At 38.7% G+C, this 60,878-nt stretch overlaps 1 long non-coding RNA gene across 1 annotated transcript; it reads right to left on the bottom strand.

The window, feature by feature from the left end:
* Positions 1 to 20,411: 20,411 nt before the first annotated feature.
* LOC114160638 (uncharacterized) lies at positions 20,412 to 30,364 on the bottom strand. The gene is made up of 3 exons (XR_003598817.1): positions 29,948 to 30,364; positions 29,305 to 29,372; positions 20,412 to 20,837 (listed from the first exon to the last, which is right to left on the bottom strand). It is a non-coding gene; the product is annotated as an uncharacterized LOC114160638 (long non-coding RNA).
* Positions 30,365 to 60,878: the final 30,514 nt, after the last annotated feature.

Below are 60,878 nucleotides of genomic sequence, written 5' to 3'. Positions count from 1 at the left end.
AACTTCCTGGAGTGAACTGAAGCAAATTTTACCTTTAGTACTGACCACATTTATGTCCATCTTCTGAGCCATGCTGGACAACGATCCTCTGATGATTAAAGTTGGACTTTTCTGGTCTAGATCATCCAGATTTTGGGATCCATCATTGCATACTTTATTCTTCTGCTCACCCCACAAGTTTTCTACTGGATTTAGGTTCGTGACCAAGACATGCATGAAAGAAATGTTGTCTTTTGAACAAGTACTGTGTCAATTTGGCGATATATTTTGTAGCGTTGGACTATGAGCTCAAGGAAACCCAAAGCGTTTGGAAGACAAATAAACCCACAGCATTACAGATCCTCCACTCTACCTTTCCACATATTATTCTTGATTGCACGCCAAACCTATCTGGAGCGTTTGAAACTCAAAAAAAGTCAGCTTTTGTAAGAGATTCAGAAAGAAAAGGCTTCACCTCTTTGGTACAACTTCCAAACGACTGACCGCCAAATAGATTGTATTTATTTTTTTAGTTTGAGATTATGTCACTGCTATAAAATATTAATTTGTCAGGCAATTTTTTTTTTTTTTTTTTTACAAATCTTTAATAATTGGTTCAAATAAATATGGCTTTTCTTTTGCATTCGACTGAAATCGGATCATTTTTTCCTATGTAATTGAGCCTTTATATTGCAGTGTTTATTCACAGTGAATTCAGAGTTTCACAGTTTTCAATCCTGCGGTGAATAAGACACCATAAACTGGGTAATGTCTTCACCAGGCAGTTCGGGTCTCTTTGCCTGTTATTCAGCAGATTTAATGCACAAAATGTCTGTCTGGGAAACATGTTACCAGGACAAGCCCGTCATTGTGCCGTCAGGTTAGCAAGGCAGCGAAGAGCGTTGGTTCATTTCTGACTTCATCGGAGCTGCAAATATCTGAATCAGCTATTTTTGAAACATTTATTGGATAAAAAAAACCAGGCATATGTAAGATGAAGAGTTTTTAGTGGCGACAAAGAGCGTAACATTACAGAAAAACAAAAATAAATTAACGAGTTTGTGTCCAACTGGAGAAAACACAGCTGCTAAAAAACAAGATAAATGGATTCTTAGACACACACACACACACACACACCCATTGGGAGACATTAGGCAATTTCTGATGTTGCAATCCATCTGAGCTACTTCCTGTCCAGTTGCTGCAGATGCTGATTATGGGGGGGCTATAATCTGTTTCTTTAAATGTCAAATATCCAAAGTATTTGCGGGAAAGCACAAAAACAGCATGGTGTACACTAACGTGCCTCCAACAGTGCATGTGCAGTGAGCGGACTAAAAATAAACCGTCAACCAAGACAAACTGCAGAGTAGCAATACCTTCTTTAACACAACGGGGAGTAGAAAATGTTTTTGGTTTCTTCTTTTTTTGTCATCCATCCTTGTCAGCTCAGTTCATGGTCATGTCTTGGTAGATTTCCCTCGCCTGCCGCAGAGGTTTCATTTTAAGACCAGATAGTTCTCTGTGAAATGTTTTAAATGTTTCTCTCCGAGCTGCCTGCCGTGTTCCTCGATCCGCATGAAGCTGTTTGTTCACTGATGTCCCCTGACAAAAGTCTGACGCCTGCGCAGAAGTGCTGCATTGATACTGAGATTAAATCATATGCAGTTAAGACTTTATTAACAAGACAAGATACAAAATTTCTCCTGATGGTTCTTAAAGTGAAAGTTTTGCTCTGAATGTCGAAAAATTGATTTACTTGTGTTTCTGCTGCTTTTGGCTACACGACCCAAACTCCAGTTTCTAGGTTCATCACAACTGTATCAAATACTTGCACATAGGTATGACTTTATAGAACTTTACAGCATTCTGAAGAAGCAATTTAATGATTTCAATCATGTGGGTTAGACCAGAGACGCATCTCTAAGTTGCAGGACAACGGTCCTTAAGAACTGGAATTTGAAAATCTCCAGTTAGGGAAAACCAAGATTTATTGGGTGAATAGAAGAAAGCAGTTTTTCAGCCCATGCACAAAAAAACCCCAAAGATGTAATTTCTTTTGAATTGGCAATTTAAAATGCAGCTGTATGGCTCACTGACTAAATCAAACGGTAGACCTTCTGTATTTTAAGTGGCATTCAGTCAGAAAACTTAATGCTGATCACTTAAAAATGCCTGATTGTGTCACCGAACCAATACGTGGCAATGCGTCATGACGACTCTTGCTTCTGTTTGCTCTAATTGACTTTTTATGTGGCAAAATTAAACTGACTTTATTGAACCTGGCTGATTTTTAGTGGTGACAAGACCAAGTTTCCTGCAAAACATCCCAGCAACGTTTTCGGCACAGAAAAATCTTCCCAAACTTCTTGGACTGTTAAACCCAACACATCAGAACACGTTTAGTTTGTTGAAAAAATATTGGGAGGAGGAAAAAAAATGGAGTTTGAGAGAGAAAAGAGAAGACAAGCTGGTTCGGAGAAAAACTTAGATGTGGACCATCTGGGCAATGTATTTTCTCATAAGTCGTAACGGAGTGCACACCCTGTTTTGGCAGGAGCGACACTTTTAATAAAATCAGCAATATATTCCTCTGTATGGGTTGGAGAAGATATTAACTCTCTGTCCGGTGTTTTTAATTTTTTCATCCGGTAAAACGTATTTGATCAAAGTTTGTGAAAGGAAACCTCTACGTTTTTACAGAGACCTGGGGGGTTTTTAAAAGTTATTTGATTTTTTGGGGAAAAAATAACCTTACTAACCTAACATGATAGCTTTTCTGAACGATCTTTAATGTGGAAGAGGTCAAAAATATTCACAATTGCAAAAAATTTGCTTCTCAAAGGATTTCGCAGAACAAGAGAAAAAAGCAGGGCCTGGCAAACCAACAGGCTGTTGGTGGAGCCAATTAGGTGTTGGCCACATTTTCTTTTTCCTGGACTCTGTGGGTTTTTTTGTGGCTAAAAGCATGGAATGGATAAGAAGCAGTCAAACTTTTCAAAAGTGTTCTCATGAAGCTTTCCAGAGGCTCTGTAAGCACTCCAAAACTGGAAAAAGCACCATGTGTGTCTTTACATAAGCTGAAATCAGATATTCTTGGATTAGTCCCTCCTTCAGCACCCCAGTATGGCGGAGAATCAGGAGGATTAGAAGCCAGTGGTGAGACTTTATGCCAGGAGCTTACTGGTTGATTTCTGAATTGTTCAGCAAGCTAGACAGTTCCTCTGTTACGCTTGGATCAATCTGAGTTTACTTTAAAAGTCTGCCCCAATTCTTTCCACATACCTCACATTTTCTTGTCCGGGATTGTGTTGCTTCGCAGACCGAAGTCTGCAGCTGAAAAATGACCAGACTGGAGCAGAGGTGCGCTCACAACCAGTTTTCCAGCCTGAAATTATATTAGCACTGCTGGCAGCGCCCACTTAATGTCCAGTCTGAGCTTGTTTTGCAAGTAGAACTAGTAACGTTTTCCTTCCATGTTATAGATTCTACAGTTGTGGCAGCTATCCTCACTCACATTCTGAGTTATGGGAACTCTTGACCACAGACGTTGAGGTTATGGATGGCAGTGAGGCTGAGTCAGAGAACATCCTGTTTTGATAAAGAGAAATTGGAAGAAATCTGCAATTGCACAAGAGCTTTTTAACCTCAAGCAGCAGAAAACAGGCCTGGGAAGTTAAAGACCCACGAACTAATGATTATGCATCTTCATTCTGATGTCAACAAATGAATATTTCCCTTTTAGAAGTATTGTTTACCCAGATAATTCGGGGCTGTGGTGTTCCCAAACTTTGGTCAGGTTTTCGACATCGGAGATCAGAAAGGAAATGGGAACGATTGGGTCTGGATCCTTTGGATGGTATTTTCACTTTAGGGACGGAAAGAAATGTCTCAAAAAGATCAGAACAGGGTGCCATTCTTCAAAACAACTCCAACTGTAAAGATATTCACCTTCTGGATAAATAACAAGCTTTGTATAGCAGATGTGACTGTTAAGAACTTCATGATATAGTTTAGCTGATCAGCAGTTTTAAGCAGGGTTTGACTGTTAAAATTGTCAGTAAAATTGTTTTTTTTGCATTGATTAGGGGGTACAGACTGTCATTTTTTCAAATAAATCAGAGAAACAATTTTTCTTTATACTCATAATTATCTTTGAACTGTTTCATTGCCAGTTAAGAAACGCCTGTCTTCTTTCATATCAAATAGAAATGTTTTGGTGGAATGAAAATGGTTTTATATCTAAATCTTCAAGGTGTATAAATAATCCTGGGCTTAAATTTGCTTCTATGTAAATGCTGATCAATGCAAATGTTGCCTCATAGAAGATAGAAAAATTAAAGAAATCTGCAAGTGCATTTTCACAGCACTGTATCAACCTCAGATACAATACTAACTACTTTAAGAAAAAAAGAAAAAACAACTTTATCGCCTCTCAACATGAAAGTGTATAATTTACGAGAAATAAAAGCAATCCATGTCAGGATTTGAACAGATTTAGTGTTTTACTAATGTGCAATGCTAAAAATCCAGGTCCCATGCTATTCCCCCACGTCACTCCCCCACCATCCCAGTTCAATTTATGACACCAGGGGAAAAAAAGGGACAGTCGTTAAACTCGGCTGACGTTTTCTCACCCAAAACATGCAATGTCATATCGGATTTGAAAAACATTTGGTGGTAAAGACGAGTGCAACAGAAGATGTTAGGCAACACTTGTTCATCCGTTTCGCAACACTTGGCAACACATGGTTGCTCTACGAATTATTTTCTTCAAACATCAGCACAAACTTGAGTCATGGGGGTTTTTAGAGCCAGGTGGTCGTTGTTGATATTCTAGCAGGTTTGAAAACATCATGTTATGATTGATTTTTTTCTTTGGACGAAATTTTTCCGCAGGACCAATTATGAAATTAGCGAAGGTGAACTAGATGTTTACAATGATTATTAAGCTCATCTCATTAAATCTGAATTTACTGCCGGGGCGCGAGGCGAGGGAGAACATGAGTCACAGTGCGCTGTTCAAAGATCTGTGGTCTGCTTGAAGATCTCATTACAACACTTCCATTTGATTCACATAAAATGTCGTAAGTGTGGAACTATCCAGGACGTTTTAATGGGCCGAATTGGAGCTATTACTGTGAATTAAGACACTGTCCTTTCTGCGTCACTGCACATTTGCAAGTCTTTCAGGTTCACAGCGTCAGCCGGTCGATATTAAGTCGACCTTTTAAGCAACTGGTCCGTCACACATGGGGACAGATTTCTGACTTTCATTTTTTATGAGTTATGATTTTTTATCATAAATCAAAATAAAATATAGTCTCTGTTAACATTTCATCACCACCACAAGGACCGTAAGACGTCTGCTTTTGAACTGACTTTAAACTGTCATTTTTAGGGTCATATCTACATGAAAATGCTGAATTACAGGACAGGCTGCAATGAAATTTTACACATCTGTTCATGATCTCCTCGGCATAAAAGGAACTGAATTTGAAAATTATGATCTTTGGCTTTTCATCAAATGCCAAAACCAATATTGGAAGGCTTGCCATGAAATTTGGCTCAGACTTTGCCTTTCACTGTAATATATTTGAACTCTGGAAATGGAGGACACCAAGTCAAAGCATTAATGTACAGTGTTCTTGTAAACAGAGACTTGCAAATGTAATTTAAAGAGCAGCATTACCTTGCACAAATGTGAATGGTGACTTTTTCACAGTTGGTTGCATTAAAATAAAAGATTTTGATGTATATTTGTGGGACTGTATGAGCATACATTACCGATCAATAGGCAAAAAAACCCCCCAGCTTTTTTCTAAACTGATTTTAAAAAAATACTAATAATGGTATGTAATTGTTTTATTACTTTCCAAACTTTAAACACCATCAAGAAGTGACCTGTTGTTGTAAGAAGGACGTCAAATTGTCCTGTTTGCAGTTTGCCACAAGTCATGTCTGGGACACAGCACACATATGCAAAACGGTGGAAAAATATCACCTTGAACACACCATCCCTGCCAAAAAGCTTGGCGGTGGCAGCATGATGCTGAGGGTTGACTATCGCTTCAGCAGGGAAAGGCAGAGTGGTTATCATTGATGGAAAAAATGGATGCAAAACTTGTTAGCTGCTAAAAGTACAACCTTGACTGAATTGGAATATTTTGGATTAAAACCTAATGACAGTTTCAAATACATTCTTAATCTCTAATCCGACTTGCAAAAAGGAAACAATATTTAGCATCAACGTGCAAAAATCTGGGCTACATGAAGGAACAACTGGTTGCAGGAGAAGGTCCTGAGTTAGAATCCAGTCTTGCTGCATTTGGATATAGACGTTGAATGGATGAAGGGATGAAGGGATGAATGGATGTGGGAACCTGGTAAAGATGCACCTCAGAGGATAATCAGCTTGCAACTGCAGAAAAAAAAAGTTTCCACAAAGTTTTTACTCAAGGGAAGACAGTAAAAGGTTTGATGAATTAAGGCAGCGGCGGCATGAAGCCGATGAGGTGACTCTGCTTAAAAATTCTTCTAAGTGGATTTGCAGAGTTCTAAGAAGGTAATTCCCTTCATCCCCTTTAATGACTCAGCTTTGCCCATCTTATTTTCTTCTTGCTTATTAACATTCAGAAAAGAGGCTGCTGCCGCCCACCTGTCTTCCCAGCCTGCTATTTTTAGTTTCTTTAAACAATGTTTACTTATTAGTGACCTGATTTGCCTTCTGTTTCCTTGTCTAGACGGTGATTAATGGTTGGAACCAAAACACAGAAGGTGAGGTCTCCTCACCTTCTGTGAGACGTCCTTCCCAAAGTTTGACCTTGTTTATAGATCATATTGCTAGAGAGACAGATGGTTTAATATGTATAAAGCAAGTCAAGATCTCTGTATACCAGGCTTTATTCAGCCACTTGGACATGCAGAGATTGTGAAACAGTTCAATGATTACAACAAAATGGATTTATTAAACTAACTCTCTAAAAAGATCTTGAGCACCATGTTGAGTGTTGGGGAGAGCCTATCTAGTTTCGACTTGTTTTCATCCTCTTTTGGAGGAAACCCGAAAGCTTTAGGGGATTCTTCAGCCTCCCAGAGTGAATCCTGGAATGTTTCTGAAAGATGATAGGAAAGCTTAACCTTTGACCCAGACAAAGCGGTCTGTGGAACCAGCAAACTCTTTTACTTTCTGAAACCATTTGTGTTGTGCAGAGACACACTAGTATTATGTGCAGTAAGTTTTAAATAGACTACACATTCTATGTAATTAGAAGAACCCTGCATTGCTTAAATCATTAGATGCAAGTGAGTGCATCTGTAATGTCTGCACCATGTCAAGACCGTCTTTATAGTTTTACAGGCAATAAAAAAACATGAAAATACAGGAAAAGATTATGACAAATCACTTAATTTGAGCTTACAAATTACAGCTAATCTATGAAAACAGGTGTCATGCTTAATACAAGTAATCACTGGGCTGAGTTAACTGTGTGTCACTGTTTCAAAGAGGAAAACAGGTATAAAAATAAATCTTGGAGGGATTTAAACTATGTTTACGTGACATTATAGGACACTTTTGGACAACATACTACACTACCACTGAAAATAAGTGTCATTTATGATTTGTGTTGGTGTTGCTAAACATTTTCCTTTCAATTTAACTTCACATTCAAATTGCTTTTACTGTTGTGAAATTTTAATTTAGATGTTTTGACAATGAAAGATGGATAACTTATATTTACCGTATGATCAGTCACAGCCATAACTATATTTCTTTGTAGTTATGGTGGATCTGAGGTATGATTGGAAAAAAAACACCTTCACAAAATAGAATCCAACCATGCATTCATATATCTTCCATTTTTCAGAACCAGAAGGTTCTGGTTCTGAAAACTTCTTTTTATCTACAATGTTTGGATAGATGCATCGAATAGACTGTTTTTGATATGGAATTTCTGAAATCACTATGTAACTTCTCTGAGCTGCCGATATGGTTTCCACTTGCATAAACCCAGACAAAGTAGCAAAAATTATCTATATGCGTCACTTTAAAGGGTTAAATCAAAAAAGCAGATAAAAAAAAACACATTTCTGAACTTCAAGGTCAGCTTAAGTGAGTATTTGAACGGTGTATTAAAAAGACACAACCTATATACAATATGTATTTAACACTGACAAGTGTAGGGACAAGAGAAGATCAACAAAGTTTTCAGAGTCATCATATAACTATGACCTTTGGCTGCCTCTTTCCATATGCTGTAATTACTATTTACGAATCCAAACTGCTTCAAACAAATGGCTTGCAGCAGGAAATTCAGACATATAAACAAGTATAGACCTAATGGTAAACAGTCATCAGTTTTAATTTTAGGAAGCTTGGAGCTGGCAGCTATCTTTTATGTAAATTGAGACGCCTGTCGTCGTTTCTGGCTGGTGAGGAAAACGACTGAACAAGTTCGAGCGATATTCCTGACAGCGTTGTGTACGTCGCCGTCCTCTGACAGCTTTTTCATTTGAGAATGTTTAAATGAACACTCCAGGGTCTGCATTCAAAGAAGGTCAAATTTGAAGAGCTTTCTGTTACTTCTGCTTTTAACCCCTCCTCGTGTGTAAAATGTAAGAAAACACTTGCGGGTATTTTCCATTAAGAAAACCGGAAGCCGTGTGGTATCAATCGCTTGCCTTCCAAGTTTTCTAAGCTTTGTAACTTTTTCACATTTTGTCATAGGACACCTCAAATGTCAAGGTGTCTCATTGGGGTTTTAAGTGAGGAATGAATATGAAGTGGATGGAAAAGGGTTTTCAGATGCAAATCAGAAATGTGTTGCATTCGTTTGAATTCTGCCCCATAAGTAATCACCTTCTATATGAAGTTGTAGCTGCAATAACAGCCACAAGTTGTTTGGATTTTATCTCTACGTGTTTATACATCTAGACACAATTTGTGCTCTTAATCAAAAAGATGATCCTTCAGACCCTCTCATCATGATTGCACCGAGCCGCCCTTTGCTTACTCTGTACGTACAGAACTAAAACGTAGAGATACACAGCAGTACATGTAGTTACTCTTTAGTGTGCAACCTAATGCAAACGTTTGCAAACTATGCGCTCTTAAGTCTGACTGAGTGGTGTGCTGATAGGCTGGTTTGTGTGTCTGAGGTCCCTCTGGCTCCCATGGTTTCTCTCTCAATCCCCTCCTCCTGAACACTTTCCCCTCCCTGTTTTCCTCCAGCCCTTCTCCATCTCATTTTCTGTGCTTGGCTAACACAAGCGCCACCTCTCTGTCACTCCTGGTATAGCACTTTGACTTTGGGAAGCCGTTTTAAACCCTTCTGACAGCACCTTATAATCAACGTAAGGTTACATTTTGCCGCAGGGTCACAACATTGACTGCAGCGTTTCAGACATTATGTCAATGTTAAGCTTAGACTTGATAAAAGGTTACATTAGATGAGATAAAGGAGTGGATATTGGGTTCAGGAGGATAAATGTAGTCAGTTGGAGGTGTTCATACTTCCATTTAGCAGGAAAGAGAGAGAGTGTGTGTGTATAAGAAAAAAAGAGCCACATAGACATGTTTGGCTTTTTCACACTTGCAGTACAGCACATATCCATTTCTCCAGACAACTGAAACATCTGAACTCTTTGTGTAGCTTAGAAAATCTTTAACATGTGAGTCTAATGGAAAGCATTTTTAAGTCACGGACGGTCAACTCACATAACCCCGTAGACAATGGAATAAATTTTATATATTTGAGCCTTTGAAGCACTTAAGGATGTAGTTTTCTTTAATAAAAGAAAGCAAGCAACAGCTGAACCGTACTGAAGCTCAGATCCTCTAAAATGTTTGTCTGGTGTGGATCACAAGTAGGGTGTGGTTTAATATCCTGTTCTCGCTCCTCTTTTCTTTTCTTTTCTTCTTTTTAAAATTCCGATTCTTTTTGTGGTCTAATTCATGAAGAAGTTCAGTGAAAGCAGACAGAGTCAGATCAAAAACATCTCGGATTTTGTATTTTCAGCTGCAAGAATTTGTATTTTGAAGGCAAAGAGAAGGAACCCAGTACCACAGATATGAAATGTAGGAAATTTACCTCACGTTGCACCAGTCAGCTGTGATATGTCTCTAAGCAGAGAGTTAGTGATTGATTAATGTGGCAGTGGTTTTGGACCAAGCTGCATCATTCACTCCGACAACCTTTTCTTTTTTTTCCATGCAATTCATATATTTGCAGTTTAAATATGCATAAATATCAGAGAGCACCCTTCTCAGGATACAGCAGCAGCAACAGACAGATAAATGCAACCATCTGCCAAACAGCTTAAAGCAGCACGTGGAATCAGACTCTGTCATGGGAGCCATTTGTACACACAAGCACCCGAGGCGACTATAAAAACAGCTGTGCAGGTACTGTATTCCTAAAAAATCTACAGACGTACTCATAGTGGTCTGATCTCACAATAAGTCATCGAAATAAAGTTTGTTTGAGGAGACGAGCAGAAAAGAGGGCGGAAACGAGTAAAACAGAAGGTATCTGCAGGTAGAAGAGGTGTCGTGATGCAGGTTGGGGTCCTGCTGGACCGTAGGGAGGTGCTGGTGAGCTCTCTGCCCTAACCGAAGCTCTTCCCTTCTGGACACTTGCGGCGTGAACTGGTGGAGCCTGGATCCATTCTTCAAGCCCTCCCTCCGTCTCTCCTCGGCCCTCCCTCTTGCCCCCTCCTCCTCCTCCTCTTCTTTCCCAGACCCTGTGGGTGCAGTGCCACGTCGATGAGTAAACTTATTAGAGGCAGAGAAAGGAGGGCAAAAAAAGAGAAAGTGCTGAGCACCTCCACGTGGGCTTATACTCTTGCTCCAAAATGTGTTGCTGTTTATCTATATGAAAAGTATTAACTTATCATTTAGATGTTTTACATTCAATTTAGATCCAAATTGGGTTTTTTTAAAGAAACAAATTGGAGGCTTCCAATTGGTGAGCTTTCCAAATTGCATAAAAAGATATTGGGTATATGTTTGCATATTACTTTAAAGTAACTATTTGAAACCAACTAGCTTCCACAGTTCACAAACTTTATGGTTGTTTCTTTTTCTCTTCTTCATATCTTTGAGCTTCTGGAAATCACGCGGTGGCTTTTACCAGCGAAAAATTAAAAACATTTCATAATCTGAAGATTTAGTTTATCTGTGTCCAAATAAAGACTGTCCTTATCAGAACTAACTCCTGTACATTACTGCCATCTTGTGTCTTTGTTTCAAATCACATCTTTACATTTTGGACAGTCTTCACTGGAAACACAAATGTATCAAAAATGGTGTTTCTGTATGCAAACACCATTCAGAAATCCTTCTACTATTTTGTTTTTAGTTTAATTTACTTCCTAAAATGTTTGTCACTTTATGAAATAATGTTTATTTATGATAATAAAGCCTTTAATTTATCAGTGACCACAGCCAGCTTTTGATATTTCACAGATTTCACAAGATTGAGTTTTTGTATCATTGTGGGAATTTCCAGAGAAACTGGCACTGGACAAACAAGGCAAGAAAAATGTCTGCTATTTGTTGGTGGAAAAACTAGTTGAAATTCTTTGCGGTGGAATACTGGAAGTACTGTTAGTTTTTGCTCATTGATAAACAAACTCTTCAATATCTGCTATTGCAGCTGCTGACAGCTTATGTGGGATTTTATTTCATTCAAGTTACTATTAAATAGATAACCAAATACAAGAAGTTTTAAGAAAAGCCCAAACATTAATAGCATAACCTGCTGCAAAGAATTTTGTATATACTGGCAGAAATGTGTTGGGATTTAACATTCCCTTTGTTGCAATCTTTACCTTTACCTCAGAGTCACAGTCGGGTAAATCTGTCTGTCTCAATCAGACAACATTTGTTAGATTCAACTTAGACTCTTACTGTACTTTTGAAAAGTATTCCTGCCCCTTAAACATGTTCATTTTGTGACAACAGAAAAGGAAACTTCAGTGTTCATTACTGTGATTTTATTTCATATGTAAAACCAAAAGTTACATTGTTTTCGAAATTTTTTCCAATCAAATTTGAAGGTTTCAGTAACATCTTGACCCAGCTGTGAAGTTACCCCTTTCTGTACAACCCATGTTTCTGTACAGCCAAAAGGCATAAATTGGCATCAAAACAATTCTTCAAAAATTCTCCAGTCAGAATAGAAATATAGTATAAATACTGTATGTAAAAAATAAAAACAAAGCATAATTGCACTGGTTTTCAATGACATCTTGTCTCAAACCTTAAGTAAAACTGAGTTACTGGATCCTCATGGATTCTGAACTTTCCTGTGTTTTCAGTTCATTCTAAGTGACGTTGCTGAATCACGCAAACCACTGCAAAGCAACACGTCTGCAAGGAAAACTATCTGCCACAAAAACAGTCAGAGAGGAAGACATGGGCTGGTCACACACAATGAGTTGAACTTTACACATAATAAAATGTGGTCATTTGTTTCCACAGTTGGTCTCTGTGAGTGCTGAAGTCTTTGTTTAAAAGTGGAGGAGGTGATATAAAAAAGGGCTGTGTCCTTGAGCAGCAGATCTATTTAAATCTTCGATGGTTTGTAAATTTAGTAGAAGTGCACGACCTGCATTCCACGCAAACATCTAAAAGCACGTACATCCAGCTTCCCCATATCAATGAAGTTGTGTTCCAGACGTACCTGCACAAGTCTGCTGAGACTAAAACTTTGACTGCCCCAGCAGAATGCATTGCTAGGCACTGACTCGATCTTGTTGTGTGCGAGTGCTACTGAGTGCAGGCCTTCAGGCAGCTGCCTGGGCACCTGGTGCAACTTGTTGTGACACAGGTCTAACTGATGCAAGGCGGGCAAGGTCTTAAATGCACCGGTGGAAACTTTGAAAATCGTATTTCTTGCCAGTCCCAAGTGCTCGAGGTTGTTCAAGTTGAGGAAGGAGGCTTTCTTTACAGAAGATATTAGATTGCCTTCCAGATTTAGAGTTTTCAGAGAATTAGGAAGGCTTTGCGGCACTTGCTTTAGTTTGTTTCCTTCTAAGTTTAGGCTTTCCAAATGTGTCGCATTGAGGAGGGAATCTCTAAGAAGGCCTTTGCTCTTCAACCTGTTTGCACTGAGATCCAACACTAACATCTGTGATATGCCATTAAAAACTCCTCGACTAAGTTGCTCAAGGTGGTTTCCTCTAAGATATAACTCCTTTATGGACAGTGGTAACTCTAAAGGTACTGAGGCTAACTGATTATAATCCAGGTTCAGGGTACATAGATTGTGCAGAGGGGACAGTGCACCAGGAGGAAGAGATCCAGATCTATTCCCCAGGCTGTTGTTGCTAAGACTTAAAACCAGCAGACTAGGACACTGTGCCCAGGCCGCCTCAGACATCGTCTCCAGGAGATTGTTGTCCAGTCGTAGCTCCTCGAGAGAAACTGGGAGGTCAGTTGGCACACTTTGAAGTTGATTCCTGTCCAGATAGAGACGCTTCAAGACAGGAACTCCCTCGAAAGATCCTTCTATGGCTCCATCTGTGAGCCGATTGTTGCTTAAGGAAAGGAATTCCATGGACGAATATTCATTGAGCAAATCCAGCTGGATGCTGTTGATGTGGTTGTTCATCAGGAGGATGTAGCGGGCATTATATGGAATTCCATATGGAAATTGTTCAACACCTTTATCGGAGCACTGGACAACTCTGGAACAAAAAAATGCACATTGTTAATGCTCTCAGTCAAACAAATGTCATTTTACACAGGGAATTATAACTTGCACAATTATCCTTTTTAATAGGACCAGGCTAATTTCTGGCTAATAAGCTTTAGGATGCTTCTTTGTTTAGGACTGAAGATATTGTTTTTACTCAGACCAATACACCTTAGTCAATATTGGTAAAGAAAACTGAGAGACATGCATTAAAACAGCAACGGAAAGCAAGCATTAGGAAAAGATGTGAGCATATTGAACCCTGCAGCAGTGTTTAGGCTGATAAATCTTTAGAAAGCTCTCTTTGGGGCAAAATATTTGTCAGTGTGATTAAAAACTAGTTAGTGGAATGTCATTGGTGAGTGAGCTGGATGAAACACACTCAAAATACTGATAAAATTATTGTCTTTTGAAGTAAATAGATGGTAATGAGTATTGGATTATGACTTGGAATCAGCGAGTGTCAATTTTTATATCATTTAGAGGGGCATCAGAGATTGTTATTTATAATAAATAGATTTGAAATGTTCTCATTTACCATATTCTTAAAGGCTTACCTTCCATAACAAGCACACACAGGCGGACAGTAGTCATCCATGAAGTAAGGAAAGAGTGTTGGTGGAGGTATTTTATTCTTCCCCTCTTGTGGCTTCCATGTTTTATTGTCATTCCTCCTTTTTTTCTCTTTAGACGGTTTCTTATTTTGGAAAATCCTGCTGGTTTTAGTTGGCGACATGGATGGTGCTGTGGTTGATAAACGTTTCAGTCTGGGTGAAGGTTTGGTTCCTTGTGGCTGGGGAGGAGATACTTTATTATGCCTGACCATAAATATGGTGTTATTTTCCATCTGCGTAACAATTGTGGGTTTACCCGAAAGTAGGACTGTGCTTGGCTTTGGGGTAAAATGGACCATTTTTGCAGTGGGTGTATTTTTATTAAATTTCTGTGTATAATTTCCTTCCTTTGCTTTTAAATCCTTGATGATGAACCTTACCTCTGCTGGTTTTGAATTTGCTGCCTGTGTTGTGTTATGAAATTCATTTTTTCTAACCTCAGGGTCTGTGTTTATGTCCATTAAAGACTTTGGCGTGACTGTTTGTATTTCTGTTTCTAAATGTAGGAGATGCTTGTCCTCAACCTCTCTCAGCTTGACTTTTGAGTCTGAGGAAACAGTTTTGGAAACTTTAGGCATCGAACGGACAAGGTCTTGATGATAGAGAAAAGTTGAACGATTTTGAGACTGAGTGCCTTGAATTTCTGAATGCGTGAACAACGTGGCTAAAGGAAGTGTTAAATTATAAATTTCCTTATGGCTACCCGTTTCTTTTGTCTTTTGTAATGGGGTTTCTGTAATTCCCTCTTCTTTAACTTCTTGTTTTGCTGATAATTCCATATATTCTTCTTTTGTGTCTCTTTTACCCTCAAAAGGAGAAATTACTGCCACCGTCTCTTTTTCTTTATCCTTCACTGGATCTTTTGTCTTTAATTTTGCATCGGTTTGGTCCAGTTTTACTTCTTGTTTTTCCCACTTGTTAGTGTCATCTGTAAGGACTGTTGTCCTACTTGTGACTGAATTAGGAAATAAATTAAGTTCATTTTCTTGCACCTCCTCTGAATCTTTTTTGTTGAGATAATCCACCGTGTCTGAGAGGTAGTATTTCTCAGCTTTTGTGGCTTTTTGTGAAGAAATACTAGCAGAATCTTCCTCTGATCTTCCCAGATGTTCTTGATTTTCCTCCAGGACATCCTCTATATTGCTTGTTAATGTGACTCGATTCTGAATCATTTGCTTACTGCTGCTCTTTTCGGACACTGTCTTTAAAGATAACTCTTCGTCACTCCTTTCCTCCGTGGTAATTTTATTCTTGAAAAGCTTATTTGTGTTTGTGTCTTGAATAAATCTGTGCATCATCAATTCCTCCTCAAGTTCCTTCATGTTTTCACTTCCATTTTCCTCAGCAAATAGGGAAACATCTTGCAGGCCATTGTCTTCTGTCCTCAGGCCAGCTTCCAAATTAAAACAGGCAGAAAGTGACAATGAAAACCACAAATTGTAACCAGTATCATCCCTACTTAAAACTAGCTCAAAACAGTCACTGGTTTGCAGGGGATTGTGTCTAAAAATGGTTTGACAGATGTGGAAAATATTGGCAGGAGTAGCCTGGTACTTACTTAGATTAAAACTGTTAGAAAATCCAGAACTGGTGAAGAACACAAGAAAGAGAGTAAGCACTTTCATTTTCTATGGAAGAAAAGGGGACATTTATTAGAAAATAACTTCATTTATTTTCTTAAAATAATCACAGAGTGCCTTAAACACTAACTATATACTTTTTAAGTTGCTAGTAGAGCTTTAAGAAACATAAGAACAAAGAACACCACTAAATGCTGAGTTGATGTTATTGTTAATTTTTCTTTGTTGCCAAAAAATGTGTGTAATGAAATGACACAGGTTTCACTTTTTCACAGATTACATTTTTTCTGATAGTCTCATTTGTTGAGATGCATCCGTATGCCCAAAAAACATAGAATTGTATACATTACTATTTTAAAATAATATTTTCAAATCGGATCTTCTCTGATTTTATCTCTACCAGCTTTAGATCTTGTAACCTTTAACATAAGTAACATCAAATTGAAACACGTCAGCAACAAATAAATGTTACCTTTATTTGTCTCATTTATCTATCCACTTACCTCACATGAATCTGACTTCCTAATGTGTCAAAGGTGAGTTTCTTCTTTCACTAACTTCGGCCAGCTGGTTCTGCATCTGTGTGTGGAGTGAGACGGTTAAAAATAGAAGGTCAGTCCATTTCAAGGCCCTTTTCTATGCAGGGCATTTTCACACACAAGCTCTGAGGCAGCTGTGGATAATGACTCTTGAAATACCTTTATCTGAAAGGGAATTCTAACACTTACTCTCAACATCAGAGGAATTTGAGGAATCAATAGCAGGAAGAGGGCAATTTTAGGCAGAGGGGTCAGAGGTAGCAGCTGGCTTTTACAGTGCCTACCATTGCTCCGCTAAGAGGGGCAATAGCCCCTTTTTGACCTCTATTTTAGTAACCTGCTGAGTCCAAAAAACAGCTGATGATCACATTCAGCTCCTTGGAAATAGGTTTATTGTGGTGCTTGTTTGAAATAGTTATTTTTTTAAATTTTACTGTATGCAGTTTAAAAAAAAAAAAGCTTTAGAATGCAAAGACATAACTGGAAAAATGCACTCAGAATGCTGTGATGATTGTTTGGAAGAGAAAGTATTTTCTACTGATTTATTAAGGTTTATAATCACTATTTTTTTTCCACAAAAATGACTGACTTCTTAGTAACATGACGTCTGACAAAAAATGCTGCACCTTGAAATTTTTTTACTATACATATTTTTACTTCCGTGGGATGAATTTTTTTTTTTTTAGAATTAGAATTAGAATTCAACTTTATTGTCATTGCACTGTCACAAGTACAAGCAACGAGATGTAGTTTGCATCTATCCAGAAGTGCTCTACGAGATATAACATTTATTTACAGATGTACAAGACTATGTATGTATGGACTATAAGGGGTTATAGCAAGAGATATAGATATTGTGTATAAATATAAATATGGGAGCTATATGCACATATTATACAGAATATTCAAGAATGTTAGGCAATGGATTATAGATAAATAATGGCAGATAAAATTTACAGGCTGTATGTGTGTGTGTGTGTGTGAGGATAGTCCATGTGTTATTGTTGTATGAGAGGATAGGGGAGTACAGTCCTTATAGTTTATGTTTTATGTCTAATTTTGCAATTAGATTTTAATTTATGTTAGACTAGACATCAAAAATGTTTATTTATCAAGAGGAACCTAAAACACAAACTAGAGAGAAGACATCATCATCGTTTCTTTAAATGCTGATCAACATGCAAAGCACCTCTGCTGTAAAATACTGACATCTAGAGTACAAAATATGAACTTTAAATTTAAAAAATGCAATGCCCTCATATAGCACTGAGCGGCAGTATCTAATCACTTATGTTTTGCCCACGTTTTCCATATGACTGCTCATAAGTGCACTAATTTTACTGGGGAAACAACAACAGACATCCTTTTCTATTTATTCAGATCAATAATGCCGTGACTCATAAAAAGAAGAGACGGATACACACAGGTGATGAATGGGAGGGAGAGTGTGAAAGAAATGCCCTTCAGAAGACATGGAGAAGTGCCTTTAATGGCTCGAGTTGTGGCACATCATTTCCTGTCAAAGGTGACGTAATGTATAGGAGAGTAGGTGTAAGAATGAAAGAAACAGAAGGGCGGGGGGTTTTCATTCGGACCACCACCTTTTTACGGAAAAACCCCCACAATTTCTCTGTTTCTGTGGGCCCACATGATGCTTGTTTGTGAGTAAAAGTCCTCATTTATCTTCCTCCTGTGGATTTGATACCTCATCAACAGCTTCATAAAATCGCCTGCACAGACAAATCTCTATGTCTGGACTTTTGCCTTCAAGCAAAATCACTTTTACAGTTGAGCGATTGTTCTCCAGTGCACCCAGATGACCGACAACTGCCCAGCGGCGTCGACGGTTACTCATAGTCTAGTTGTGTTCCTCGATCCCTGAATGCCAAAACTGCCAAAACAAAAGTGAACAGCACATGTTACAATTTGTTGACTTACTGGCAATTTGCAGTAACAATTTGGGTACCAAAGAATCCATGTTTTGAACTTTGAAAACATAATTCTTGGGATAAAGACAGCACAGAGCAGAATTTCTGCAAGTACAATAAGTACCAAAACGCTGCAGTTACTGAAATGTCAAACTTTGTTAAAACAACAGACGTTCCCCCACAAACAATCACATCAGTTTGGATGTGATTGGGGGTAGAAAAAGCAGTGGGGGGTTAACAAGGCTAAAGTCCAAAGGTTACAGACTGTGATCAATTTGTTTGGCTGAGAGCGTTAGGCTTGTATCTGCTGGCCGGATGACTCGCAGCTTAACACACAATGCAAATGAACGCTCGTCCTTCTGTTGCCTCTACACGTCTCTCACGTCCCAAGCGTCTGCGGCGTCTCCGATGGGTGTTGTGATGGCACAACGTTACCATCAGGAAGCTAACACAGCAACTCGTTGTGCACTACTGAATATGAGGAATGGGGTCAAATCCCAGACCTTTTTACAATATGTGGAAAACGTTTGCTTTAAAAAACACGAAAATGTATTCTTAATATTCATTGTTTTGTTAATGTGATTTTCGGACTAGTTTGCATAACATACGATGTGGGAAAAAAACAAACATGTAAGTATAAATTAACCATTAACAAGCACTAATAAAGCCACCTCGGATTTTCCAGAGAGCAGTTACTGTCAAGGACAGTTAATGGACATCCAAAATTATCTTTGTTCAAATGTCAAACTGTGACGGTTTCTGATGTCAGGATGAACTAAAGCAAAAAGGTCAAATCCAAATCTCACAATTTAGTCTAAAACTGTACTAATCTAAATTATATTACATGCTTCAGAATACTCTTTTCCTACTTACTTTCCAGTGATAGGAGGAGTAATCCTACATGCTCATAAGATACATTATGGTTTGGTTGACCTTACCCAGCCCAGAATAGCGCTTTAAAATTGAACTTGTGTTTTTGTTTTTAGTACATTTTCTAACACTAACAATTCAGGAAGCCTAACAGCTTGGGAGAAAAGGGGGATAAATCAGATGTGAAGCAGTTCAAAACAACATTTATGTTAGAAGTCAAAGTGAAGGGTACAAATCAACATGGTGTTTTTAGGGCCCTCGTGATCCTTATCTAATCTATGGGGTCACTCAGCTCTTCAATCATTGTGTCTTTGGTTTGGAGAAGCTGATCAAAACAAGGTCAAGTAAAGGAGAGAGGCTCAGTTCAGAGAGTAGAAAAACAGTTTTTTTTTCTTCATTAAAAAGTCTCAAACAAAAAGCTTTAAAACAAAAAGCTTGACTTATCTTCTTGTTTACTTAGGAGGACTAGACTTTAAAATTAACTAGCATGCCCCTCAGGAAACATTGATTATTCACACACTCACACGTAGCAGCCAAACACCCCATAATTGATGTTTCCCATACCAGGAGGTCCATTAACTTTAGGTTTTAAAGAGATGGGTGTAAAAAGAAAGCAGCTTTGGCCTTTTAAAAATAACATAATGCACTGTTAGTTTAAGTTACAGCCAGATAGCACTATAGCTATACAGTTTACATCTCTTTTTCCTTCTATATGTGCCACATAAGTGTTCGAGTTGCTCTCAATTATTTAGAACGATTGAACCGCATTAAGGTAGATTCAGTTCAAACATTTGACACAGGAAAAAACGAGGGAATCTTCATCAGTGCAGACAGAGGGCCTGCATAGTTTGGGAGAGAAGTGAGCAGCTTTATTGTGTCACTATGAGATTTGCAGGAGTTTTATATACAGGTTGTAGCCTTATAGCTATATACACACCACTGCTACTTATATGGCATGGTTTCTTTAATGTGAGTCTTATGCAATGACATTTTTTTTCATATTTTCCATACATTCAACTTGGTGAACTTTGTAACTTTAATAGATAGTTCTTGGCCTCTCATTTCCTCCTTTATTGTTTCCACACATCAGGAAACGGGAAGAACCCCTTTACAACTACATTTCATCAATCTAAATCTAAAGTTTGTCGCTTTAGAACCAGTTTTAATTGGTAGAAATTCACAAAAAAACAGCTTTTGAATGAGAATGAAGATTTAATTTAGTGCATTAATAGAAGAATTGACAACACAAACAAGTACAGTAGTGTGTACACCACCATCAGCCATGAAAGACCAGCATTTATATATGTAGAAGTGCAGATGAAGTTGTGCAGATAACTTCACTTTGTTGGCACCAAGTCTTCTCTGTGTGTCTTTTGCGTGAGTTAGTCCCCATGTGTGCATGGTAAGAGGCCCTTGTTATTATGGCCTGCTGCTTTTCAATGAAACAGCTGTGAGAGCCTCCAGTCAGCCTCCAAACACGGCTCAGGCTGCCTGGTAACTGCCCTCCTATTGGCCAACTTTCCGCCCCCTGCAACCAATCGCGTGAGCCACACGTTTAGGAAGCACATGGGGAGGAGGAAAAACACAACATAGGGGGGAGAGGACAGAAGAATGGTGAGAACGTTTCCTGTGAAAAAAAAAGAAAAGAAACACTTGAGAGCATACAGAGATTTTTGGATCACGTTTCCAGTAGAATTCAGGGTGGAGAGACTAATCACACTTGAAAGGTTGTAACTTTTATAGGCTTTTGAAATGTTTTCTTGTTTCTCAAATACTCTCTTTGGGAAGTTCTGTCTTGGTATTGACTTTTTATTTGACAAAGAAGAAGCAACAAAGAAAAGAAAACTACAAGTCAGGCATTGTTGGTTTGAAATGTAACTTTATTTAACAAACTTTTCTACATTTAACCAAAATAAAGAGGTAATTTACACAGTTGGAGAGTAGTAAGAAGTAACAATAAAATAAAATAAAAAACACTTTATGAGCTATTTCTTTGTATCCTTTTTGTGTTGTGAGTGACAACAGGACAGGGGTGGGCTTTGTGATGGAGGTTGTTAGCTTTACGTCTGGCAGGTTGAGACGTGCCACAGCTAAACCAGTGTTTCCAGGGCTTTATGTGGGCTTACTGGAGGACCTGAGTCGTGGCTCTTGGGCATAATAAGTGTTTGTTTTACAGTAGCTGTGACGCATGCAGTTGCTAGATGTGAAGTTGGCGAATTACGAGGGCTGTAATTTCCTTTCTCACCGGCTCACCTCTACCCATTCTCTGTGGGTGTCTGACAAACGGTAATACCGTGCATCTTATCTTGTATGAGTTTGGAAGGCAAGTAGGTGGGACCTTGTAATTACGACAGTGGCCTGCAGATCTTTGAGAGAGCTTCCGGCCCAAGCAGCTCCTCGCTCCCCTGGAGGTCACACTACCCACGAAACCCGAATGCGACTTCTCCAGAAAACAAGATGTGACGAGAGACAGAGTTGCAGATAAAGCGACGTGGGCTGTGTGATGTGGTGAGGAGGATGGCATTGAGTTGCACAGGTTGGCTTATTTGTGCAACATGTGCGAGTTCTCTTCTAATTATGAGCAGATGTAATCATACTTCAAACACATAAACAGTGCTGGCGGAGCTGCCTCCCAGAAAAGACAACAACACAGAGCTACGTTAATAGAGCGATTTACTGACACTGCGCGGTGATGGGTGCTTTTTGACTGATTGGATACCACAGCCACAAGTAGCAGCAACATGTGATGAAGTTGAGACAGTTTAGACAACTCAAATTACACATTAAATGATTGAGACTAAAATCATGTTCATGACGAATGTTTGTAATGGCAGCTTATATTATAGCTATACTGTAAAAATAATTTGTTGTTCATATTGTAAAAGAACAGGCAGCTATTTTTGCTAGAAAAAAACCTAAAAACACGACAAATATGCAGACAGTATCACAAAAAAAATCTGTTATTAAACAGTTTTAAAGTGAAAAATAGAGAAAGAAAAACAGAAAAATAAAAAAAATACCAACAACATTTGAGAGTACTTGAATCTAACCTCAAGTCAAAACAGATTCCACATGACAAGTATGCAAGTTCCTCTGTAAGGTTTTACAAATTTTCACTATAGTTTTTGCAAGTTTTCTTTTGTAAAAAATACAATAAATGCAGCAGAACACTTCTGAGAAATTAATATGATCATACATGCATGATCAACAGAAAAACTAATAAACAACCAGTGTGTTTTTACATATTGCTTTCTCCCCCCCACCCCCACTACTATTTACATCATTTAAAGACAAATGGACATTTTCTGGTGGTAACTTAAACCCCCAGACACTTAAGTTATCTTAAGATTGCTTTATGATGGTGGACTAGTAAACTACATGAAATGATAGCTTTACATTAAAGGGAATATTATTTTACAAGTCAACATGGGTAATCTTGAAAATTCATTTGAACTCTTTCTAAATAATTTTAACTTATTTATGACTTCAGTTAGGTGTCTTACTAAGTCATACTAAAATGCTCTCTGTGGCAGAGTGGACACGTGAAGCCACAGAACTGCACAACATCAACGTAAAAATGTTTTGCTTCTTGCTTGGATGCAAGAAATAAAGTCGATTTAACTGGCGATTAGAATTACCTTTGCTTTTCACTGTTTGGGATGTGCAACTGTTGAGCTGTTTTGAAATTTCTTTCTTTGCATCATACCAACAACAGGAAGCTTGCAGCTTATTTAGCATGCTGTCCTTCCACAAGGACACAATTCTGCAGCTGTCATTCACTCATATGAGCTGAGTATCTGTAAAAGGCCAGTTACTGTTGCCTGAGGCACCAAGAGGCTGTTACCCTGAAGTCACAACAGCTGCTGAAGAGAATCTCTGGCGCCCGGCCATTAGCAATAAAAACTTGTATTATGAAGGACACTGGATGTACAGGGTGACCAAGCAACTATAATATTTTGCTACTTTTTCTGTCCAAATGTCATGTTCTGTGTTTTCTGTGTGTTAATTTCGAGTTTTCGGTGTCTCTGTGTCTCCGTGTTGTCCTGTTCTCCCCTTGATTAGTTCCCAGGTGTTTCTCGTTCCCTGATTACCCCCAGTGTATTTAGTGTCACCTGTGTGTCTGTTCTTTGTCGGATCCTTGTCTTTGTTCGCGTCTATCTGTTCTGAGTCCTTCGTGTTGTCGGTTGGTTAAACGGTTGCTACTGGCGTCGAGCCCTGGCTCCTGCTCGGCCGTGCTGCCCGTTGTTTTGGACTGAGTTTCTTCAATTAAAAATTCATTATTCATCTTACCTGGGTCCACTGCGTCTGCCTCACCACCCTTCACCGAACCACTTCATGACACCAAATGAATATTTTTGTGATATTTGTTGATCGTGTCGCTGTTATAATTCCATATGTCTCAAGTTGGGTCGCTACATGTTGATGGAAAATACTGGATTGTGAAGCACAGACATAAATAATGGTTAGGATAGTAAACTGTACATCCAACAAGTAAAAAAAAAACTTAACTTGCAGAGCAACAAAACCACAGAAGATAGAGTAGATTTTTAGGCCACTGAAGCAAAGGACATCCATTTAACTTACATTCATCGTCCACACTGTCCGGGTAAAAAAAAACAAAATCTCATGAGGAGTCTACCCCAAACAAACCAATTGGATGGCAATGACATAAAACGCCTCCTACCCTGCATGGTGTCGTGTGTGTGAGAAAAGAGCTCCAATCTGCTTCCACTGTGCTGCCCAGACAATCCCAACATAATCCCTGGAGTCCAGTCCAGGATTATAGTGTCTGCTCCACCTCCCATCTCAGCCTTATAGAAATTAGTTGACTGTATATGAGCTAAAAGCCCAAGAGCTAACACCTCCATTCGGCAGCTTGCAACAAAACACCATTTTAAACGTCCTCGCATTTTCCTGGAAAAGCCGATGACGCCTAGCATTTCATCAGATTAGGTTCCCTGTGGTAGATTTCTAAACATCAGCTCCAAACAACTTTCCTTCCCAACATGTGGCAATTCTTTAAAACTGATTCTTTTTATATTTTTGATGATTCATTTGTTTCAAAACTTACAGCAAATCTATTTACATGGATGTGCTATGAAAGCAAGGGCTCGTTTGTAGTGATGGAGGTTCATTTGTTCTTTAAACTGTCGTAAACATATTATTTACAACCATCGTACACTCCTTATTGTTTCAGAGCTGTTTCATAATAACCCTGCACCAGGGTTAGTAACTCTGGATGTTTTGACCCACTTTGACAATAATTATGTTAAGTAGCTTTCCATAATCTCACTAAATCTGTTCAATGTTTGGTTTGGTTGGGGGTTTTAATCTGTCATACTTCATAAGAGCTGACTGACCCCAACCAGGATAAGAAGCAAGAACAATGGAAATATGGATAAAAAATAAATACATAAATAAATAAATAAGAGTCAAAACAAATGCCTGAGATTTGAGCATATTTATGTAGTATTTAACTGATAATGGAAATTAAATGTATTTATTAGGTACATGAGTGCAAAATGTACTTCTGGTGTAAAACAGAAGTAACAAAATTGAGAAAGGGAGGCAATGAGAGAGGACTACCCTTCTTTTCAACCACTAGTCACTGCAGGCCATAAGTGACTTGTGAAGTGAAACACACAAATACTATATGTGTACATATTGTGCTGCAAGTGTTGCAAATGATACCTTTCTCCAAATATAGTTGGACTGACGGCAACCATATGTTTTTCAGCAGCATATTTAAAAGCACACTGCCTAGAAGCATGACTCTAAACAGGAAATCTGGTCCATTTAGAGCTAGCCTTAATGACAGAAAAGAATGGGGGTTACAAATGTCAAGTGTAAATCTAAACACTTTTTCTGTCAAAATAATTTGCCACTTTGAGAGCATAAAAAGTAAAGCCAATCCTTTTCCTTTCTGGTATTTCTTAACAGCATTTCACCCAACTACCTTTTGGCATTCTTTCCTCTCATTAACAACCAGCCTGGGTCTGTGCAGCGTTGCTAAGGGTTTAGGGGTAGAGGTTTAGTGTAAGTGATCCAGATGACTGAGTGATTTACAATTTTGGTTAAAGATTCAGTGGTCTAGACACATTTCCCTGTGGCTTGAATAATTTATTTTTCCATTTTCTGAAATTCTGTAATTTTTGTAATTAGTGCAGTTTTTCAGAACAAGAGTTTGAAGAAGTTTAAGTACCGGCATCGTAGGCATGGATTTAGTTTTAACAGTTATAAAACTAATTATTTGAATTGTTGTTTTTCTGAGCTAGACCGAAAAGACATTATATGGCTGCAATTATTTCCCAAATTACATTTCTAATTTTTCTTAAAGGCTATTATGAAAGGTGTGGAGAAAATGAATAGATAAATGGGAGTAAATTAAAAATAGTATTTTGCAATTTGTGGATGTACTTCAAGAGCAACCATTTAATAAACCTACATTGTTTATGCAAATCAGTTATGTCTACAGCAAATGAAAAACTACTTTATGCGCCATTTACATGTGGAAGAGATAACCGAATAAAGAATCTCTGCTTGTTTGGAGAGGTGTGTCTGATGTCTGTGTGACATGGATGGTAAATATGAAGCAGAATGCATCAGTCCGGCTGGTTTTCTCAGCATGACATCAGGTAATATGGCCCTTAATTTTATTTTGCCTACAATGTCAACCACAAATGTTTTTTTGTGTGTGCATGTAATATGTGTTGAAAAAAAAAAAAACCTGTTAGAGGTTTCAAAAGGCTCAAATTTATCCAATGTTAATATTATGCCTAAAGTTAGTTGTCCAACTTATGCACACCAACTTTTCTCTTCTCAACTACACTTTGCTATACTGTGCAAGTTTATCAGAAAAAAAATCATATAGTATTAAATTCAAAATATTAATTCAAGGGTTTAACATTTTTAGTGCACGCTGTAGCCGTAATAACTATGAATGGTAAAAACTACCTTTCTAGATGTTCCTCTGACTTGAATTCATGGAATCCAAAACCCACAATTAATTAAATCCTACATTTAATCCTAACAACGACAAAAAAAACATTTAGAGTAAATAAGATTGGGACTTGTTGTATGTCAGGCCAACCATACAACTACAAAGATGTAACTTTTTGCATCTTTCTATACTCTGTGAAGATGTGAAGCAGATTGAAGTGATTTTTTTAGTTAGTCAGTCTCATAAATTTCACAGCTGGGTGGGTACAGGTCAGTCATCTCTAGTTTATCACTTCACTTGTGCGGGAACACACAATATCTCCTTTTCAGACCTAATGCAATCAGTGTTCCAGTTTTGTTCAGGAACATTTAGTTACATTGGAGAAAGATGTCACTTGTGTTCATCGGGTCCTCTACACTCTGTTAATTTTGTATATGTGTGTGTGTGTGAAAATGCTAGTCTTTGTATATTTGTGTAACCCATTTAGGCATGATTTTATTACTGTGTTCATCCCAGACACCGCTGCCTACTTCCTACACAGCTGAATACTGATAGAGTCACAGGCCTAAATTGAATTTACTTGCTTAGATTCCTCCTTAAAAGCTGCGTAATGTATTTTCAGAATGTACTGAGCGGGGCAAAACCCACAAAATATGATCCAAGAATAAAGAATCCAAATGAGAAATGCTCATGTGGGTTATTTAAAACCACTTTAGTTATTTGCACAAGACCTGTAGTGGGTGAGCTTATTTTTTGCTTGTGTTCTTTTGTTTTCAACAATATAATCAAGTTGTTCTTGTATATTTTAGTTTCCTAAGTCATTGTAGTTTTTGTTGTTTTTTTGCGGCGCTCTGGTAAAAATAAGACCCTGGTTCTACACTCGGCTTTGGATTCTCGGCTATTGAGAAACGATTGGTTGCTGGAGGCATGGACTTTGTTGAAGGTTTAAATTTCCCATGCTATGAAGCTTACCCAAAGTTGTGTGCGCTGTAAGCAACCACCCCCACTACAAAGAAAGAAGTGATGAGTTAAAATGGGCGGCTGTTGATGTTAATTCAATACGAAATCAATGTCATCATTCACAACCCCTTCTGATGCTGATGTCTATTTATTTCTCATTTTGTACTATTCATTTCTTTATCTTTGTATATTATGTATATACACATAACCTGCATCTTAATTCGAGTCGAGCAAATCTCAATCTCGTTGTAATCTGTTGATGACAATGACAAATAAATCTTATCTTATCTATATTTGCTGATTGGCCCAGTTAAAATTCAACCACAAGATATTGAGCTAATTGGGAAAAATCCCAGACGGGAAGAAAGGTGGATGAAAATCATTGCGCAGGAAGGTAATGCCAGAGTTAATCACATGATGATTGGAGCTAAAACAGTGCTTTTCAATTCTTACTAATAGAAATATTTAATAATCTGTTTTTGTCCACTTCACAATTCTACACTGCTATGCGGGGTCTATCAAAAAAATACACACATAGAATACAAACTGAAATTTGTGGTTGTAATATAAACTAAATGTTTTAGAGATGTGAATAATTTTTGAAAGGTACTCTTCGTGATAGTATAGCTGTTTTGTGTCTGAGATCCTTACGCTGCTGCAAAATTTAAGTTCCCAATTCGTAAAGTATTCACCTTTTACATCAGTGCTTTCATAATTTCTCCTAGCAAACAGGTGTACCCAGCACTTCAGGTACTGACGGAACAGCGTCGCAAACTGACGGCTGCCATTTATCTCACAGGTGGGAGGTTTAGATCTAAATAGTGCATGTACTATAGGATCCTCTGAAGCTTTTATGTCACAGCCCCTTTCTCTCTGTTTCTATCTTAAGTCCTTCTGGTTGACTTGCCTCTGCATAGATGTATGCAGAACTAAAAGGACAGAATGCGGCTTTAGCTTCGCTTCCTGTCACATCTGTGGTATGTTTTCCAAAAGCATCTGCAGAAGGACTTGTTGCTTCTGAGTGAGTGGGTTGCTTTGTGATAGCACCTGTATTGGAGTAGATTTAACACAGTGGATTTTAAATGTTTACACACCTTGGTTGAAAGAGTAACTTTTTGAGATTAGAGCAATTAGCAAACGATATATATTTCAAACCTTTTTTCATCTTTAATGTGACATTGATGCTGTATGATTATAATGATCACAAATCAATGAGAAGGAAATAAAAACAAAGCTACAATACCATATTTTTATAAGTGTGCACAACCTTGGACAAATACCTTTTGATCAAATTTCAACAATTAGTCTTCTTGACAACGCAATTGTTGAATTATATGACTTGAAAGAAAATTCTGTCCTGAAATTAGTGAAATTGTTTCTGTTAGGTAAATCTAAAAGGTGAAGACTGTAGATTGGATGTGTGGTTGTCATGGAAAGCAAAGGATTGGGGATCATAGTGATCAAAATCAACAATAGCATAAAAATGTTGGAATGGATTAGTCAAAGTCCAAGGCTAAATTTGTCCTCTTTGAGGTCACATAAAGAAGGATGTGGAAGATGTAAGAATCTGATGGATTTGGAGAACATTTGTGAATTAGAGTGGGGAAAGATTACTAATCTGTTAAAGATATAATGCTGTGCTGAGGGAGGAGCATACTTATGCAACTGGGTTATTGCAGCTTTTTATTTGATTAATATATGTTCCCTTTACCATATTTATTTGGGTAAACATTTAAGTGATGCATATTTGTGGGCATATTTGTCTGATTCTTAACAGAAGCTGTGTGGGCTGAAGAGACTGGGGGTCTGCTGAGGGCAGGACACATGCACAAACCCACGTGTTGAACACGCAATGACAAACAAACAGACCCACACAGACATGCGTATGTAATTTATCTAATTGGATAAGAAGTTATTTGGGTGGGTGGGGCATGAAAAGTTGCTTCATGAAGACATACTGAGTGATCTGAAGTCCAAACAACAAGAAGTTCTTATGGAGCCGAGCTGATAACGACACATCCCTGCAGTAGATTGACTTGCTCTCGGTTCAACTGTTGTCAAAACGCATCCTCAGTCTGTCATTGCAGGCGGTTTCCGAACTCCACTGAGTAAACTCTTTCATTCTGTCAGTAAATATTTTATACTGCGGGAAGATGAGCATGTGATGAGTAAAGTCTTACATAAACACGTTTACCTGCTGTGAAGGATCTCAGGTTTTCAAACTGCATCTCACAAAGGAAGAGTAAAATGAAGGAATGAATGCTGAAAAGAGAAATAATACTGTATCTTTGGCAAAAGTCTAAAAAAAATGCAGAGAAAGTAGAGTCATTTATTTATCAGGAAAACTAAGTTAAACAAATACAAATTGCAATTAAAAAGAAAAAATGTTGGTGCCCAGTTTTGACATATTTGTTAAAGCTTTTTGCTCAATGAAGATCCATAATTGCCTTCTATAAAAATGTTTTCAGACATTTCCTCTTTGAACCTTCCTACAAAACACACATTCATCATGAGAGAACATATACAGTAGATGTATAAAAACATCAGAAAACCCGGGGACCAATGCGCCTGTCATCACAGACTTTCACATTGCAATAAGGATTTTCTATCTTAATGGATGCACAAACACAAGCACATATTGTTCTGAAGAAAAAAAAAGATTATTTCCCAACTTATGTTTGCGCCAGTCCAAGTTTTATTTTATTCCTAAGTATCCACACAAATACATTTACATGTTTGACTGTTGTGTACAACATTTACTTGGAGCAGAATGGTATAACCAATATACAAATATCCAAATATAATGTAAGAAATGTTGTCATGGCGAAGACATTTACATGTTATGCATTTGTAGTAAATAAAATGTTATGCCTGGTCAGTGTACATCACTGCAGGATAAAATGAAATCCAAGTGAAGCTGAAGTTTGGTATCGGAGGAAGATTCCAGAGGTTCCCATGGATGGATTGGGTGGCTGCCTTCGTCTAGCAGGAACTGATTAGATAACGTCACAAGCATCACTGGCAACTGTGTCCAAGATAACATTGTGAACTCTCTATGGTGACGATGATATGAATAAAGAAAATGATTGTAGTCATTGGCTGTCACCGCTCTGCCTCCAATCTCTGCTCAGATATTGTGAAAGTGGGTTAGGGCAGTATTTACTGGAACATGCTCCTCCTTCTGCTTTTCTAATATTCACATACACTGCTTGTCAGCGCTCAAGGATCTTCTGTTTATGTGCCAGGGATCTCATATTTCCGAAGATAATGCTGACAAAGGCCCACACTCCATTTTGGTCTTGACCAAGAACTGTAATGTCTGTTTTTTTTTAGATATTTTGACTTTTCTATTGGGAAATAGTTGATCTCAACTTTATTTCACCATAACAGCCACAAATTACTATTACAGTTGTTTCACACACCCTGTGAAAGGGTGTATGTGTATTTTCATTACATACACATACACAGTGTCAAACATGAATTATATGCCATGAAGTTCTGAAGTCCAACGGGAGTCCAGTTTTATGTTCGATCTGTTGTAAGCAGGTGAGAAGTCGGTGAATGAGCACAAAGTCATGTTTACTTTGGATAGGCTGTTGGGCCTCTAAAATGCATCAATAATTACCCAGAAAAACACGGAAAGGAAAATTTGTCTTTGTTATATCAGTCATTCTTAGCTGTTGAACCTCCTACTGACCTATCAACTTTGATCTCGAATACGTATCCAAAGCAGTGGCAGATTTCTAAACTAATTTGCTTTGATCTTGTGTATGATTTTTGAAAATCAAACACTCCTACTGTAGGGAATGTGATGGTGAGGGGAGGGCTTGCATAAATCAAAACAGACCCAAAACGTTATGAAAACATGATAGTCAGATCTAGTCAACTGTGAAAAAGCCTCAAGGGTTGACAAGAGGGTGTATGACTAATCCTTGGGATGTGGTGTGCTTTTCACTCACCTTTCAGATTTTCTACCAGTCTAGCTAGTCTGTTGCACCAGTTTTTCTTATGTCACCAATTTTCATATTGTCTCCTTTGACCTTCTCTTCCTAATCTTTTCAGACATTAGACAATTTTCCTTCCATTTTTGTATCAATAATTTGATCCCTCATCCATTTTAGTTCCCATTTTGCTGCTTTGCTTTGACTGCTTCTTCGCTCATTATTTCCTTTCTCCATTCCTTGCTCCCTATGACACTGTCAATGTTGGATGCTTTTTCCATATCCCGTCCTTCTTCACACCCTCCACCTTTTCTTCCCTAATCCTCTCTCCTTAGGAACCACAAAGCCACTCACACTGATGGGGTCCTGAAGTTCATTTCCAGCTCCACAGCAGACTCCTGCAAACCCTTTCTTGGATCACTGATTTGACCTTGGAAGAACATTGTAAGTAAAATTCAGGGGATTACAGTCACCAAGATGGAGCTGCTCCAATCACATAAAAAAAAAAAAAAAAAAAAATCAAACCTTAGAGGTGCAATAGCAGATATTTGAGTGAGTTTTTTTTTATTGTATATCTACTACCAGAAGTGGAGCTTAACCCTTAAGATCCACCAGAAATGATTTTCTCCTTCTGGTACGGTTTGGTCCTTTGTTGCTAGGTTCAGGAAGTGTGGGCATTTTGATAGCCATAAAGAGTTCTCAAAAACATAGCCATGAGGTGATTATTAGTACAAGTACATTCTGTTGTGATCTGTGTGTTTCTGTGTATTTATTTCAGGTTTCCTGTGTCTATGTGTTGTCCTGTCTTTTCCCGTTTGATTATTCCCAGGTGTGTCTCGTTCCCTCATTACCTCTTGTGTATTTAGTGTCACCTGTGTCTCTGTGTCTTTGTCGGGTCCTTGTCGGTACTTGGCGTTTGTTCGTTCAGTGTGCCCAGTCTGTTTTCTCATCCCTTGTTTACCGGTTGCTACCGGCGTCGAGCCCTGGCTTCAGCTCGGCCGTGCTGCCCGGCTTTGGGACCGTTTTTGGACGGTGTTTATTTCCTGGATTATTATTAAACCACCATATCTCATCTCATCCTGAGCCTGCTGTGTTTTCCTCACCACCATTTCATGACACATTAGGTTTTTTAAGATTCGTCTAGTATGGCCAATTTTTGTGGACTGTGGAAATAGAACATCTAGAAGAAAATACCATAAAATAATGCAAGAACTAAAAAATAGACTTCAGCCAGAATCATTCTTGGACACTTTCTTGGTGGTAGGAAACAGAATCATCACTCAGGGTGGATTTGGAGATATTTCCTCTTTTGAATTCTTCAGATTTTATTGACTAGGTTATTATCACACTGCTGGTTTAGTGATAGCTGAGGAGAACTATTGGATTTAGGTTTCTTGAAGAATGAACACAACTCAAACTTGCATGACGCCAGTGTTTCAGCTAAAAGTACACAGAATTAAAACAAACAAGTAGGACTGGAAACACGTGAGCGATTTCTTTGAAGATGGGGCTGGTCCAAATGTAAAGCTCAAAGTAAAGACAATACTGATGGAAAAATTATTTATTGTGTCAAGCCAGACAACTGCTAGTATTCTAGCATGTGTGCAAATAATTCCAAAGCAAGAGCTTAACCGGAGTGCACCTTGCCCATCACATATCATTGATTAGTTTGTTGTTTAGGTTTGACATCAGTGGTTTAAAATATAATTTCAGTGTTCATTTTTCAAATAATCTCCTAAATCCTGCAGCCGCCCAGACTGGCAACAAAACAAGCCGCTTAGCGGTTGAGCCGCCTGCGAAATCGGTGTTGGAGAATGTTGCATGGGTCTAAAAATCACAATAAGTAGCTGTAGATGCTAACATGTACACCTGGACATTAATGTCACAATGCAAGAGGGTCTATTTGGACTAATGTAGTAAGGAACTTCCTACACACTCTTGTGAAGACTAATTTATTTCATAAAAAAAAAAAAAAAACGCTTGGGGGGCTTCAAATATTACCACAAAGTGGTTGATTCACTAATAAAGTGAATAGGTGGATAGTTTTAATTTCAGCAAACAATTAAACCATCAACCAGAATTGTAAAAAAAATTATAAGAGAAGAAGTTATAACAGGGATATTGTTCTTTTTCCAGCCTCTAGTACAGTGTGACGTGTTTAAAAACTTCAGTTTTTATGCCCTTTAAATCCTTGGCAGAGGTTTCATTCCTGCATGTAGCAGCAAAACCAGGGAAAGCAACTGAGGCATTTAAACATTTATATCTCATTCAATTTAAACAACTTTGCCCTGAGGGAAAGGTCACCAAAGCAAAAACAAAATCAATGTTTCTTGCGTCAGTGTCTGTGACTCAGTGAGATAAAAACAAGGATGTCCTGGTTAAATAGGGACAATATCTGTTGCTCTGAAAAATCTGAAAGTTTATTGTTCAACAGCAGCCTGGCCACTGCAGTCCAGCTCAATTCTCATCTCCCCTCAGGTGCTCCGTCTGGGATTCTTCCACTGACCTTGATTTCTCCAGTTGAATCTCAAGCTGGACAATCAGGAGGAGTTGTAAACAATGGTGTTGATTTACTGCACCTTTCTAGAACTGGATCCTTTCTAGGAAATGAAATGATTCAGTTCGTGTTGACCAGTCTCAGTCCTGCAAAGCATTGCTAATTACATTCCACAATATATCATTTAGTCAATTAAATTCTCTACATATTGTTTTTGATCCTGCTTTTAACAGTGTAGTGTTTATTTCCAATTTATTGATTGTAATTCTTTTTTCTGATCACAACAAAAGCCTCACACAAAACTACATTTAGTTGCCATAGACAACTAAACATAAGAAGCAACTTTCTTAAATTTACATGTAAGAAAGTTGAATGTAAATTTAACAAGATAGTAAATAAACAGTAGTTAATATTTTATTTGTCAGACATAAAACAATTTCTCTGAGTAAATCTGCATTATCACCACATGCTGAGAACAAAGCCAGGCACATCTGACAGCTTACACAGTAGATACACATTATGCATGCAAGATTATACATTTCACTTCATGGGCCTGATACTTACAAAGTTCCCTCTTCCCACTGGCATAAATCATATTTAATGCTCATATAGATTCATGAAACTTGTAACAATGAAAGGATTTCAGACCAAAACAAACTCTCATAAATCTGTGGAGCACTTTTTACTGTATACTGAATGAATCAATATTTCTTTTGGGAGATGGCTTAAAAATTTAGTTTACCTGATAGTTTTGGTTTTTTTTTAACAATTTGTTACTGACTGTACCAGGGTTTTTTTCTGCAGTTATTTTTTATTTTGAAACAGGAAATTCAAATTGAAAACTGGTATTTAATTGAGCAGCTCAGAAGATTTGCTATCTGTTTTGTATTCTGACAGTTGAAGTTAATATGGCATCAAAAATACATTGACCCCAAGGTTAAAGTATGCATGTTTGCCCTTCCTTCAATGTTTCAGCCTCATTCTCTCTCTGCTTGTTTCCTGTTGCCACCTGACAACTCATGCATGTTTTTTTTTTGCTATTATTGTTGCCTGCAAAAACCTTTTCAAAAATGTTTTTTGTTGTCAGTGAAGTCATGACTTAAATATTTCAAATTAGGAATGCTTGAATTTTGTCTGGGATGTATGCCTTCTAACATGAGAGAGCAGGAGAGTTTCTGCATAGTAACAAGGCCTGTCCACGCAAAGGGCAATATTAGTTCATGTGCATGCACCACGTACGATGACTGTCTGATGGGGAGACTTAACGTCTGCAGGGGGTCTGTTCCCCTTGACTGGGTACAGGGATCCAACATAAAGAGCCTTTGAAATCAACCAATCAGACTGCACAATGCAGTGGCCGCCCATGCCCTGCCGGTAACCTCAACCAACACACACACACGGATAACAAAACTCGGTCAGAGTCTGCGACATAAAACCAAAGGCACATTCAAATTCACACACTTACAGCCTAGCAGCATAAAGTGCTAGAGGACATACAGCAGACATCCCTGACACCATCTGACCTTCTTTTAGTGGAAGTGTGTGTCTGGATCCAGACAGGCTTCCATTAGCGATGGAGGTGAATTTAGGGACCCACGCACTCTGGATATCAGTACCCTTGCACAAATACTTGTTGTAGCAGCACACACTGCAACAAAAGATGTTTCCATTGCAGCTTGTCTGATTTAGTCACCCTGAGAAAATCCAGTGTGAAAGCGCCTCCACAGCCTGCTATATTACTTGTCCTTGTCGGTACCTCTGTTTGCTGCTGTTTTCGTTCTTTTTGGAAAGCGGCCATGTTGAAATCCCAGCGCGTCTCGCGGGATCATTGCTCTTACTCGCCCTTGTCTACTACAGGATGAGAATAGGCGTTCTGAGACTCACAAATAGAAAAGACAAAGGAATTTATAATTAAACACTGGGATGAAAATGTCAGAGAGTTACAAGTGTAAGGTAGAAAAGGTGCTGACAGTGGACATAGGGGACAACATGCAAAAGGACAAACTGCAGACAATAAGGTTTTTTTTGTCATTGTGAATAAGTACCAATGCTCTGAGGGAATTCTGGTGTATAAAATGTGAAAGTTGCACATTTTTGAGGCATTTAGTTTTACATTTGCTGTTCTTACAGATAATGCAACAACAAATTCCTTAAAAGCTCTGTTAGGGTTATAAGTATCTAAAAAGGAGAAAGTGCCCTGAAAACCAGCGTTGAAGGGATACTGCACTCCGGCTGTGACGACTTGAATAGAAACCAGGGAATTTTGATAATGAACAAATCAGGAGCAGCTTTGAGCGAAGACCTTAAGAGTGGAGGCCCACTGTGGTCGACTGGCAAATACAGTAGTTGGTTACCAAGGAGACTACAGGCGGAGTTGCACTGATTTCTTTGGCAAGTCCTCCTGCTGCTTGAGAATCAATAGATATACACACTGCTGTTTGATCTCCTACCTCAGAGAGACATACCGTTTTGTTATGTTATGAATATTATTATTTGAGGAATATGAGAACTTTTATTCAGTTTTGCAATCTGGTCCATTTCCAAAGAAAGATACTTGTGCTAAAAGAATACAGTGTGTAAGACTGACATTACAAAAACTGTGAAATAGCATCTCATTAAATAAAACGTCACAATGCAGCAAAATGATGGACAATAACACAGAGCAACAGAAGAAAAACACAGCATGATTAGGTAAGCAACCATACTATCTTTTCATGTCAGCAGACTGTTATCTACATCTATGATTATGTCAAAGACCTCTGCGACATTTACACATGGGTCAGTGGTCACAGATTGATTCATTTTTTCGGTAAACGGCATACATAACTGTTAAGGTACACACAAAACAGCCTTAAATACACACACACACTTAGACGGAGGCACAGATGGTGAGCCAATCATCTTCAAAGAGAAAATACCATTATAAATCTCAGTATGGTACTGAACAAACAGAGTGTCTTAATGGTTCTTGCATATACACCCTGGTGGAAATAGTCAGGACAGATTTAATATCTTAGTCTCTCAACCCTGGCTTCTATGCACATTGCTTTACATTCTTGTTTATTTGGTCTATTTTCCATAAAATACCTGTTTTGTCTTTTGGTTCACTTGTTGTCTTCATATGCTCTACGGACACATTTGGACTCCAGTTTCTCTGCCATGGATAGCAGGATTAAGAAAACTAATCCCATCATGCTGAGTTGAAAATATTCAAATCTTCTTGGAAACCAGACAGAGGATGAGCCAAAAGGTGTGAGTGCAGTCAAGCTAAAGATGGGATTGTTTTGTATGACATGCTCACTGAATCCACAAAAACGCAGCCTAAATGGCTGTGAGCCTCCTGGGATGTGGTGAGGGTGAGCGTGCCTCATCCATCTGTCCCATCCATCCAATAACAACCCTCCAACCCCCGCTGTCTTTCTCCTCGCCTTGTTTGCCTCCTTTCTTCTCCAGGTGGGCTGAGTCCAGCCCACTGCATACATGCATTAGAGCTGCCTCGAAGTAAAGCAACCTTGGGATGCCCTTTAGTTACCATGGCAGCAGGCAGGAAAGCCATGTAACATTATCATTTGGTAAGCCACAGAGAGTCAGCTTGATCAGGACTCAATTTATCATGCATGTCAAATTTATTAGTGTTAGAAATAAGAAGTTGGTCTTTTATCATTTTAACTTGCAAATGAATTTGACTTGTGAGGAGAAGGTGACCAGTTGGAGTAATAATTCACTAAATTTGTCCTTGGAAGTGGGATTTTCAAAGCTACAGGTTGGAAAACAACAAAAAAAGATAATATAGAAGATAGAAATCCATTATCAATAATGAAATCAAATTCAATAAGCCTATGAGACGGATATGGATTGTTCTGAAAACTCGGCCCTGAGGTGAAAACATGACCGTTCCGATGGTTTTTACTAGAGGAGAGGAATGGTGACATTATTGTTGGAGGTATCAGACATTAGGCAAACAGCAGATAGATAAGTAGGGAGAGATTCAATATCAACACACACTGTGGACACAGATCCACACACACCTCCTCAAACCCTAACACACACACAGTGGATTTAAGAGGTGACGGCTCAGTGGCCTTTGGAAGCCAGAGCAGGATTACATTCGATGCACACAAGCAAATATTTCACATTTTGTGCAATAAAAAATTGAGGATTTATGTATTTCTAGTGTGGAAGATGATAGAAACAGCAAACAAATAAAAAAATGTATTTTAATCCTGGTTATTTGCTGTGTGGTCCTCTTCATAGCTCCCGGCTCCAGATTTAGAATAATTAATTACGAAAGGAACCAACCCCTCCTCTTCCCTCCCTGTCTGTCTTCATCCATCTCACTGTATTCTGGCTTTCCAGCTCATGTCAATCTCTTTTCATGCATTTAGGTCTTCACATAAGCAGAATACAAAGACATGGTGACATTTCAGGTGCCCTTTGTCCCAGGGCTGCTGCGAGACGCCGATAAAAGATGCAACAACCTCCGTCACAGATCAACCTTTCAGTGCTTGGAGGAAGGGGGAGATGAAACAGAACACAGTTTCAAAAGCTGGATGGCATGAAAGAGCTGGGGAGAGAAGGGGGCAGAGGAAAATGGGGACATGAGTAGGAAGTGATGACGTTAAAAAGCGAACGCTGTTGAATTGCAGATGACGGTGAAAGAAATGAGCACTCAGGTTCCTGTGTTTCAGTGCGCTTGTCGCTCTTGATGCTGTGACAATAGTGTCTGATTTTTTTGCAATGGAAAATAAGGAAGGGGCGGAAACCCTTAGAGGTTGGTGTTTTGCTCTGAAGCTCTTCCCTGCAATGCCCAGTTCACCTTAATGACAGATTCTGAGGTCTTTTCAAGCAGGACAAAACTAAATTTGTGAGTGCATATGTTCTGGTCTCTGCATGGATTTTACAGTGGAAACACAGGGTGGGCAGCAGTACTGCAATAAGCACTGTTTAAGATGCTCTAATATTATCATCTATTTTGACTTCAAATTGTGAGTGAATTAGTTGGTTTTTTTGTCCATGTTTCACTTATTGCAACCTCTCGTTCTTCATCTGGTGGCTACTGGAAAACGCCTGTGTTTGATTCCTCATGCCGTTTCAGGCTGGTCTCCTATCAACTGATTTTATCCTCGTTTGCTGAGCTGAGTGTGTGAGGGTGTTAGTGGATCAACAGTTGCGGAGAAAAGGCAAAGATGTCTTTTAAAAGGGAGGATGCTGCACCAGCTGCAGTGTGCTGATGCAACATGCTGCAACGCAAACTGTTGGATGTACACCTTGGATGTCGGGGTGTGTAGGTGTGTGTGTGTGTGTGTGTGTGTGGGGGGGGGGGTGTTCATGCAGATGGAGATTAAAGAAACCAAGAAAATCCATTTGGTCAGTGACCCAAAACTAATTACAGGCAGCAAGTCTTTATTAAAAGAACGCAGCTGCTTGTGTAGCAGACAGTAAGTAAAGCAATTAGTACAATTACACAACAAGGACATCTGTGGATTGTCTGAATGCAGAATAAACAACAGCAGACACACATAGACTGCAGACATGAAGGACAATCAGCCCAGAGGATGGATCCTGCTGAAATTACACTGCATTTCTTCTTCTTGATTTTTTTTCCCCACCACATAATTAAAACTGTTTCATTTATTTTTGTAAAGAAGAGCAAACTTGTGTGAATCAACATGCAGCTATAACTGAATATTATGGTCTGTTCTACAAAGATTCTGGGAGCCTGAATACAAATGGATTTAGACATTGTTCATGTTTTCATTTACGAACCAAAAGGAAAATCCCATCATATCTTCCTTCCACCGAACAGAAGTGAGCTGTTTGTCTTGGTCTATTGCGTAAAGTCCCAGTTTTGTGGTTGTCATGTAACAAAATGTGAAATCTGTCAAGAGATGTAAATAATTATGCAACTCACTGGATGTTTAGAGAGCTGCTGATGTAAGATGTTTTCAATTTCACCATAACTATGGTGTATAGTTTGGAGTTGAAAAATTATATTCCTCACAACGTTGAGTCGTCCTTAGAGCAATAATTTTACCAAAGGAATACTGCCACGTCTCCTCCAGTGTCTCTTGAGATGTAATGCTTAGCTGTTACTTTCAGGGTAAAGCTGCTGGCCTTATGTCAAGCATTATCTAATATCAAAGTACTTACATAAATAGCCTCCTGCTGCTCATTTGGTGACTCATTCTTGCACAGACCTGTGAATTGTGGGCGGTTTAATGTGTTCCACTGTGTTCTACTGTCATGATTGCATCAAGCACCTCAGAGAACACTCAAAAGAAAAATAACCAACACCGCACCGCTAACTGCATCCACGGAACCATAACATGACAAACACACACAAGCAGACGCCCACAATAGCCCTTGACCTTTGACAGCACTTGGTAATTGGTTTTTCAGGGGAGAGATGGCCCATTGTGGTGAGCTCAAGAGCGTGACAAGGTCAGATTAAATCCCTTTCTAATACTTGAAACCCATCATCACACAAGAAGCACAAATCTATGCATTTACATCGTGCATTTTAATCCTTTTGGCATATCGCCGTTGCGTATTCAGACCTGGAGGGTTCCACAAGGAGATGAACTGATTGCTGGTGGAGTTGCATGGTGGGTGGAGGTCCTGCTGGCTTGCAGAAACAGACATGAATGAGTGCCTTGGGCTAACAACTGCTTTTCAAAGATTTGCTAAGCAAAATAAGAGCAACACCCTGTCTGTAGGGGTTTTCACATGCTAACGTAGCAGCCTTAATGCCTTCCAGGGGAGCTTCAGGTGTAGGAGACAAGTATTGCTGAAAAACACTGCATACAATGACACAATGAAACGTGTATCTTCCTTAAGGAATTATTTTTGTTCTCTGCAGTTTAACCAAACCGAGGCATGTTCAAGTTCATAATTTGTCATCGTCAAATAAATTCTCAGCTGGCCTTCACAAGAGTAGTTATTATTTCAAGGCAAACACAGTCACATTTGTTGATGCCAACTTTGTTCCGGTTACCTATAAACAAAAGTCACTGATGGTTCAATTACATCTATCTTAATGTAGCTAGGCCTCCTTTATCCTAGACTGAGACCCTCCTGTGGTCTCCAGGACCCATTTAAATGTGACCTTCTTATTTGGCAGCCTTTCAGGTACATTGGATTTTCTTGGTGTTTCTGTTGTATTTTTAGTTTTATGTATTCCACGGTTTGTGACTCTGCACGTCTATACTTCTGTTAATGTTTCCAATGGCTTCCTTCAGCGGCTCAGCTTCCTGCACTCCAAAGCTGACTCTCATCTGCTCGTTAACTCACCTGTAGTAATCAAGCTGCAGTATAAATACTGCTTGGTTTTTCCTCATTCAGTGTCAGATCATCCTGTTACCCACACTTACATGAGTTCTTGTGTTCAGCTTGAACATTTGTCTTTTTAAGTTTCCTCTTTAAGTAAAATATTTCATTTTCCTCTGCTGCCTTATTTCTTCATTTGAGTCCAGAGCTTCACAGTGTCCATACTTTATGTGCTGCTCTTTCTGTTTTACACACCGAAGCACACATTTAGCTTTACACCTGGACCAGAATAAACAAGCAGCCCCCTCCCAGCTCGCTGTTGCTCTAATGTGGATGAAGTAGCCACTTGGTGACTTTGCGACCCTCATTTCCACCCTTGTCCGATACACAGCTGTGGCTGATGAAATATGGTAGCGGTAGGTGCAACTGCGTCCCCACAGATGGCACCACCTGAAGAACAAAAGCTGCCGATGATGAAAAAGATAATGTTGCAAGCATAATCTTTTTCACAGTAATCTGAAAGTAAATAGAACATTAATGGTGATGATACCCTGCAGCAGGATGTCATAGGTAAAAATCAAAAGTAAGCCTGTAAACATGTCCATAAAATGTTCTTTACTGTTGCAAATTATACAGAAACAGATGTTTTATTGGTGGATTTTCCTCAGATAAAGTAGACTACTAAATAAATGTTTTAAATTACTCTCTGAAATGCCAGAACATTCTATATAAAAATCTGGTGGCTCCTGCATGTAACCTGAAATCGCTGAATTGTTTGATAATAAAATAAAAATCCAAAACATGTCATCAAATTAACACAAAAGTATCACTAGACACCAAATTTGCTTTGTTTCATTACCATCTCAGTCCTATAAATATATATTTCCAGATATTCTCATGTCTTTAGCAGCAATACGTTTCAGGTGTCTTCAATAACAAATCCACCGTTGTGTTGCATCCATATGGTTCGTAGGTTGCATGGCATTGGAGAACTCCGTTATGGGGTGGTTTGGCAGAGCAAACGCCACGACTTCTGTTACTCTTTGGATCCCTTTGCACTCCTGTAGTGTGTGTACTTTCTCTTTTGTGTGAGTGAGGTGACAAAGCGTCTGATGTGTATGTGTTTGTGTGCGTCTCTGGAAAAGACATATGGGCACAGACATGTCCATCGGCCAGCATGGCTCATGTTGCAGCTTCCTCTCTGTCACCTCCAGGTGAACAGCAGATGTTCCATCAACATGGAAGAAGGAAAAGAACACTTGCAAACATGCGTACGTTCAAGGTCTCCAGGTTCATTTTCTGGCTTTTCAAACGAGCTGTAACTGCATTTATGTGCGTCACTGTTTCCGTCTGAAAGCTTTTATGTCTAAAATGTTGCACGTATTTCACAGAAAACAAAAATTATGATTGAGTTTTAGTAGAATTCCACCTTCGAGGCACCGTTTTAAAAAAAAAAAAGTTTAAAGTTCTTCACACACTATTAAAAGCAAAAAGCAGCACCTTGACTCCCCAGGAGCTGACTGTTCCACAATTTGGGTTCAAACATTAAATGCACATTTGTTTTGGATTTTCAGTTGAAAGGAAGACATTAAGAAGAGATCACTCATTTATTTTTGGAGGTGGAATGTGCTAAGAGGGTATTTAATTGGATACCAGTTGGGTCATTAAAGTGGTGCCAAATGAGAGCGGTGTGAGGTCGTTAAAAAGTCAAACTGCAAAGTTTTGAACCAACTCTAAGGTGGGAATTGAACCTTTGGGAGAAATATGTCGTTTTCTTCACTCTATGCAGCAGAGAACATGCAAAACACAAAAGGAAAATGTTAAGCTGAAACATGGGAAATTGTGTTAAATTTGTGGGAAAAAGTGCACTGAATTAAATTTATAGCATTCCATCTATTACTGGAAACTATCTAATAGGACAAAGAATTGTAGTAGCTGTTGCTGTGGTGTGATTTGGGGGAAACAAATCTTTACAAGGAGAAAAGTTTAGTTGCATTTGTCAGCTTGAAGAATATCAGACGAAAAACTTATTCTCTATGCACTTCAGCAAACATTTGGATTAGGCAACACATGGTGCATTATATAAACAAGACAAAGCAAAAAAACAATCAAAGGAGTCCAAGTATCAAACTTTGAGATACACCAAAAGTTCATGAGTATGGAAACAAACCAATTTCTGTTGAAGTTATCTTCTGATGACCTGAATGTGGTGAGAATTGTGTAGATTGTTTTCATGTATCACAGGAAATGAAGAAAGAAAAGAAATACCCAAGACTGTTATCTGCAGACATTGCAATGTGGTGAGATTCATGACACCAAACATATCGACTCATCACATTAACAAAAGACATAAGAAAGAAAACATCTAGGTGACTTAAAAAAATATATATATCTTTTTACCTCTGGAAATTAAGCGATGGCAGAATTTTGTCCATTGTACATAATTCTTTTTCATTTAATATTGGATGCATGAACCTCCTTGAAGAGGAATAAACATTTATCTTTATTTTTAATATTTAGTGAAGACTAATGTTAATCACTGAGCATATTAAAGATTTAATTATCCTGATTAGTGTCTCGACCTTCATTTTTGTAATTTATTTCCACATTTATAACTGTAAAGGTTTACAAACATCAACTCAGCATCCATACAAATGTGGAGGAAAGATGAAAACATCCAGCTAGTCAGAAGGTGACATCCATAAGGAAGATTGTCTCTGTGAATTATCATGTGTCTCCGGCTCTATGGCGACCAACGATGTTGACCAGACACAAAAATCAGCTTGTGCTTACATCTGCAAATTGAGCCATGGAAGTGGGTCATCTCTCAACGGGCAGGATGGTGACAACTGGAACATAAAATTATGCTTTTTGAAGTATCTGGTTTTAGAAAATATTATATCCAGCAAGGGATTGGAGTATGTATATTACTATTTTCAGAAGGCAGAAGCTTCCACATATTTTTAAAAAAATATATATTTATATATAGTCATAACCAAAGCACAAACCAGTAAACATTTCTCTCTGCATATGAGGATGGGGGCTGGGAGGTGAAAGGTTGAGCTGTTGTCTCGTCTCCTGTCCTTCTGGCTATATTCACTGGCGCTTCAGTTCAGACGAACAAGCATGAGCTAATAGTTAGTCATTGTGTTATGCACAACGCAACGGCTACATCCTTCAGCTTGATGTAGCCAGTGGCCATTAACTACATCTGCTGTTCACAGCCAGAACCCTCCATCAACAGAGCGGAGAAACGAGGTTAAAATCTGAGACCATGGAAAAAACGCCAAGGGCAGAAAACTGTATCAAAAGCCTCATTTGTGCCATTTTACAGATGGAAATATTGGGGAAAAAAATGAAGCTTTTAATGGACCCATGCCTTTTAATGGAATTCAGCTGTCAGTTGATCACACATGAACACCAATAGATTTGCATGGCTTTCTTCTTACCGCCTTGTAGTAAGCCAAGCTTTGCCTTACCATGGGACTAGGTTTATTTTTGTGTCCCTTTGTTGGTGTGCTACTCTTTGAGGTTTGTACCAAGTGGATATACATGCTGGGTGTCCTTTTAAGCTTTTAGAAAAATAAAGGGGGTGTCCAGTGCTATGTCTTCCTGGCATTTTCCTCCCCCAGAGGAGCGAACATGGCCTGAAAGGCATCAAAGCTTGAATGATTTTTAACACTTAATGTAGAAGCAGCACAGCAGACGGTTGGGAATAGAGATTAGTTTTTTCTTTTTTTTTTGTTTGTTTGTTGTTTTTTACTATGTTATACATATTTGAAACTGTCAAATCAAACTTACTAGTTTACTCCTCATTCTCAATAAGATCAAAGTATATTTGTGTGTATATGTGTAAATAAATCTAAATCCGAAACTGTGGCAATGCATTAAATGTTTACAGGTGTTCTCTGTCCAGTCCAAGTGATCCTCAAGTGTTTCTCAATGTAGTTCTCAATCTTGTTCCTCAATGGATTATATGTGTCCCAGTTGTAGCACACCTGACTCAAATGAATAGGTGGTTAACGGGCTCTATAGGACTTGATTGCACGCTCAATCAGTGCACTGGAGTACAGACACGCCTGCAACATGAAGGACTGTGGTTCTCTGAGGATCAGAATGGAGAGCCACGAAAATTTCAAGCATTTTTCTGAAAGTAAAATCTTGGAAATGAAACCTATTGCAAATATTTTCCAGTACAGTGTGTGAATTATCTGGAGAAAATAGCTGTGAAAGTGACCAATAAAGAACCAATTTCAAAGCTTTATAAAGAGAAATTCTCTGTTGTAGAAAACCACACAAAAAAACAAATGAATAAAAAATACAGGATGGCGCCATAAACAATATGTACATCTGAAATAATTGGCCATTTGTTTCTTTCTAAATTCTAATTAAACGGCTTTTTACATAAGCAACGCACAGAGGGTCTTCTTCTATGGTTGAGTGGATTTGCGGGGGAGAGAAAGGCTGTCCAATGGCTGCCAGTGCCAGCAAAACACTCTCCAGTCCAGCAAGCGCTCTTGGTGGCATTGCTGGAGCCACACACACAGACAAACTGTAGACAAATAAGCCTTTCACTCGTTTTGCTGTGACAGAGTCACAGCAGAGTGCTGCTCTGGTGAGCAGCGTATATTAACTAATTGCTTAGCTCAGCTTACAAAGCTCAACAGCCTGACTGGGACAGGAGTTGGGCATAAATGGAGAAGAAGTGAGGCACTATGAAGTGACGGGAATGACCACAGTGACATGAGTAGATGCAGAACGTGGACAGAGCAGGAGGCAGACAGACAGATGGACACAGAGCTTGTTTACATGGGCAGGAGTCCAACACAGTTTTAGGACTGAGGCTTGCACTGGTAGGACAATAGAGCGGGCCTTGAGGCTGTGTTTGTGTGTGTACACAACAATGGACCAGTTCGGTATGTAAGGAACAGGATTATTTGTCAGGACAAAGAGAAAAAAAAGACAAAGAAATTAACAACAAAATATATGAAGGAATCAAGAACTGTTTAGTCAGACATAACACAGTTACAGACACAAAGAAGATATGTTGAAAGACATAAACACACCAGTTGTAGCTTAAGGCACTCTCCTGGCTGTGCTACTGATGCGTACCTCCACTCCTGCCAAACCAACCAAACAGAAGTGTTCAAAACTCTTCCCAGATCCCCTCTCGCCCCACAGTCTCTGTTGTTTCTCTTCCATCAAAATCACAAAGGATCTCCACAAAAAACCAGCCAACCAAACAAGTGTGTGTTTTGCTGCCAGCATTTACGCAGACAGATAACTTTGTGGGCTACCAGAGCCTTTTGACAAACCTGGTACCTGGTGTCCATGGTGATGGCAGTAAAGGAAAACACGACTTTTGTTCAACTGAGTGCATGTTTGTGCAAGAGTGAAAACTGAAAGGTTCTTATTTTTCCAAAGATAATGGAGTGAAGGGAAGGATGTTTGTGTCTAACCATTTCTGACTATGTTGCAGCTTTCTTTTTGAACTATCGTAACCCAATAACACCACTACATTTGTCATACATTTCATGCAATGTTCCAGTATATTTCTCCTATTACCTAATGCCGTGGAATACACAATTATTCACAAACCAAGTCAGGCTCCTACTATATCTTGCCATTACACGATAACATGATGTGGTTTAGTGTGATGGTAAATAAAACAATTAGCTTCATGCTGTCGAATCATTACGTCAAGAAACAATAACTTTGTGGTAGCCAGGAGTTGACAGCTCAACATCTGATATCAAGCCCATTATTAGCGGCACTGTTGCCAGTAAAGTCTCAGCTGCAAGGCAGAGTAATCCAACTATTCCTCAGAGGTGATTGGTTTATTATGTCAGCCTCCAGAGGCTACAGATGGAGTCATGTCCATTCATGATGCCTCAGTTTATCTATTTAGCTTGTCCTTCACAGAAATACACAAATTAAGATTATAGAGGTTATTTCTTTGCTCATAATTCCACAGATCCCTACAATAAAAGCTGTCCTGTTAGATGCCCATGAGGAAGGAGGCCTGTTTTAGACCAAACAGATAGTTTTCGCATATTTAATTGTACTTATATTTGGACTATGACAGAAATTGTTGCAGAGACACAAATCTTTGCAAAGGACTTGCGTTCAGCTTGTGTGTATTTAGGGAGGCGTGCTGTGTATGCCTAATCCTCTCACTCTATCTTTCTTTTGTTTCTGCGGGGAGTGCATTGTGCACTTCCTTCGATTCTTTTCAGTGATCGTTTTTCCTGCCAAAGCTCAGAACAGGGCAAGGTCATGTTACCACCAAAATGCACTTGCAGGTCTGGCAGGCACACAAATCTTGTTTGTTAATCCCCTTTTAGCTTGGAAGGCCCACCTGTTCTGTCACATCTGCAGTGTTGATGTTTAGTCAAATAAGTGTCTGTGAGAAGGCAGCTCTACATGCCAAACATGTGTGTGTACTTATAGATTTTCTCATGTTACTAGCTTATGTTTTATCTTTAGAGTTAAAGTCTTTTTTTCTTGATGTAGCCACATTTTTTCACAGAAATATGTAAACTGAACAACATTGTTCAACTGTCTTTTAGAAAGTATACTTGATAGTTGTTTGTTCTTTTCATTGTGAATGATGGAAATAAGAGCAAATTATTGTTTCTTGGAAGTCTTTCCCCCAGTCCACTGGCTTAATCTAATATTTTGGGGTAAGAGTCACATAGATTTTTTTTTCTTCAAAAATATGTCTGTCTTTCACTAGTCTGAGATTGGGTTGCAGTGATAACTGCTCCAGGATAGAAACCAATAGCCCTTCACCCAGAGACACTCTTCAGTTTGTTTTGGGGAAAGTCCTGCCTACTTTCGCATGAATTACGGTATCAATGTGACGTGGCAGAGCTCTGATAGCTGCCCTGAGGTCTTCTGCATTGTTGGGTCTGGTGTCTGTCTTCCTTCTTCTGACAAAAATCCATAGATTTTTCTATAGGGTTCACTTCAGGCCAGTTTGCTGACCAATCAAACACAGTAACTCCATGGCCATTGAACCAGTTGTTCAATGGCCATGAGATCTGTCTCTTTTCATTATGATCCATATTTTATGACCAGAGAATAGTCTGTTTGTAGATGAACAGGTAAAGTAAGAGCTTCTCTATTTGACCCTGCTCCTTTTTCACCACAACAGATCAGAGGTGTGTACACATTACTGCAGCCGAGACCTAAATACTTCCATCCTTTTACTGCGTCAACCTAGATATAACTCTTGAAGAAGACATAGAGATACCCATACACCTTTGCTTGAGATAAAGACCTTCAAAGTGAAGAACTCAGTCCACTCTTCTTCCAGTAGAAAACCATGACCCAGGACTCAGACTTTATCATAGGTACCTATCTACATATCATGTCAAATGTACCTTTTGAAAAAGTCTTCAAGTGATTTTAGCTGAAACCATCCACATCTAAAATTAAATGAGTGTGGTAGGGGTATGCTTCAAACACCTTTCTGCTACGAATGTTGCTTTTACCCCATTTTCTGTCTTTTAACACACACTACAGAAAATATTAGATTTAGGAATTACAGTTGCCATATCATGGTAAAGATGATGTTCAAGATGGCAACAGTTTTATAAAATTGAGTCAATATTTTTTTTAACAAAGTCTTTGGGAGGTCCAGATTAAAGAACGTCTCTAGCCTGACACACACTAACATTTAGAAGAACTTGCATAAGTGAAAAAGAGAGTCATTTGCTTTCATCTTTTTCCCTTCTGCTTGAAAAAACAACAAGAAAGTAAGCTTTTGTGACCTCAAAGTAATTAACCCTCTTAGCTTTTAATCTCTTTGCATGGTTGCAGCTAGTTTTGAATTGATGTTGATTTCTTCTATGAAAATGAGACTGCAACAATAATAACTGCTTATTATGTGGAAAACAAAGCCACACAAATGGTATAAAAGTGATTATTTTATACACTAAGCAGTGATGAGGAAACTTATCAGAATAAGGAGGAATTTAAGTGAGTTTGTACTTGTCTTCCTGAATGCAAGGGAAGTTAGGGTGACCTCACCCAAATGCAACATGTTAGATCTAACAAACAATTATGTGTGCAGGCACACCTTCTCATTATTCTCTCTTCCTCTGGTTATTTACCTTTTTTTCTTTTCAGGGTGTGCCCTGCTTCACTGTCAAAAGCTGGTATGTGGCGTTTATGTCACATTGACAAACAAACTGTTATAAAGACATGAAACAAAAAAAAAGTATCTCATTTGAAAACATTTCTTTAGCTTCTCATAAAATGAAATCTCACTTCTCTAAAGTAGAAAGTATCGTCTTAACAGACACAAACCTGATCTCTCTTACAGCAACAATCAAATTTTTCTCCACAAAGCTATAAAAACGTTGTCCATGTAGTTCACTCTGTGTCTTGAAGATGAGAAAGAACTGTAGCTCATAAACGGTTTCCAGTCTGTTTTTCTCCAACTTTTTGGAGCTTTAGACCATCTGTAGCCAAAATGTTCTGTTCTTAGCTGTCAAAAGTGACAAAAGTTGTGGCCTTCTGCTGCTGTAGCCCATTTGTTTCAATTGTTTACGTGTTGTCCACTTCACTTTCCTTGATTATGACAAGTGTTTATTTTGAATACACTTGCCTTTCTATCAGAATAACAAGACAATAACAAGATATTTTCATCCACACAGCTGCCAGTCACCAGACTTTTCTCTTTTTTTTGTGTGTGTTTCTTAGACCAGATGTTAGCAAAGTGTGTACAAATACAGAATAAAAGACCTTGAGTAAACATGTTTTCCTTTAACAAATACTTGTTAATACACTGATTCAATGGAAATTTTATCCTAACCCTCTAAAGATGAAATTAGGAAATAAAACACAGTATTTTGCAATCTGCAAAATGCCCACCCATCAGCGTCAACAGGATATGACTGGACACGAGTCACGCTTTTCAAAGCTGAGTTATAAAATGATATGAGACTGGATGTGAAACCAGATGTCATGGCAACCAACAAATATAATTCGCTTGACTAACAAGGTGGTTCAGCAAGAACTGTAGATTATAGACTGATGATCATAAAATGAAGGGGTATGTTTTAATTTCATTGTTAATTTTAAAAATGGGTAATCTTAAACAAATAGACAAATTAAACAGATTTGTTCAATTTTGTAGATTAACTAAATAACTGAGTTGCACATTCCTTTGGACTGGAGTATGCTGTTTTTAATAACTGCATAGGATATGTATTGAAATCTTGCCCTTAATGTACAGCACGTTGTTCTTTTTTCTATTTTTATTTATTTTTGTATTATCTGTATGAACCTCCTTGCATTGATAGACTGACACTTTGCTCCCAAATTTCCCCACTGTAGGACAGTAAAAGCTATTCCTATTCTTCTGTTCTAAACATGGTGGCGATGGCGGCTGCTTTGCTGCTTTAGAACCTGGATGACTGATAACTAATCAACAGAATCATAAATATGTTTTTTAGCAGAAAAGCACAAAGGAAAATGTCTGGTCGTCAGTTTGTGGACTTGGGGTATGCAACAGGACGATGTTTTTTTTTTTTCAGTCTTGGCCAGATTGATTTGGTTTAATATATTTTCTCTTTAATAAATAAAATTCTTATTCGAAAGCTGCTTTTTGCCATTTTTGTCTGAAGTATAAAATGTCTTCATGAACCTAAATATTAGAAACCTCCATCCATCCATTTTCTAACACCCTTGTCCCTAGTGGGGTCAGGAGAGGTGCTGGTGCCTCTCTCCAGAGAGACATTTTGGGCGAGAGGCAGGGTTCTCCCTGGACAGGTCACCAGCCTGTCACAGTTCAACACAGACACATACAGGATAAACAACCATGCACACACACACACACACACACACACACACGCCCCCCCCCACACACACACACACACACACACACCTAGGGAGAATTTAGAGAGACCAATTAACCTGACAGTCATGTTTTTGGACTGTGGGAGGAAGCTGGAGTATCCGGAGAGAAACCTGTGAAGGGAAAAATATGGTTCCATGGTTTCTGTCTGTATATTGACACAGAAAAGTCTTAGTAAAAACGTAAGTTTTACACCAACAGCAAATGTTTTTCAGTTTTCTCTTCAATATTACTGAAGAGAAATGTACAAAATTGTAAAAACATATACATTAAAGACGTCTAAATATTTAAGTTTTTAGTTGGTAGATTTTCATCTTTTCTGTTGCCTTCCTCCAAAAGGCAAAATCTGTTTACAGTTTTTGAAATATAAACTTAGATCTTGATCTTTTGGTATACTTTTACTTCCTCAATCTTGTTGGATGATATGAAAACAGTAACAGATTTTAACATTTAGCCGTTTGGTGATTGGCCACCCCTTTAAAAAGCCTAAGCATTTGCTCTGGGATTAGCATAACCTTTCCACAGATGTGCGGTACACGTACATAAAAACCAGTAACCTTTGCATATGTTGCTTCTGAGACGTTTGCACATGTTCGAGAGCTTTTGTTTTGACTGTGAGGAGCGGTTTTCATTCTGCACCTCGTCCCACATGCACATGTGTGAACAAAAACTTTCTAAAGGTGCACATGGAGCCGCTGTGGTCAAAATAGAGAACAAAGTGTTGAAACACGTCTGTGTAAGGAAGAAAAGACACAGAATGCTAAACGACACTAAACAGCTGAGGTTGTTCAGGGAAACCAGAGGAACGGGAGATGCTATCAGCTTTCAGAACACAGTGGTTTAAGACAACAGGTGATGGAAACGCCTAAATTGTTTCCCCAACTGATTTTTTCCCTCAATCCATGTTTGTTTTCATTGTATCAGGGCAGACAGAAAGGCAAAAAGTTACATTTCTAAAAAAAAAAAAAAGTTAGTAGAAAAGCCTAAACAAATGGGAAGGTAAACAGGGGAACTAAAGTTTAAGAGAGGATGGGGGTTGTTGAAATGCAAGACGGGTGTCTATGTCTCATTGTCTACCCCATCTGTCTGGCTTTATCTCTCCTTACCACCCCCCTGCTGGCCTCCTCTTCTCGTCCCAAGCCTCAACCATCCCTCCCGTCCCCCCGTCAGCTCCCACCCTCCTTTGTGCCACAGTCACTCCCTCCCCGCAGGCTGGCAGACGACCAGGAAGCGTCCACCCACAGCAACCGGTGGCATTGTTCGCATATATGAGCACAGTTGTTTGCTCTTGGGTAATGAGCACGCACAGGCTGTGGCATCTGCTGGCACTGGAGTGTAACCATAAATAATTTTGCTGCTTGTGGTTTGATCTTAATTCATGATGAGAGTCCGTGGTAATTTATTCGCCAGGACTAGTAATTATCAATGCTACAAAATGACCACTGGTCACACTGAGATTTAAAATAACTCAATAAAATATTTATAAAAAGCTGCAAGAATCAATCAGTTTGGATAGTTTAAGGCATCATTTTTAAAGAAATGTTAGACATCCATGCTAAACTGTTAAAGACCCTACATAAATAATTTTAGAACTTTTTCCACCCTCATGTTAAACCTTAAACCTGTAAAACCAATTTGGAAAACCAAACTGCAATCTTATAAGGAGGTTTTGATCATAGAACCGTGGACAAATATGGCCAAATCAAGATGTGTTTGACATATAAATAATGAGAAGTGGTGGCATTTTTGCACTATATAACCATTGTTACCTGAATTAAGTCCAAGCCCAGAGGTCTACATCCTCCTAAGTCTGGCCCTGGATGTGACTAAGAGAGAGAGTGCCAGTAAAAAGCATCTAAAACAGCTGAAGTTTGTTTGGAGTTAGTCAGAGGCACATTTAATGATGGCAAATGCCTAATGATTCCCATTTAACATTAATTCCTGTGGGGTGGTTAATTCTGAACATACAATGAATATAACAAATTTATGTAGCCAGGGTTACAATGGCAATGAAACAATTAGCCCAAGATGAATAATTTCCAAAGTGTCTCCACCTTTAATGTGACTTTATCTTTACAATCAGTAAAAACAATTGAAATCCTCTAGGAAGAAATAATTTGGTCAAATAAGTATGCAGAAAAGAAATTGCTCTATCAACTCTAGGCAACTTCAATACCCATGTGCAACACCCACACCCATTCATTGAGCACATTAAGATAACTCATGAGCGCAGCTGGGGTGCAAAAAGGATAGATAAACATTGCAGAGATGTCCTCGTTTGAGGGGTGTTGATAAGGGAGAAGAAGGGTTATTGTTTCTGTTGGAAAACGCCTTTTTTGGCACGAGTCAGATGGGACCTCCTTTGTTTGGCTACGTTACTGATTTTAGTGAAATGAAATAAAGGAATCCTTTGGTGAGGAGCTGAAATTGAGGTTCCTTCCCAGCTCAAAACAAATCAAAGAAGCTCTGATAGGTTTCTATGGTTCCCAGGAGAAAGAAAAACGTGTGGGCAGTCACGCGCACATCAAACGTGAAACTTGGCACAAGCACACAAACTCTGTTTTACTCACAAGCGTATTGTGAAATACTAAAGGCAATAAATGTATTTGTAGACAATCCTGTTCCCAGTTGCATTGTTTCTGTTCCTGAGTGAGAGGCACAACTGCAAGCAAATATAATCAATTCTGTTCTGCCTTCAACACGACAACGTATCTTTATACCTGTCTGTTTCAGTTATACTTGTTGTGAAAGATAGTAAAAAAAATAAACCAAATTAACACCTGCAGCTCATCTAAACAGCTTTACATATGGTTCTCCACACAACAGTGATGAGACGAGTGAGACTCTTCGTTTGCGCTGCAGTTTTTCTTTGGACTCACAATAGATCGGGCTTGTTCCCAATCGAAAATACAACAAAGCCCTCCTGACACGTGTTTTATACGACAGCTGCGGAAAGAAGGTAATCACATGCAGACAGGCAAAAAATGTTGATGATAAACATGCAGACACGAATGTGAAGATCAGATATAAAGAGCTAATTGTTTCCACATCCTAAGGTGATTTGTCACGTCTTTAGAGGATTGCTGATATACTAATTTAGTACCTCTTTATATGTTCAATCTGTTTATTTTTTGAGAGCCTCCATTAAAACCCATCCAGCTCTGGTTGGAGAAAGAGCTTTGCCTTTTCATCGCAGCTAAAAGCTTGACCTACTTAGTTAGGTACTCTTGTTCAACTTGTTCAAAAGGAGTAATGATGGATTGAAAACTATTCAAAAGGAAGGAGGACGAGGATCGGAAGGATGAAGAGGGAGCCGTAAAGAGTAATAAGGACAGGGATGGTATTAAAAATGGCCGCACTGAAGCACAAGAAAGGCAGGTGGGGAAGAAAGGGGAGTTACAAAGCATGATGCCGAATGGTCATAAAGAAGCGGGGAAGAATTGAGACTCTGGTTTAAAAACGACTTCCTGGATGCTTGACTTTAGGTTAGAGCTGTTGTATCTAAATGAATAAGGAACATATGTAACTGATTGCATGTCTTTTTTTAATTCGAGTACAATAATTAAGACATTTTTCTTCTGTAAAATCATTCAGTCCAACACACTTTCTGCTCCATGCGTGTTTCTTCTGTTTAGGAGTGGCAGCCTGTAAATTAGTGTAATAAACTCACACATACATGGAAAATGTCTCATAAAATCATTGTTTTAAAAATTCTGAAATACTGAAATCCTTCCCCCATCGAGGAGAATACTGTCTGCAGTGGAAAAGTGAAACAATACCGCATGCGACGCAAAAGAGGCGTTTGAAAATAAAGCTAGCTCCCAGGCAAGCATTATGCTAATGTGTTTCAGATGAATAACATGAGGGAGGCTTGTAAAATGTTTGCAGAGTTACAAATCCTAAAGTTCACTCTGAAACACAGTTATTCTCTATGACAAGTACATCAAGCCCGACAACGTCACGAAAGAAAAATTCAGGAAAACCAAGACGATTATCTTTATTAGTCGAAAATATTTCCTTTCTCACATGAGGAAGGAAATGTTTTTTGTTTTTCATACAAAAATCCAATCTCCAAGAAGGATTCCAAGAAGAAAATGTTTTCAGTACGCTTCCCAAAAATGCTGGCAGCCCCAGTGGAAACTTGCAAATAAATGACTGCTTACAGAATGCAAATAAACTGACGAGCTATTGTTTCCCAGAGCCATTTTCAAATAAACGACTAATGGCTCAAAACCTTTGAGCTGTGGTTCCTAAATGTCTTAAATGAAAGCATCAGGCTTTGCTCGCCAAGTTTGTGCACATAAATGAGGAACTTGACTTTGGCTGTTTTAAACTTTTTCAGTGGAGTTGCTGGAAGGTAATCCCCTGCAGCCTCTGACGGGTTTTCCTGCACAACCACTCCTTGTTTAGCTCCGTCAATCTTTAGCATCAACTCTAACCAGCTCAGTTGTCTCTGATGAAGGAAGGAGTCCACAGGTGACGATGCTGCCACCACCATGTTTCACCGTGAAAGTGTTTTATGTACAGCGTTATTTTCCCCACACAGTTTTGCAGGTGCAGAGTTGTAAAGATGATATTTACGGCCTAAGCGTTCTTTCAGCTTATCAACCTGATCCTGTAATGTACACACAGGTGGGTTGTATTTAAAAATTGGAGATCTGATGAAGGCAAAAAAAATCATCAGTCCAAATAGTCCATCATATGAAATCCCATTGAAATACATTATTGTTCTCAGTTCCAACAGAAAATATGGAACAAGCTTTATATTTTACGAATACTTTTGCCTTAGACTTTATTTTATGCACACCATCTGGCACCCAATTCACTAATACTTAAAAAAAAAAGAGCCGTTCCACCCACCCTATGATTTAATGCAACTAGAAACTAGGCCAAATATATGCAGCCACAAATACAGAAGGCTTTCATGTTCCATCATGAAGCAGGAGCCATCGTCGAACCACATGGACGTGGAGTGTCGAACATTTTTTATGATTCTGGTCTGAAAAAACAAAGTGGGATTGGATTTTGCCATTAAAATAGACTTCTAAGGAAGGAAATTAAGTTTGTTTGTTGCCCAGCGTAGGCTTGTTCTCTCCTGGGTCATTGGGTGCATTTTTGTGTTTGGCGAAAAGTTGAGTCAGAAAGCAGGTAGTAAAATCACGGCTGTTCAGACCTGCAACATGAAAATAAAATAGAAACTTTCCCAAATGGACTGACGAGAAAGAGAGAGAGAGAGAAAAACAAAGAAAACAGGCGATGAAGAAGAATTTCCTCTCTTTTGTCAGCAGCGCCAGGGTTGGGTTTTTATTGAAATGCAGCCCAGTTGTTTTTAGTCACTGGCTCTTTCTGTGGTTTAAAAACAAACCCAGCTGTGGAGGAGATTTTCTGAAAAGCCAAAGTTGAGGGGGCACGCTGCAAACGAGGACAGAGAAGAGAACAAAGATTCAAGGGGAAACAACTTCACAGTGAGGGGTGAGGAAGAAGAGGAGGAAGGAGGTTGGGATGGGAAAGGGATAGCAGATGTTTTCCTCATGAGGGGCATTAGAAGCTTAATCCCTTTTTCCACACATGCTCATCATGTGTTTTTACATTAACTGTGATATAAGGTACTGGAACAGACGTACTCTGGAAGTGCGTATGTACCAAGTTTTTGAGCTGTTATTAGAGCACATAACACCCTTTATATGTCAATAAAGGGTGTTATTTATATTTCAATACAGGGGGTTATGGGTATTTTTAAAAATCCAACTAGCCTTGCAAAAGTATTCACAACGTTAGTCACGCTTTGTCATTTTTCAGCCATAAACTTTAAAGTATGGGGAACTCAATGATAGACATACAATTCTGCAGTGGAAGAAAGACAATGCCTAGTTTTACATTGGTCAGTTCAAGTGGTATGAAAGATTTTGCAAGGAATTGTACTTAAACTTGTTTCGTTATGGCCTGCCTATGTGTGTATGTATGTTGTGTGTGCTTGCCTACATTCTTTATTTACAGTACGAGTAGGGAACATGGGTTCCTGGTCCTCCTTAAAGGCGTGCTTAAGTGAAGAAGTGTGGATGCACTGTTGGTTCGTTTTCTGCCCCAGACAAAAGTAGGCCAATGAAGCGTGTGCTGCAGGCTGGAATGTTTGGCATGGCTCCATCTCATTCCAGCAAAGCAACATAATCCTACTAGAACCGATTGAAATGCAGCAGGAGGAGAGGTTCTGGAACAGACCATCCCGGCAGATGCAACTAGCATGCCCCGACTGTTCTTCTTGATGATGCATAAATTTATTCCTATAAATTGTTCCAACAGGAACAGTGTCCTTGAGGGGGGCAAAGTAAAACTTGACCTAAAATGTCAAATATCTCTAACGTTTCATTGAGGAGACCTTCTATATTAGTCTACACTTTTACAGCTTATCCAAACTGAAGCAAACTCAGTCCAGTCAGAACAATGGTGTATGGTTTCACAATAAAAACAAACATGAATCTTTGCTGATTTTTCCTTTCATTGAAGTATGGGTGACACTTTTGCCTCCAGATGTTCATAGCTAGCTAAAATGTTACACAGAAATGACTAGGTTCTGCATGCATTTTATCAATGCATGCAGAACCTAGTCTTATGAAGGGATCTGTTTGCTAATCTGCCCACTGAATGATGTATAAAAATGTTCCTCTCACGTTAAATCTGTGAAATCTTACACTGCAGTGTTGCTAAATAAAGTGGATGCCTGCATTTGAGATGTCTTCAAGCTCAGATTTGTAAGCTCACCCATGTTGTTACCCACTCCAAATTGTTCTAGAAAGAACATCAGGGTATATTTGGGACCCTCGTATGCAGATAGTTACACATTCGGGCTGTAAAGAGACCAGACCCCTTCTGAGTCGGTGTCTGTTCTTAACTTTTACTGCTGTAGACATCATGTAATTTGGGATTCTCAGTTAACATTTGAAGAAATCAGTGTAAAACCATTTAATATCACGTGAACTCTGCTTTCCTGTTCTCTGAAGGTAATTTTAATAGACTGACTGAAAGTTCTGCATATTACAATGGGATGCTCTGAAGACAAATCAAGGTCTCCCTAGAACTAATGAATCGCTACAATACTTCAAATCATCAAATTTTAATGTTAGCCAAACACAACATGGGTAAAAATAAAAATCTATTTAGTAATAATAATTCTATTTATTAAAGGGAATGAGATAAAATGTAAAAAAAACTCAGGTGTCATGAATAGTTTTTGAGTTTCTGGAGCAAAAAGTGTCCAAAAAATTTTTTAACATTTGAACTACTGTTAACATGTTGATATTATTGGATTTGCAGCAACATCTACCGTTATTTTAAAACCACTAGTGAATATTTATTTGCTAGTGAACAAGTGACCTCTATAAACGGAGCATTTATCAACTCGGTTTAAAAATTAAACCTATTGTGCTGCCTCAGCGTCTTATGCCTAATATTTAAATGACTCGATCTTGGTTATGTATCCTGGTGAAGGGCTCTGCAGGTAATGTGTAACCTATAGGAAAAACAGGAAAATTAGTCTGCGTCTGTTATTCATTAAGCTGCCTGTCTTATGTAGGTCAGGGCTCTTTTTTATTTTTTTTATTTTTGAATGTTAAATGTTTTGCTGCCACATCTCAGTCAAAGAAGCCGTGTTTTCAGACACACTAATTTCATTAGCATATATTAGCTAACTGAGTCAAATTTGGGAATAAACAACTCACTGTTGAGTTAGAAGCCCAGATCTGGTAGTAAAGGAGGCCAAGATTGCCAATTTATCTTATCAGCGTGTTTATGCACGCTGTATTAACCCTTAAGTATTTTAACAAAACATGCATTTGATAGCCTCAGCTGTGTTATGCCGTTTTTTTGTGACAGACAAAAAATGCCTATGAGGCCGAGTTTCTAACTATGAGGCCGAGTTAGAAAGTGTGCACGGCTGTTGACGTGCCTCGATGAGTGATCATGAGATTTGGACCTATCTAAGTTTTGTTCCCTTTTTTTTTTTTTGACTTTGGTACAGTTTGTTCTGCACATCTCACGCCTCTGTGCTTTCAGGTGGATACTGTTTTCAGTTACCTTTTGGCTGTGGGTGTTTTGAAGCAGTTTGTGCACCTTCTCACCCAGCTGCGTTCACAGAAGAGAGGAAGGAGAGCCTCACCTCTTCCTGTCAGCTGGTTTTATCTCTTTGCATTCCTCTGGACCTATTTTCCAACAATTTCTATCATTAGGTTGTATTTTTTTACTTTTCGGATGTGTCCCAGTATTTAAAACCTAAGGCACCCAAATTGCTCGAGTCATCACTGCATTAAGCTCCTTTCTTATTTTTACTTCTCAGTAAATGACATCTTTTTGTCAACAGGAACAGGAAACAGCTGAGGTTCTGCTCTCGCTTGTCTTCTTCCTGTCAGTTTCTCTGAAAATGGAGCCAAACACTCGAACCGAAAGCTGCGTCTGAACCGTCAACACAAACAGGTAGAGCAGGGCGATCATGTGGTTCGAGGTTAACAGGCTGAGCCGTGTTTACAAGCAAAAGGAGGCTTTAAATGAGCACGTGGTTTCAAGACTGAAATCATTTTCTGATAACTGGCGATCAGTGTCAGTGCCTTGCAAACTCTACTTTTTAAAATTTTTCCACATTACAGTCACACGCTTTGGTCAATTTTATTGCAATTGTATATTGTAGGCAAACTCATGACCACATGTTCTCAATTGGCTTTAGAGCTGGACTTTGTTAGGTGAATCTGGCTGGATATTACTTTATGACCTGACCCTACTTAAGATTTATCAGCAACTTTGTCTCTGTCTTGTCTGCAGTGTTGCTGGGTGTTTACCATTTATGAATGTTCTCTAGCTCTAAGGTGCCCAATCTGGCCCTCAGGACTCTAAATTGCATCAATAAGTCCCTTCAGTTTTTCTGCAAAATTCACATAAAATAAACAAATCTCCACTTTCTTTTCTGATTTTACTGCGAATTTTGACAAAATTGGTCAAAAACCTTGGGTTTAATGGACTGCTGCCTCAGCCTTCCTTGATGCCAAGTTATAGTCTCTAAGTAATACAGCGAGTAATAAAGTCACATTTAACATCATACATTAGCGTAAATATGGTAAAATTACCTTAGAAACATTTCTAAATTGGCGCCACAAAATCTATAATTTTGATTACAAAAAAACCCCCAGTAAAGCCTGGAGGAACAGCTATTTATTGATATTTTAACAGTTTAATTGGTTTTGTCAATATATTCTGGCTCAACCGGCCCTTTAAGAACATTTAGATCTTTTATATGGCCAAAACTGAAAATGATTTTGACACCCCTGTCCACGTTTTTGAAAAACAGTTGGATTTATTCCTAAAATGGCACATATATGAACATTATTTACTATTAGGCAACTTTTGAACGCATTGACTGTATAAAATTGTATTTTGCATCATCATAACTAAAGGGAAGTGAAACAAATTCACATAATTTTTCTGACTTTTCAGATCTTCATTCTAAAAATAACAGGAACACAATGTATAATCTGATGTTTCTGCTACTTAGACTTAGACTTAGACTGACTTTATTGTCATTTTGGATGCACAGGGTGTATACAGAACAAAATTTCGTTGCATACGGCTCAGGACAATGTTTTGAGCTTTCAATATTGTGAGGTTACTCCAGAATAAAATAAAATACAGTATAAAATATGAATATAAATATAAAATATAAAGTGCAGGAATGACAGTAAAATATAAGTTATTTAGCTCTGTACATGTGCAAGGTATAAAGTGGAGACCAGTTTTTAAGTGCAGTCCAGTTAAGAGTTCAGCAGTCTGATGGCAAGTGGGAAAACGCTGTTTCGGAACCTGGTGGACCTGCACCGGACGCTGCGGAACCTCTTTCCAGAGGGCAGCAGGGAGAACAGTCCATGGTGGGGGTGTGAGGGGTCACTGATGATGTTTCGGCCTCAGGACACGCAGCGCTGGGATGAAATGTCCTGAATGGAGGGAAGGGGGGCCCCGATGATCCTCTCTGCTGTCTGCACCACTCTCCTCACGTTCTTCCAGTCGGAGGCGCTGAAGCTTCCACACCACACAGAGAGGCAGCTGGTCAGAATGCTCTCTATGGTGCTTCTGTAGAACGTCTTGAGGATGGGTGGGGGCAGGTGTGCTCTGCTCATCCTCCGCAGGAAATACAAACGTTTCTGTGCCCTCTTGGCCAGAGA

This window comes from Xiphophorus couchianus, chromosome 17 (assembly GCF_001444195.1).
Source record: "Xiphophorus couchianus chromosome 17, X_couchianus-1.0, whole genome shotgun sequence".
NCBI classification, from domain to species: domain Eukaryota; kingdom Metazoa; phylum Chordata; class Actinopteri; order Cyprinodontiformes; family Poeciliidae; genus Xiphophorus; species Xiphophorus couchianus.
This window is presented reverse-complemented; position numbering and strand designations above follow the sequence as displayed.